This window comes from Beta vulgaris, chromosome 3 (genome assembly GCF_026745355.1).
Source record: "Beta vulgaris subsp. vulgaris cultivar EL10 chromosome 3, EL10.2, whole genome shotgun sequence".
In the NCBI taxonomy this organism is placed as follows: domain Eukaryota; kingdom Viridiplantae; phylum Streptophyta; class Magnoliopsida; order Caryophyllales; family Amaranthaceae; genus Beta; species Beta vulgaris.
In genome coordinates this window covers 21045768-21117856 of record NC_079204.1, presented here as the reverse complement: position 1 = coordinate 21117856, position 72089 = coordinate 21045768, and the positions used below count along the sequence as shown (strand labels likewise).

At 34.7% G+C, this 72089-nt stretch overlaps 2 protein-coding genes across 2 annotated transcripts in view; both read right to left on the bottom strand.

Annotated features, from left to right (window-relative positions):
- Nucleotides 1-218, bottom strand: part of LOC104883928 (hypothetical protein) — a 1147-nt gene extending 929 nt beyond the window's left edge. Inside the window, exon 1 of the mRNA XM_048640661.2 lies at nt 32-218. Within this exon, the coding sequence (XP_048496618.1) occupies nt 32-164 (133 nt within the window). The 5' untranslated portion in view covers nt 165-218. The remainder of the gene's footprint in view (nt 1-31) is intronic.
- Nucleotides 219-49766: 49548 nt separating this feature from the next.
- LOC125495555 (70 kDa peptidyl-prolyl isomerase-like) lies at nt 49767-50432 on the bottom strand. Its single transcript, XM_048640310.1, has one exon. The coding sequence runs from the start codon at nt 50430-50432 to the stop codon at nt 49767-49769; it is 666 nt and encodes a 221-aa protein (XP_048496267.1).
- Between the last annotated feature and the right edge of the window lie 21657 nt (nt 50433-72089).

The following is a 72089-nucleotide window of genomic DNA, read 5'->3' as shown; positions in this document are numbered from 1 at the left end:
AAAATGCTGAATTAAGAATTGGTGAAATTACCATGTATTGAATCATGTGTTGTGACCTGAGGATGAGGTTGAGCAGCAACAATAGACCATTGAACGAGTGTAGGAGTGATGATGGTGATGAAAGCCCATACCAAGAATATCAATACAAATGCACCCTTCCTCATTTGGTAAGGGAGAAGCGGAAATTTTAAGAGGTACTACTATTTTATGGATCAAGTTGAGATACTCTAATCTTTCTTAGCAATAACCAAAAATTAGTTGGTAAGAATAGAGAGGAAAAAAAGTGTCCTTACGGCCCGTTTGGTAGTTGTTAATAAATTGCGGTAATGGGAATGAATTTTAAGTGTAATATTATTAGGGAAGCACCCTTAAAATCTCCATGGGGAGGCTTTTTTTCTCCATGGGCAAGCAATCTTACCCCTAAACTTGTGTTTTTGTCCCCAAGGGGAAGCAATTTTCATTACCACTCATTACCACCCTACAAGGTGGTATTGGATGGGAATGAAAATTCAAGAAGGAAAGTGGACACTTTAGGATAAATTAGCATTACCATGGGAATGAACAATGAGATTTTTCACAAATTTACACACGAATTCATTCCCATTACCACCATTTATGACCAACTACCAAACGGGCCGTTAATGTATTAGCTGGCCATGACGGGAATAAGTTGGTTTAAAAAATCAAAGGACCAATTTCTAATTTGTTAATCCTTTGTCACTATTACATAGATAAAATAACTTAAATAAAGGAAGCAGTCATAGGATTTTTGGCCGGCTGCCCGGCTATCAGGAAGTGCAAAGTTGCCGTCTAAATTACACATTAGTTTAATCGGTTTTTTCACATAGTTTAAGGTGAAATAATATTATGAGATATAGAAAGAAAAAAAAAACTATAATTTTATACTTCCTCCGTTCCATAATAAGTGAAACACTTCTCTCCTTTATGTGAGAGCTTTTTGAGAGAAGTGTTTCACTTATTATGGAACAGAGGAAGTATTAAAGTTGAATGTGTGTGTGAAAAAAAGTTAGCGGTCCCATTTCAAAAATAGAAAAAAGAGAAATGGGTAAACTAATAAGGGACATCCAAAAAAATACGAGTAAACTAATAAAGATAGGAGGCAGTACTTATTAAGTCATAAAAAGAAATAAGAACATTTGTATAGGCCTACAAAAGAAAAAAATAGCAATTGTAACTGTCCTTCATACCAAAAATTTTAACTTTGACCCAATTCTGAACCCATTAGATAAATGACAAGAATTCAAAATAACACAATGTGAAGAGAATTCGAGCTAGCAACAAGAAGGTGTGACTAAAAAAGAAAGAATCAAAATATGAAGTCAGACTGTAATACACAAAGACAGAGGTCACAGTGACACAGAGTATAGGTGATACGAACAAAGTAAATATATTCAGTAAATTAAATTTACAGAGAAAGCAAATGAGAACTTTAAAGACAAAAAAACATATAGCGAAATTATTATAACATTACACGATAAGCCCGGAGAAAGTTGAACTATAAATCTTCAAATTTATTGGAACTTATCTTAACTTATTTGATTTAATATAAATTTAATTATTGGTCCTTATTATTGTTTGTTTTCTAAGATATTAAAACTTATATGAACTGAATTGAACATGGGAGTCTTTTACATTGATTAGGGATGACGATATGCCCAAAAACTCACCCAAAATGAATCCGAGTATAATACAAGGAGACTCATGGGTCAAGTCTGGTAAAATGGAGAGATGTTAGATATGTGTTTTAAGAAAAATTAAAGTTTAGAGATTAAAGTTGGACAAAGAAAGATTAATTGAAGTGATTAAACATATAGAACACCTTTAGACTTTAGTTTAGAAGAATTTAGACTTTTATGCATGATAATATACAACTTTTACTATTAATATCTTTCACTATATACGTGTGTAAATTTTATAAATTTATATTCAGATAAATGAAATAAATCTCGCATTCTATAATTTATATTGTGTATTATTCACAATTTTTCGATCAAAGTAAGTGCATGAATAGTGCAATGATAGTGCAATAGTCAAGAGGTTGCAAATATAAAAACGGATGAAGTATTAGATAAACATGGAAAAGTGTATGATATGTTCTATTCAACTTATCAAATTTTATTTGAACTTATCAGAATTTAGTATGACTTATCTAAACTTACTTTATTTAAAAGGGTTAATTAGGACTTAATTATTGGAATTTTTTTGAATTTATTAGAATTTCTTAAATTTATATGAACTTGAACTTATTAGTGGCTAATATTTAGCGACTATTAAATTCATGACTGAAATTTTGCAATAGAAATTGTGTTAGTGGATATGTACTTCGAGACATGAAATATATACATTTACTTCAATTGAAAGTGCATTAGTATCAAACCTAATTAGAGATTTGTAGTTAATTGGTGACTGATTTTTATTTCAGTAGTTAATTGGTGACTGATTTTTATTTCAGTAGTTAATTTGCAACTGAACATTTGCGACTGAAATTATTTTGGTACCTAATTAGTGACGAAAGAGTTTTTAGTCGTTAATTAGTAACTGATGTTTTTTATTAGCAAATTTGCAACAAACCATTCAGCGGCTGAAATTGTGTTATTATCAATTTAGGGATTGCATACTTCTTAGTAGTTCATTAGTGACCGATATTTTTTTAGCCGTTAATTTGTGACTGACATCTGCAATCGAAATTGTGTTAGTTACTAATTAGGGACATATTATTTTCAATGCCTAATTAGTGATCGATCAATTTTCAGTAGTTAATTTGTGAGTCTAGTAGTTAATTCGCAATTAAAATTTTATCAGTACCAAATAAGTAACGAACATCTGATGAATAGTTCATTACCAACTGATTTTTATTTGGTCGCCAAAATCCGTTGCTAATGGGATTCTCTCTTGTAGTGAACTAACCTAATAGTCTAAAACAGTGCAAGGACCAAACCCAACCCAGGCACCCGAATTTATAGCTCTGCATTATGCGTATGACACCCAACGCTTACAATTGATGCATTAGTGGTTAGAGTTGTTGTAACAACAGTAAATATTGTAGTATTAGAGATTCCCCTATTTTCTTAATTTGCATGTACAGCTACAAATCACTGTCAGCTTGATCTTTATCTTTTCCCTTATTCGACAGACCTGCCATACTTCCACAATAACAATTCCTTAATGATTAGTATTTGTAATACAATGTAAGAATACTATACAAAATAATGATCGAATAGAAGCCTGATTAAATTATTGTTGCAAATAAATTATAGATTTCATATGCTTACCGTCCTAAACATGATCTGCTTTATGGCTTCCTTTAGATTTAAAATAAGAAAACAAACGATGTACCCTTAGGACTTGAGCAGTTAGCAGTGGCGGATCCAGGAATTGGGCCGCGTGGGTTCGGAATAATTTTAATGTAAATTCCAAATTAAATTTTTTATTGGAAATTGCAATTTTTTAAAGAAAAGGAAAAAAATAAACTTTCAACAATTGTACTTGACGAGGCTTTCATTCTTAATTACATCATTAAAAAAAAAAGTATGATAAATAATTTCTTGTAGTAATGAAAGGCTTAATTTCTCAACAAGCTATAGAGTTATACAAACTACGAATTGTGTATTAACTATTAAAACTTTTTTCATTGAATTAACCTATCAATTAAGTGTTATCACTTATATGTATAACAAAATATGAAACTCTAAAAACTATCTAGCACAAACATGACGTAGACAAAAAGAGAATGTAAATTAATTAAATTCATTAGCTTTTACAATGCTTATACTTGGTGGGAGAAAGTCAGGGAGAGATTTATAGATAAAAAAGAGAGCTTAAAAAATAAAGGGAGGATAAAAAAAGGAAAAGAAAGACCAAAATATAATGCACTAAGCCAAAAGAGATGATAAAAAAAAGACCAATGATTTAATGCATAAGCCAAGAGGGATTAAAGGAGGATAAAAAAAGGAAAAAAAAAAAAGACAAACTATAAAAAAAGAAAAAAAAAAGACAAACTATAAAAAAAAGAAAAAAAAATAGACAAACTATAAAAAAAGAAAAAAAAAAATAGACAAACTAAACACTACCGGGATTTGAACATGAGACTATTGAGCGAAATCTCAGACAATATTGTAGCACAGTAGCTTTACCGCTGAGCTGCAATGTTTTTCAATAATATATTCCGCTGTATTCAGTATATATTATATCATTGGGTTTACCCAGTTTTCGTGGTTTTGTCCCGGATCCACGTGGGTTCAGTTGAACCCATTGAACCCACGTTGGATCCGCCCCTGGCAGTTAGGTGTGGTTTGGTTCAAATTTTGGTGAGAATGAGGGAACTTTTTAATCATTGAAAAGAAAGGATAGATGCCAACATTCTCTTCCAACATGTATATTGAATGCATGTGAGAGATGATACACATACACAAGGTTTAGGTGGGACCACATACACGGGTAACACAATTTCGATCACATCCGCCCAAGGGACTTCGGCAAACATACTTTTTCCCAACTCAACCAATGCATTTTTCGTTCCGTGCCTCTAGCGCCCCACCAAAACCGTGCACACATGCTATTAATATCATCAAGAATCCCTTCCGGGATTGCAAACAGGCTCATCATATAGGTCGAAATCGATTGAATCACTGATTTCGGAAGCACCTCCTTCCCTGCTCTAGACAAAAGTTTCTCCTTCCACCCTTGCAATTTTTTCCACACTCTCTCCTTTAGAACCGAGAAAACCATTTTCCGAGCAATGTAATATCTCATTAAGAGCACCTACTTCTCTTCCCTCGCATGTCTCCCTTTCCCTCCTCCTTTTCCGAGCAATGTAATATCTCATTAAAATCACCTACTTCTCTTCCCTCGCATGTCCTTCTTTCCCTCCTCCGTTTCCCCACGCTTCCCTCACCGGTGGTGCAGTCACCGTCGGGTGCCGTCGGTGCTTGTGGTGCTCGTTGTTGCAATGCCTTGAATCCGGTGGCCTCTATCATCATGGCTTGTGTAGCTTAAACTCAAACACCCTCCGAGTATAGCCAAGACTTGGTTTTTGAGGGGAAAAGTTATAGAAAAGGGGAAGGTTTTGGAGGGTTTTTGGGTGTTTTAGAAGGGTGGCAAAGTCTCTACGGGCTTTGCAAGCTGTGAAATTGGCGGTGTGTTTCGGTTTTTGGGCTGTTGGCGGAGGAGAATCTGGGAGATGAGTTGTATTGAGGCTAAGAACTATAGCGGCCATCCTTTGAATCATGTTACCACCATTTTTAGATGTGTGATAGCATTTATTATGGTGTATTGTAGTAGACCTCAAAGGTTTAATTTCACCTTAATATGAAGGCCGACTATAACATAAAGCCCATTGGATTAAGTCAACGTAAGTCAAAGTCAATATAAAAATACCATCAAGATCATCAAGAGATGAAAGTCAAGTATAACAAAGATACAAGCAGTTAAAGAGTATTTATGAGATGAATCCACATAAGGAAGAACGTGCAAAGCTACAGTTATTCAACATCAGAAGATGGTTGAGATTTGAATCAAAGATGATTCATATGCTTTCCCTCCAAGAAGGTATGGAAGTTATGTATCACGTTGGCTTATAAATAGAAGAAGGATCATCAAGCAGAGAATAACAACTTGCAATTACTCTTTAGCCTTAATCTAGTCAACCCCCTTCTAGGGTTATAGTTTAGTTCATTAGATTTCGAACATGTCCTGGAGCCAATTCTTCGATTGAAGCAGAAAACCATGGAGTTAACAATCTTCGTGTTTTGCCTTTAGCTGTTAAACCTAGCTTATCCTCATATGTGTTGTAAAATCTTTTCTTAAAATTTGTGGTATGAATGAGAATGTTTTGCTTTAATTAAAAGATTAATTATTGCTTTCTCTATTTAATACATATCGCCTGAATTTAATAGGCGTTGTAGTTTAATCAATTAAATTACAACAAAGTACGTTAGCAAGTACTAGTGGAAAAAACCTCATATGTCACTTAGTAACAGATGCGATTTTTGTGAAACCGCACCCGAAAAGCAACCAAAAAATGAGAGGGAAAATTTGGCAAAAAAATCTGATGCGATCATCGAAGAACCACATCAGATTAAAAAACCGCTGCAGTTTTCTTAAATCTGATGCGGTTTAGAGACCGCATCAGATTTTAACATTATTAAATCCTGAAAAAACCGCGTCCCAGGTCCAGGCCCAACTCTCTTGTGGCGCCCATTTCTCTCTAACCCCAACCAGCCCCTCCCTTATAACCCTAACCCTAAACATTTCAAATTCTCTCTCTTCTCTCTACCGACGTTTTCTCTTTCCTCCCTACGTACTACCTTCTCCCTACTGAACCACCACCACCATTTGCGTCCACCACCTTCTCCTTCTTCGTCGCTTCACGATCCATCGTTTTACCAACCATCATCGCCACCGCATTGCACGATGAGACGAAAAGGACGAACCACCATTGCCACCGCATCGCACAAAGAGACGAAAAGGACGACATGAAAACAAAGAGGAAGACGAAGAGACGAAAACGAACACGAAGAGACGAAGATGATGAATATAATTTCGCATGTAATTTAGGGTTTAGATTTGTTATCTTGTTTGATTTATTAATTTATTTTTGATTTTTCAGTTTTAATTTATATTGTTCAACATTTTTTTATTATCATATTTGTTTTTTTTCGATTTTTCAGTTTTAGTATAGTTTAGTTATTTAAATTTCATTTTAATTTCATTTCTAATTAATGTCGTTATTATGTATAGATTCGTTTAATATTTCAATTTTTTGTCTTTCGATTAGTATAGTTTACTTATTTAATATTTCGTTTTCAGTATAATTTCGTTGCCAATTTTCATTTTTTCGTTTTCAATTTGGTTCATACATCTTGCTTGTGGGTGTTATGAAAATTGGTTTCTGTTTTTTTTCATTTGCTGCTGGCTGGCCTGCTACTAACTTTTTTTTTTCAAAAACCCCACAACTGATGTGGTCATGTTAAGAACCGCATTAGATTCTCACTGTACTAATGCAGTTTTTAACCGCATCAGATTTTGTTGTTAGCTGCTGCAGGCCCATCTGATGAGGACCAAAACCGCATCTGTAAGCCTGGTTTTGACCGCATCAGGTGGACTTTTTTCCACAAGTGAAGCTTTTATCTAATTAAAACCGGTAACCCCCATGGACTAAGCCTCTCGTGGCTTTCAGTATCAAACTATTGGATGTGCATTGACTTGTTTGCAAGGTCAACAAACTGATTTTCCACCAACAAGTTTTTTGGCGACCACAGTTGGAGGAGAACATTCATAATCGAATTGTGAAATTTCTTCTTCATACTTTTTACAATTTAACTGTGTAAAACATTTATTGTCATATTTCATTAAAATGTCAGACATACGTTCTAAAAAGAATAAAGAAGTTACTCAAGGTGAATCAAGTTTCCAAAACATGAAAACTAGTTGTTCAATCCCTTTAGAGACTAGGACACAAAGTAAAAATGGTGAACTAATTCTTCATTGTCAAGAAGAGTAAAATGGAGAGATCCCTCAAAGGGAAAGCTCATCTCAAAGTAGTACTGGTCGTGGACTTATACATCAATTGTATGAAAAGTTCACAAAGATAGTAAAGCATTTACTGTTGGAAGCCAGAGAGAGTCAAAGACAACAATTTGATTCTAACTACAGAACTCTATCCCATGAGTCTACCAGAGTCTTCACAGACATCCGCCAAAGGATAAGTGAGGAAAAGAGCGAAAATTAACTCTAAGCAAATAGATCAAATACTCGTAGATATCAATGATACTATGAGTGCAGCTTTTACGGCAATGACTAAGTCTCTCGCTACTGAATTAGTTACTCACTTAGAACCATTAGTCGAAAAACATTATCAGTTAAACGAGAAATTGGTTAAGGCCTTAGAAGATGTCCTACTAAATAGATCGAGCAAGGGGAAGTCCTGGTGTAACGCCATATCCTCCTCCAATAGGTTACCCTCCAAGGGTACATTTCTCCCATCCTGAGAAATCCATTAATCTTAAATGATCCACAAATTTCCTCCCATAAGCACCCAACAAGGGCAATACCCTTGAGCCTTGGAGAGGGTAATCATGAAAACCTTAGGAGAAGTGATGAAATGGCAACAAGCGTGGAGCCAGGCTGGCACAAAGCGTCAGAACATCATCAACCTTTATTTTCCATGGGTGGTGGAAATATTGGTAACAACACACACCAATCTGGACCATCACAAGGAGGACAGAGGCAAGGTACTTTTGTTGCAAACAACAATAGCTCACCTCATTCGTATGTGTCTCTGAACAAACGAAATATGGTTGGGATCCCTTCTACACCCTATGTTTATATGCCTAACCAACCAACTATGGCTAGTATGCCTCATTATGGGAATATTCTAGGGTATGATCAACCCCAAGCTCCATTTTTCCAAGCAACTGGTGCTTATCAGCAAGGGATGCCCACAAATGGGCATACATTCCCACCACAAATGGCACAAGGAGCAGCCAATCCTAATTTTATGATCACTAGGAGACCCCTAATTTCACTTGCCTCTTGTTTGATACTGAGATTTGGTAGTTCCTTATTTATATTCTAATGGCGCGCACTCTAAGTGCTTGACAAAAGAACGTGCCTACAAACGCTACTTCTAAGGACAAATCCGTTCCTATGAAAAAGGGTCCTACTTCTAAAAGTCAACGAGCAAAAGGATATGATTAAGCTCTTGGAGAGTTTCAGCACTTGGATGCCATCTGAAGGGTTCCCCAATCCTCCATATTTGCCTTCTTAGTGAGCTCTTGTGAGTACCTCTCCCCTTTCTTTTTGTGTGCCTTACTATTGCACTATGGACATTGCAACATTTAAGTGTGGGGGAGGGATTCATTGTATATAGTTTTGTTTATTTTTGTTTCTTTTTGGTAGATTTTTTTAAGGTTAGTTTGATATTTCCAAGTTGAATGGCAATTCAAGTGATGAGAATTTTGAAACACTATTATTTTAAATGTTTTAATATGAATCGACTTGCACTGAATTGATGATCTGTTGCATGAAAGATAGCATAAATCCTCTCTGATTTGGTTTTTGGCTCGAATGGTCTCCTTTGATATTGACTCGATCGACAATAATAGCTTGAGTACCTTGGTAAGGAATTTGAGCCATATTCGACTGGTGCACGTTATTTCAGTCTTGTTCTTTTCATGTGTGTTAGTTATCCTTCATGAAAGTGAAATATTGGATTTGCTCTGCGACTATTTGAGACTTTGGGATGCAATATGGAAGAATGATTGATGTTCTATCTAGATTATTAGAGCTTCAACATCTTAGGGCTACAATAAATTTTTTTCCTTTTTACATTTACCCCTAGGATGAACCAACTTGAGCCTCTTGATTTCCTTTTTGATAGCCTTACATCATATGCCTTAGAGCCTTTTTTTTTAGGTTTTGTCTTGAAGGTGGATTAATTTGTATTCCCTTTGAGTAATTCGAAACTAGAAAAGAAAAAAGAGACTTCGATTCTTGAAAACAAAAGGAATTTGAAGAAAAAAAAAAAGAAGATGAATATGAGAAAAAGAAACAAAATGGGAAAGAATGAAGAATATATATATATATATAATCCCCAAGTGTGTGCATTGTCTCCTCAATGTAAGTTTCAATGTTCATACAAGTTCCTTGGTTTTTGTTTAAAAGAAATTAATTGTGAGAGAAAAAAGGGGCAAGCTTATATGCAGTTTGGTGGATATAAGGTTGGATTGAACCCGACATTCGGAATCTGTAGTGGGATTAAGTTTTCTTTTATTTTTGAGCACCACATTCCCAAATAACGTCATCCAACCCCATTTAACCAAGCCTACCCTTTTATAGAACTCATGACTTCCGTGTTGCATCCTAACAGTATAAGTGGAGAAAGCCAATTTGCAAATCTAAAGAAGACGGTTACGTGAAGTTGATGTGCTTTATTGCATTTAGGATGAGTGATTCTTATTCTAACCTCTTAAACACATGATCATGAGTGGCTTATTTGTTTTGTTTTACACAACTAGAGTGAGAAGCTGTTATTGTACAACTGAGTCAAGTTTGGGGGAGATGTGTGGTAAGACTGGTTGATCGCTAAGGGTGCTATGTCTTGTTTGCATGGAAAACTGATTTGTGCTTATTGGTTTGTAACGCATAAATGATTTCGAAAGAAAATGAATTTTGTTTCTCATGACCATCTTGTTTTGCTATTCGGTTTGGGAATTCATCATTTGGCTTTGTAGGTATGCCTTCTGACAACCTTCACGAGACCTTACTCGTCCACTAGGGTAGCCTAGGGGTTTAAAGGGCTTGTTTCACTTGCTAAGTGCAATCGTGATTCCTATGACAGTGAGTATAGGTTTTACAGCTTCCTTAGAATAATTTTTGTGTTTTTTCACCAAGTACCCCTGTGGTTTTTCAAAATTCATGGGGGTACCCCTAGTTTTAAAAAAATGCACCAGGTACCCCTAAGGTTTCAATAAAATTCACGAAATTCCCTTAACGACTAACAGTGTTATGTTTCTGTTAGTCATTAACCCTAATTAACCCTTTAATCCTAATTAGCCATCTAACCCTAACCCTTGAACCATAATCCTAACCTCCTAATACCTCACCCCTACCTTAACCATCCAACCACCTCCTCCCCCACCCACGCAGCCCCAACCCCTCCTCCCCCACCCTTCCCCCACCACCCCCGTCGAATTCCCAGTAGTGACCCACCACCGCCCCTACTTGCCCCACTCCCGCCGCAACCCTGCCGACCCAACCCCCCTCCCCACCGCCACCCCCACCCTCAGAGTCCTGCCTTTCATCCACCTACTACTCCAAATCTTGCCCCAACTTCGACGAAATCATGCAAGAAACCACCACCTCAAAACAAATCTCCCATCCCACCACTACCGGCGCCGCCCTCTGCCTTTTCTTCCACGATTGCTTCGTCACTGGCTGCAACGCCTCCACTTTTTCTTCCACGATTGCTTCGTCGTTGTCCGCGCCAAAGCCATCCTCGAACTCTCATGTGCCTTCACTGTCTCCTGCGCCGACATCCTCACCGTCATTGATATTTTTGATTTCAAAAATTTATTTCGAAAATGGTTTTGAAAATTATTTTCGAAAATGGTTTTCGAAAATGTTGGTGGTGAGGTGGTGGATGAGTAGGAGTGAGGTTTTGAGGGGGGTTGGTGCCAGGGGAGGGGGCCTGCTGCCATGGGAGGGGGTATGCTGCCGGGGGTGGGGGTGGGTTGGGGAAATCAAGGGGGGAGGAGGCATGCTGCAGGGGGTAAGGGAGGGAGGGGGAGGGGAGGTGGTGGTGGTTGGGTGGTGGTTGTGGTGTTAGGGTTTGATGTTATGGGGTTAGGGTAGGGTTAGAGGTTATGGTTTAGTTAGTTAATTAGGGTTTAATTAGGATTAGAGGGGTTAATTAACCCTAATGACTAACGGAAACTTGATACCGTTAGTCATTAAGGGCATTTCGTTCATTTTACTGAAACAATAAGGGTACCTGGTGCATTAAAAAAAAATTAGGGATACCCCATGAATTTTGAAAAACTACAGGGGTACCTCGTGAAAAAATCGTAGTTTTTTTCCTTAGTTTCTTTTCTCGAGGTCGGGCAAAGGTTAAGTGTGGGGGAATTTGATAACACGTTTATATACTCATTTTTATGTGATATATTTGTGTGTTTCCATCATACTTTCCCCATATATTTAATCTTTTAGAGTTATTATTCTTTACTTTTCGCTATTGCTCTTCTCGGTGTGTTTGTTTTGTTTTTGTAGGATTATGGCGTTTATTGGAGTTGATTGGAATTTGCACGGAATCTTGGATTTTTGCGGAGCATTCAGATGGATTGATAGCTCTATCATGCGATGATTTTGAAGACATATTGCAATATGGCGTTGGTAACCATTAATTATCGTGCCTAAGAAGCTACAAATTAGACTTTTGATAGCAAGAGAACAAAAAAAAAAGCATGAACCGCGACCCTTTGGCGGTCCTTTCAAGCCTACCGCAAGGCCATGGCGGTGTCCAATTTCAATATTACATAATCCTAGTTTTAGAGTGTTTTAGAAATCCAAATCCTAGTCGAACTCCTTGTATTTTGATAGATATAAATAGGTTTTGGATAGAAATTGAAGCGGGAGGATTTTTTGGAGAGTATCACGTGAGATTTGAGTTTCTTCCTCGGTTCTTCATGTTTTCATCAACGTTTCTCCATATTTTCCTCAAGTCTTTGTTTTTTTCAACATTCAAGTTTGCAGTTTCATCAATTAATTCAAGTATTATTTTTTCTTCTCTATTCTATTATTATTATTGTTAATCATGCTTTCTTTTAATCTTTATTTTGTTTATTCAATCATCATGTGTGAGTAGTTCTCTATTCTAGGGTTAGGTTGAACCCTAACATGAATTGATACATGATTAATTCCCAATTCCCAAACCTTGATTAATTTATAGTTCATTTATTTTAGGGTTGGTTTAATTATCAATATATGACTAGAAATAGTATATATTTTGAATGTGATTATTTTTGCAACGAAAGTTGAATCTTAATTGAATCTAGAACCCTAATTTAAGAGAAAGGAAATCATCACGCAAGTAGTTGATGGAATTTTTTTAGGATATTAGGATGCTATGTCTAAAGTCCTTAATTTGCATGACTCCATGAAAATAGGCATGATTGCGTTGTTAGGGAAGCTATTGATTGATCGAAATAAATCCTTAGTATTATAAGGGCGCGTCCATCCTATGAGTTTTCTATTAGTTAATTAAGGGAAAAGGGATTATTTGTGGCATTAATTCGTGTTAGTGGGGAAACTTAAACCTAGATGTCTTTAGTTCTTAATTCACTCTTGATAATTTTGTTTCCTCTAGTTATTTAGATTAGTTCATCATCACTTGTTTTGATTACTTGCTTAGTTTTAATTAGAGTCAAATTAACTACTTTGAATCAGTTAGTCTCTTGGGATTCAACCCTTGCTCGCCCGACTACATAAGTTAGGAGGAATAGTTAGGTTATTTTTGTTAGGTACGCGACACGCCTTTCACCTACAGATAAATCATAATATAAATGTCATGAATTTACCTCAAATGGTAATCTTATTAAGTACATTTTCTAAAGATTCAATCGTCTAACAATTAGTTTTAGTTCACCAAAGTGAAGTAAAAACAAACACGTATCCATCTAATGCTTGTATTCCTCAAAAATTTGTTCCCATGAAATTAGGCAGTTAGGAAAAATTATTGGATGGTTAAAGCATCAAAGTCTTTACACACACACACACACACATGTGTGTGTGTGTGTGTGTGTGTGTGTGTGTGACTGTGATCTCTAAAAGATTCAAGAATTAAATTAAAATGGATTACACATATTGCCTCATCTTTCATCAATCTGCTCCAGAAATATGTCATATCCAACAAAATACCCAAATCATCACAAGGCATTGAATGCCATATCTGAAGATAAAGATGAAGTTATAAAGTGTGAATCCACTAAATGGATTTCTTCTATTCAGAAATATTTTGCAGATAATCCTGTCATACAACAGGATTCGAAAAATACAAGAGGATCTAAGGCCTTTCAAAGAGGGTCCAATTTAGATCTCGTGCAAAAATGGATATTTCCTAAGCTCGAAAGGAATGATCAGGTTATATCTCTTCTGAATTGCAAATCATTACGGAAGAAATATGGCAACCTAACATGCCTTGCAAATATCTAAAACATCTCTTTATCAAAGGAACTACAAAGAAAATAATAGTCTATAGAATGGTGGATGGGTCATCCTCAAGAGATGTAGTACAATATAAATGTAAATTGTCAAATATGGTACAATCTCATGGCCTATGTTGTAGATCCTTATTGTTTATCTCCAAATAATCCTATAAGTTTGCATCATAAAGAAAATTTCTTAATGGATTTCACAATGGCTAGCAAGAAAGGTGAGGGAATACACGAAAGATTGTTCTTATCAACCAAATTCAGTCATCCTAAAGAAAGGTTCATCGACCACCTTAGAACAATGGAGGAAGTCGCATTTAGAATATTATTGTATGATATTGGCTATAACCATTGAAAGTCCTTCTCTGGTCATAATACTGGGTGCTGAGCACATCACTCCAAAAATCATGGGGGTAATTATTTTCCACCATTTTTAGATGTGTGATAGCATTTATTACGGTACATAGTATTAGACTTCAAAAAGTTTAATTTCACCTTAATATGAAGGCCCAACTATAGTATAAAGCCTATTGGATTAAGTCAACGTAAGTCAAAGTCAATATAAGAATGCCATCAAGATCATCAGGACATGAATGTCAAAAATAAGTGTAACAGGCTTGTTTTTAAAAGCGTTTATTAAATGTTAATTATAATCATTAAGTTAATTATGTTTCGAAAACTCTTGTTTTATCTGAGTTGGAGTATAAATTTTTCATTGTGGTATTTGCAATGTGTTTATTAATTTAATTATTAGGATTTATTTTTATTGTTATATATATTTATAATTTGTTGAGTAGTATTTACCCGATTACGAAATCAAAGTTGGATCAATTCATTTACCACTGTCGGTTATTTTTGGAAGATAAACCCAAAAGCCCCCTATTTTCGGTCAAAATTGGCAAACCAAACCCAAAAGGAAAACCCCAAACCCATCCCTCATTTTGTCTCCTCGTGTTCCCTCTCAAACCCAAACTAGTGAAAACCCAAAACCCAGACCCTCGCCGGCGTTTCTCCCTAGGCTCGCTGGAGTTTCCCTTTGCAGCCAGCGCTTCCCCGATCTTTTTGTTCTCCTCTTCGCTGTTGTGCATGCGGTACTGCTCGCGAGCCACCACAATGCTTTTGTTGTTGCCCCTGTGTTTCTCTCTCCTCCCGCGTGTTATAGCCACCGGAGTTGTGCCACCTTACTCGGCGGTGATGCGCGTCGTCTTGGCGATGCTGTTGTTGGAGTTGTTGTTGTCGCCACCACAACTATTCCCTTCCCCCTGCTTGCATCCCTCTATCTCTCCTCTTACTATTTGTTGTTTCGCGAGTATGATGGTGGTGCTACTGCTTCGCTGCTACCATGCTGCTGCTTTGTCCCTCCTCCCTTCACTTTGCTGCCACAGTTTGTGGTGGTGTTCTATGGTACTAAACTCAGAATTGTTTTCCATCTTTATTTGATACTGAAATTGGGTTGAATATGTTATGGATATTTTGTCTATGAAGTTTATGTTTTAGATTTGCTTAAAATCTATATTGTTTGTAATGAATTGTGTTCATGACTTGGATTCTGATTCTAATGGATCCTATTGTTGTTTCAACCTAACTATGTTTTTATACATGTAATTTAAGTGTACTTTGTGAGATGGGATAAATTAGGGTGCTTTCTCTTATGAGAATTATTGTTATTACCGAGTTAATAAACTTAACTATGATATAGTAAGGTTGATTGAGTTCTGGATGAAGAATGTTAATAAGTTGGTGAATAAATAGCTTTGAGAAGGATTAACTAGAGTAGATAGTTAGCAAACTTGTAGTTTGTTGACCCTTAAGGTTTTGAAGATGACTTAACCACAAAAGACATATTGTATTTTATTTATGTTATTGCTAGGTAATTCATTCTCGAGCAAAGAGAATACCTGATCGAAGATTAAAATAGAGAATTAATCAAAAGTTGAAGTGAAGATGTTCGAATGATGAAGTATCAAGCTTGGAGGGAAGATTAGAATAAATTAGGGTGTATTTAATATATTCTCGTTAAGGTTGAGTGAAAGCTCAATTTAGTTTGTGTTGAATTCTCAAACAGAACTTGGTTATGTTCCTATGAAAGGAATAGACACTGGCACAGTTAGGAATAAGGTTAAGGAACAGACTTAAAAACAACTTAAGGAACCCCTAATACTTCCTAAGTGGTGCGTCTAACATTATTTGGACGGCCAACTAATTAGTTAGGAGTTCTAGGTTAGTTTTGACTAGATCCACTATTTTAGGGAGTTTGTTATTAGTTTGTTAGGAAAAGATTTAAATAGATTTTCTTATTTAATTAGGATAAATATCAAACCGTTTTAAATATTATCTTTTATGTTTTTAGATTTTGTTTTCAAAAATAAATATTACTTTCGATTTTAAAAAGATTTTCTTTTTAAATACAAAAATGATTTTCGGTTTTAATTAACTTATTTATAAAGATATTTTCCTAAAAACTATTTAAAGAAAATGTTTTGATTACTCCCCAAGAAATCAGTTATCACGCTTAACACTACTGCTACATGTTTGTAGTTAGTGGTGAGTGGGGTTAGTTAATTAATTCCCAAATCTTAATTAATTTAAATAGTTTAATTATTCCCCAAGTATTTAAAATCACGTAATACTTATTGCTTCTTGTTTTTAAGTTAAGTAGTGGGGGAAGTGGATAACTAATTTCTTTTCAAGGAATATTTTATAAAAACTAATTAATTAATTAAAGTCATGGACATCATGGGATAATGGATTAAGTAGTGGATAAATTATGTCTCGCCTAAGTTCTCTATAAATAGGCACCTAAACCTTTAAATATTTTGTGTTTGACTTAGCTAAATATCCTTAGTTGTCTAAAGAGTCAGTTCCGTTCCTAAGAGAATTCATACTTACTTTATTCGAGTTATTACTCTTCCATTGTCATATAAATTGTATTTTTGGGTAAAGCATTTGAGTGAACTCTTGTAAGTGTGAGAAGCTTTGAGTGAACAAGAGAAGAGAAGGAAGAAAAGAAAGAACTTCGAGTGAAGTTTGAGAGAAACGTCAGTTGTGGGAACTGTCGTTGGGAACTTGAGTTGAGTGACTTAAGTTGAGATCGAGAGAAAAGTAATAGGTTGTAATCAGAGTTGTTTTGGCCTATTATAGTGGAAAGTTGTTTAAAATCCCTTGTGGTCGAGGTTGTTTCTTCCTATGGCCTAGGAAGTTTTTCCTCGCTAAAATCTCTCGTGTTCCCATTGTTTGTTCCCAAGTTTACTTTTAATTCCGCAAAAAGTATAGCTTATTCTCTCACTATAATTCACCCCCCTCTTATAGTGCTCATATTATACAACAATTGGTATCAGAGCGGGAACTCTAAAATCAGGAAACCCTGTTGAGTTCAAGATCTTGAAAATATGAATACTAGAGAGAAACTGGAAGAAGGGTACTCTACGCAGAGGCCACCAATGTTCAATGGTAAGTTTCTACACTTACTGGAAGAACAGAATGGAGATCTTTATCAAAGCCGACAATTACCAGGTATGGAGAGTCATAGAGGTAGGTGATTTTGAAGTCACTACCACTAATGACAAGAATGAGGTAATTCCTAAATCAATATGATTTTGATAAAGAGATTTCGAAAAATGGAAATTAATGCTCTTGCTATAAAACTCTTCATTGTGGTCTTGGACCTCATGAACACAATCGTGTCATGGGATGCAAAACCGCAAAACAAATTTGGGATCTTCTTGAAGTCACTCATGAAGGTACGAGTGAAGTTAAGAGATCAAAAATAGATCTTTTGATGAACCAATATGAACTTTTCAAATGAAATCAAAAGAGTCTATCCAAGACATGTTTACACGCTTTACTAATATTATTAATGAGCTAACATCTCTTGGAAAAGTGATTACATCTGAGGAACAGGTACGAAAGGTCCTAAGGAGCCTTCCTAGGGATCGATGGATGGCTAAGGTAACTGCCTTAAGAAACTAAGGACTTTACAAGTTCAATTGGAACAACTTGCTGGTTCCCTTATGACTCATGAGTAATTGGACAATGAGAATGGAGAATGTCCAAGCAAAAATCGATTGCCTTAAAAGCTGATGAAAGTGAGACTCGAAACTGGAAGAAGAATCTGCTCTCATGGTCCGAAAATTCAAAAGAATGTTTAGGAACATGAAGAATGGAGATACAAAGGTAAGAATAAGAAATATTCTAACAAACTTGTTTGTCATAAGTGTGGCAGTTTGAGCACTTATCAAGGATTGTCCCCAATGGGAACAAGAAAAAGGCAAAGGAAGGGAACGAAGCAAAGATAGGAACAAGGAATACAAATTCCTATACGCGATCTAATATGAATAAAGCTATGGTTGCTGCATGGGAGACTCTTGACTCCGGACAAGAAGATGATCCTCAACCAAATGAGGAGACTGCAAACTTCTGTCTTATGGCTCTTGACAATTCCGAATCTGATGAAGAGATTGAATCTCTTGAGGCAAGTCTAGACACCATCAAAACTCGTCTTAATTCTTTAAGTAAAGAAAAATTATTTGAGTTTATTGTTGACGTTGTAAAGATTGCAAAGATGAGCCATAAACTAAAACAATGTCAACATGCTTTAGTAGTTGCAAAGGAACATACCTCTTGGCTTAAAAGTGTTCGAATTGATATTGAGAAAATATTTTTCGAGTTGTTTGACAAAAATCTTAAATTGAAAAAGGATTTCGAAAATCTTAAAAATGAGAACTACTTTTTAACCTTGAGTTATCAGAAATAAAAGAGTTTGTTCCTGAAGTGAGTTCATTTGACATTAAGTCAGTTACCTCGCAAAGTTTCAAATCTGAAATAAACGAATTGAAAAATCATGTTTCATTTTTGGAAATAGAAAATAGGAACTTTGAAGGGGAACTGCACAAAGAGAAAGAAGAAAAATCCTACCTATTCCAATTGGATTAAGAACCCTCAAACAAAACGAACTGAAGGTCTTGGTTTTAATCACAAAAAGAAATTTGAAAAACCTAAAAAGAGAGTTGATTTACCAAGTGATAAAGTTTGTATGTTTTGTGGGAACACTGGTCATTTAGGAACTCTTGTCCTAAAGACTTGGTCGATTAATGAGAACTTGGAAACAAGTAAATAACTTGGAAAAAGAAATCTATTGTTCCTGAAGGAAAGGAACCCAAGAAAGATTGGGTTCCTAACTCTAACAATTAGTTTTCTTGCAGGTTGGAGTGAGGGGGAACAACACATGGTACCTAGACAGTGGTTGTTCTAAGCATATGACTGGAGATAAATCAAGATTTCTCTCACTCTCAGCCTATAATGGTGGAAGTGTGACTTTTGGTGACAACAAGAAAGGTAACATAGTTGCCATGGGCAAAGTTGGTAAGTCATCGTCACATTCCATAGATAAGTTTTTCTAGTTGATGGTTAAAGCATAATTGTTGAGTATTTCCCAATTCTGTGATAAAGGGAACTGTGTGAAGTTTAATAGTGAAAAATGTTTGATGTCAACAATAGCACAAAGGATTCATTTTGGAAGGAACAAGGAAAGGGAACACATATGTTGTGGATCTCAACCTTGTTCCCAAAAAATTACATGCCTTAGTGTTATTGATGATGATTCTTTTTATGGACAAGCGTCTAGGTCATGCTAGCTTTTCTTTGCTTGACAAACTCGTTCTAAAGAACTAGTTTTAGGTTTACCTTCATTAAGTTTCATTTAGATCATGTTTGTGATGTGTGGCTAAAGGAAGCATGTTAGGTCCTCTTTAAGTCCAAAATGTGGTAGTACCACAAGACCATTAGAGTTATCATATGGATTTTGTGGACCTATGAGGATCAAAGTAGGAGTGGAAAGAAATATGTGTTGGTTATTGTAGATGACTTCTCTAGATTTACTTGGGTTATTTTTCTTTCTAGCAAGGACGAGACTTATGATGAGTTCCTTGTCTTTGCAAAGAAAGTTCAAAATTTGAGTGGTCAAAAATTGTTACACCTTAGATCCGACCATGACAAAGAATTTGAGAACTTAAGTTTGATGACTTTAGTAGAGACAATGGCTTAGATCACAATTTCTCCGCCCTAGAACACCTCAACAAAATGGTGTTTGAAAGGAAGAATAGAACACTAGAGGAAAGGCTAGGACTATGTTGATAGCTAGTGGTCTTCCTAATAACTTTTGGGCGAAGCTGTGAATACTGCTTGTCATATTATAAATCGTGCCATGGAATGAGACCTTTTTAAATAAAACTCCTTATGAGCTTATTTTGGTAAAAAGCCCAATATTACATATTTCAGAACATTTGGATGTAAATGTTTTGTTCATAATAATGGGAAACAAAATCTTGGAAAATTTGATGCTAGAAGTGAGAAGCTGTTTTCTAGGATATCTTCTAGTAGCAAAGCTTATAGAGTTTATAATAAAAGGTCTATGTGTAGAAGAAAGTGTGCATGTTATTTTTGATGAAAAATAAAATTGTTCAAGCACACAGGTTGATGATGACTTCGAAAGATAGGTTGGAAAAGACAAATCTATTGATGAGACTTTGGAAGACGAAGTCATGGGAACAAAGCCAAGGAACAACATCTGTTCCTGTTCCAAAAGAAGAAGAACTAGGTGAGATACAAATGAATGAATCCACTATTGTTGAACCTGGTTCCCAAGAACAGGGAATGAAGATGATAAAGAAATCAAGTTTCCATCCAGGATTTCCAACCAAAGCCTTGGAAAACTCATCGTTCCCATCCTGTGGAACTCATAATCAGTGACATAAACAAGGGAACTCAAACGAGATCTCAATTGAAAATTTTGTGCTTTTCATGCTTTTCTTTCTATGTGGAACCTGGAACATGAAGAAGCTCTCACTGATGCTGATTGGATTGTAGCTAACAGATGAACTTCATCAATTTGAAAGAAACAAAGTTTGGCACCTTGAACCTAAACCTAAAACAATAAAGGTTATTGGTTTAAATGGGTGTTTAGAAAAATTGATGAGTTCGGAACCATAGTAAGAAACAAGGCCATGTTAGTTGTAAAGGATACAATCAACAGGAAGGTATTGATTATGAAGAAACTTTTGCTCCTGTTGCAAGATTGGAAGCTTAGAATTTTTGCATTTGCTGCTTTATGGGTTTTAAATTGTATCAAATGGATGTAAATGTGCTTTTTAAATGGTTATCTTAATGAGAGGTATTTGTGAACAACCTCCAGGTTTTGAAAATAAAGAATTTCCTAATCATGTCTTTAAGCTTGACAAAGCTCTTTATGGGTTAAACAAGCTCCAAGAGCATGGTATGAAAGACTTTCTAAGTTCCTTCTTGAAAATGAGTTTAAAAGAGGAAAATTGGATCGAACCTTGTTTTTAAAATCAAAAGGAAAACATTTATTAGTTTTTCAAATATATCTTGATGATATTTATTTGGTGCCACTAATGAATCTTTGTGCAAGGATTTTGCTAATCTCATGGGTAAAGAATTCGAAATGAGTATGATGGGTGACTCAACTTCTTCTTGGGGTTGCAAATCAAGACAAACAGAAGAAGAATCTACATCCATCAACAAAAGTACATAAAGGAACTTTGAAAAAGTATGGTTTGGAGCATCCAAAGTAAATCATACACCTATGGGAACTTCAACCAGATTGGATGAAGATTCTATAGGAACAAGTGTGGATCAAACCAAGTATCGAGGTATGATTGGCTCATTATTATATCAAACTGCAAGTCGTCCGGATATTGCGTATAGTGTAGGGTTATGTGCAAGGTTTCAAGCCAATCAAAAGAAATCTCATCTCACAGCGTGAAGAGAATCCTAAGATACCTCAAGGGAACAGATGATTTAAGCCTATTCTATTCGAGAAGTGATACCTTTGAATTGAAAGGATTTGCGGATGCTGACTATGCAGGAGATCTGGTCAATAGAAAGAGTACATCAGGTATGGTTCAGTTCCTTAGTCATAGTTTAGTTTCTTGGAGCACCAAGAAGCAAAACACAGTTGCTTTATCTACAGCTGAGGCTGAATATGTTGCAGCAGCAGCATGTTGTTCCCAAATGCTATGGATAAAACAACAACTACGTGACTATGGAATTTACTTTGAATGTGTTCCCATCTATTGTGATAATACTAGTGCCATTAGTATTTCTAAAGATCCCGTGCATCACTATAGAGTTAACAATTCATATTAGGCATCATTTTCTTAAAGATAATGTTGAAAAGGGCCTTATTAAAATGGAATTTTGTGAAACTGAACGTCAGATTGCTGATATTTTGACTAAGCTAAGCCCTTAAATAGAGATAGATTTGAAAAACTGAGACTTGAACTTGACTTGATTAAGTTGAAATAATTGCTATAATCTTTCTCCCTATTGGTTTGACTCTTTGGCATTATGTATTTGTGAATGAATTGGGTGTTTTTATTTGTTTAAAATTCATCACAATCTTTATATGATTATTTCATATGTATTAGTTAGAAAGTCTGGATACTGCTCACCAAGGTCCAATAATATTCCCCTTAGTTTTCATAAGACAATTCTATGCCTTAAGAGTTAACAAGGGAGTAAATGATTAATTGCGTTCTAAAGCAGCAAAATTTGTTGTTCCCATTCGATGTTCCCAAACACTGCTCCCAGCATATTAAATCTAGGATTTCTTTAAAATTTTCGAAATTCAAAATAAAAATCCAAAAATATTATGTTCAGATTTTTTTTAAAAATCTTATCTTAATTCCTTTATTCTTTCCTAATATCTCTCAAATTAGTTGGGAAATATTATCTTTAATAGCATTAATTAATCTTCTTTATTTTTTCTCTCTCCTCAAACCGTTTAAAATACACGGTTACTTAAAAAAAATTTACTTTTCATCTTCCTTCATAAATCACTCCCTAATTTTCCCACTAAACCAAAATTTAGACCTCTTCATCTCAAATAAAACCGAACTCCCCTTCACAACATGAACATTATTACAAAAACTCCTCACTCTCTCACTACCCAAAAACCCGAAAAACCCTCTCATTCTTCCACACATACCGAATCTCCAACTCACATGAATATCTCGCCAAATCCACCAAAAAGGATCTTGAGAAAGAGGAAGCAAACTGAAGAAACTTGGGAAATGGAAGTGAAGGAATCACATGCAAAGATTGAGGGGGAACCAAGTGTTCATATGAAAGGAACAACCAAGGTTGCAAAAAGAAAATCCGTCACAACCAGGTATGTTCTTGGTTTATTTATTGATGTTACTTGGTGTAGAAAGGTTAATTTTAATCAATTGCTTGAATTGATTAAATTTCAAGGTTGGGAACACCTCTTTGAAAATTGTTATGGACAATGTCTAGTTCCAAAACTCATGGATGAATTTTGTGATAACTTTTCAATTGATGAAGAAGGAAATTTTTTGACTCTTCTTAGGGGAACCCAAATTGATTTTAATGCTGAATTTTTGGGAAATCTATTCGGTGTTCCTGTGACAGGAACTGGTGTTTATTTCAAGAAACAACGAGGTTCTTATCCCTTTTATGATATTTCCTTTGATGAACTAATTGTGTAATATGGTGTTAAAAGAGGTACTACCTTTCTTGATCACAATCTCCTTTATCCTTACCACAAAATACTTTTCCACATTTTAAAGAAAGCCCTTTTACCCCGCCTTTCTAAGCGTGCTCAAGTTAGCATGTTAGACTTGATTTACATTCATTGCCTAGCTTCCCATAAACCCATAAATCTTCCATCCTTAATGATTCAACATATGAGTCATTCACTAGGGGAAAAAACATAAAGGGCTGCACAGGAAGGGCTGCGCTTTTCGTAAAAGCGCAGCCCTACTAGTGAAGGGCTGCGCTTATTTATAAAAGCACAGCCCTACTAAGCAGAAGGGATGCGCTTTTTTGAAAAAGCGCAGCCCTTCACTAGTAGGGCTGCGCTTTTTTAAATAAGCGCAGCCCTTCTGTAGGTAAGAAGGGCTGCGCTTTTTTAAAAAAGCGCAGCCCTTCCTGAAAAAATTTGAAATTTCGGAATCGCGGGCTTTGAAATATTGAGCGGGATTCGTCAAATATATTATCCCTCATTCTCTCTCCTCTCTCACGTCCCTCATTATTCCTTTCCTCCTCTCTCATCCTCTCTTCTCTCTCATCCTCTCTTCTCTCTCAAAAACTCCCATAAACATTTGCGACAAAAACCTTGAAATGATTTGCACTAAACATGGCGACGGAGTCCGATTGCCTATTGTGATACCTTTTCGGAAGCGGAACGAGCCAACGAGTCAAACTCACCGCTATGCTGTGACGTTTAGGCTTTTTAAGCCATCCGAGTTCGTTTAAGCCTCCAAATACCCATTTTAAGTTTTTCCGAAATTTTTTTTTTCCCTTAAATTATGTATTTGGGTTTTGTTTTATGTATTTAAACATTATTAGGTTGTAGTTCTTGTATTTTCAGATCTATAATGTTCTTGTATACTTCTCTTTGTTTATATATTTTGATTAATGTTCTTGTATACTTCTCTTTGTTTTGATTAATGTTATGTTCTTGTATACTTCTCTTTGTTTATTTTGATTAATGTTCTTGTATACTTCTCTTTGTTTATTTTGATTAATGTTATTCTTGTATACTTCTCTTTGTTTATTTTGATTAATGTTATTCTTGTATACTTCTCTTTGTTTATTTTGATTAATGTTCTTGTATACTTCTCTTTGTATATAATTTCTTGTATTTTCATCTTTGTTTTGATTAATGTTCTTGTATACTTCTTGTATACTTCTCTTTGTATATTAGTTTTTGTTCCTTTTTTTCATTTTCGTTTCATTCTTTTTATTGTTTTGGGTTTAGTATTTTCGTTTCGTTTCGTTTCTCTTCTGTTTAATTTCAGAAAATGTGAGAATATGAGTAAAAAAATGAAAAAAAAAAAAAAAAATTTTTTTATTTTTTTTTTGGTAGGAAGGGCTGCGCTAGTTAGGAAAAAGCGCAGCCCTTCTAGCCCAGAAGGGCTGCGCTTTTTCCTAACTAGCGCAGCCCTTCTGGGCTAGAAGGGCTGCGCTTTTTTCCTAACTAGCGCAACCCTTCTAGCTTAAGGGCTGCGCTTTTCTAGCGCAGCCCTACTTAAAAAGTGAAGGGCTGCTACTGAAAGGGCTGCTGTCAAAAAGCGCAGCCCTACATGCCTTTTTTAGCGCAGCCCTTCTTCATTTTTCCACTAGTGATTGTATTGAAAAAGGATTTGTTGTTGGTTATGGAGCTCTTGTTACGGAAATTTTAATTAAGTTTAATGTGAAGCTTAATGGAGTTTCGATTATTGGTGTGACTACGGGAAATTTGTTAAATGTTTGTGCCTTGAATAATTTGAATGCGTGTGTTGTGAATGGTGATGTGATAAAAGGAAGAGCTAATGTGGATGATGCTGAGGAAGAAGATGAATGTGATGAAGAAGAGGATGAAGAAACCGAAATTGAAGTAGAGAAGGGAAAAGAAAAAGAACAAGAAAAGAAAACCGAAAAAATTAGAAAATAAAAAGAAAAGACAAATGAAAAATTGGAAAAAGAAAAACAAAGAGACGAAAGAACAAAAGAAAAAGGAAAGAAGGTGGTTGAAATGGAAGAATTGGTGAAACCGATTAAGAGAGCTACTCGAACTAGTCAAAGAGTTTGAGACATGAAAGTATTAAACTCTCCTTCTCTTATGCATGATGAGGATGACAGTATTGATGATGATGAAGTTCGAGTGATTGCAAAAGAAGTCTATGATGCTTGTTTTCCTCCTTCTTGGGAACAATCTCCTGTTCCTATGAACACTATTCCCCTTATCATTTCATCTCCACCTAAAACTGCATCTCCATCTCCTTCATCATCACAAAATAATCCAATCCCTCATTCCAAATCACCTCCATCTCCTGTTCCCAAAGGAAAGAAACCTGCAGCTATCCCATCTCAGAGGAACAAACTGTTGTTCCTGATCCTAAGGAACAACCTGCCGAAACTAATCCTCATAGCACCTCCCTTTCTTCATCCCAAAACCCTACCATTGGTGCTCCTTATACCTTAGCTCAAGCCCGAAGGTTAGATTGCTTGTTTACATTCCACTTGGAAGCAATGATGGAATTCGCTAATGAAGCAAAGGGTGTGAATGGGTTAGTGTAAGGATTGATGCACAAGGTTGAGAAGGCTTTGGATGGTCAAAAGTTGATCATGGAGCAACTTGGAGATATGACTATGTCCCCCCAAAAGATGAACAAGAAATTGATGAATTTGGAGGATATCGTGCTTAAGCTTGATAAAACCGTTGACGGAAATCATAAGGAAGTGATGACTAAATTGGATGATGTGGTGGAAGAAGTGGTCGAACAACCTTCCTAATCTCCTAAGCATTAAACACTCTTCTTAGTTTAGTTTTCTTATTATGGGAACAAACTTTTTGTTTTGCGTCTTTTCTTTCTTTCCTTCTTAGCATGCTACAATGGAACAATGTCAATTTGCTAATTCTAAGTTGAATCATTTTGCATGTGTGCGTCTCTTGAATGGCTAATATTCTTGGATTGCGGTTTTTGAGAGTTGAATGTTTTATTTGCTTATACTAACCAAATTGTTTTTAACAAAGTTTGGTGATGTGATGTGTTTAGATAGATAAATTTCATCTTTTCGAAATCGAGGCATAATGTTTTTGAAGATGCCAAAGGGGGAAAGAGAAAGGCAATAAGAGTAAATAATTCTCTAGTCATGGTTCATGTTCTCACGTTACGTTTATTTCAAATCATGTTTTTCTCTTAGTTAAAAAATAAAATAATAACTCTATTAGAATTGAACTTAGTTATTAAAAGAGTTTTATATTTATTTAAATTACATATTATATTGTATAAGCCTTTTGTTGCCATCTTCAAAAAGGGGGAAATTGTTGACCCTTGAGTTTTGAAGATGACTTAACAACAAAAGACATATTGTATTTTATTTATGTTATTGCTAGGTAATTCATTCTCGAGCAAAGAGAATACTTGATCGAAAATTAAAATGGAGAATTAATCAAAGATCGAAGTGAAGATATTCGAATGATAAAGTATCAAGCTTGAAGTGAAGATTAGAATACATTAGGGTGTATTTAATATATTCTTGTTAATGTTGTTCACTCATTTTAGTTTGTGTTGAATTCTCAAACGGAACTTGGTTCTGTTTCCATGAAAGGAACAAACACTGGCACAGTTAGGAACAAGGTTAAGGAACAAACTTAAAAACAACTTAAGGAACCCCTAATACTTCCTAAGTGGTGCGCCTAACATTATTTCTGCGGCCAACTAATTAGTTAGGAGTTCTAGGTTAGTTTTGACTAGATCCACTATTTTAGGGAGTTTATTATTAGTTTGTTAGGAAAAGATTTAAATTGATTTTCTGATTTAATTAGGATAAATATCAAACCGTTTTTAAATCTTATCTTTTAGATTTTTAGATTTTGTTTTCAAAATTAAATATTACTTTCGGTTTTAAAAATATTTTCTTTTTAAAGACAAAAATGATTTTCGATTTTAATTAACTTATTTATAAAGATATATATTTTCCTAAAAACTATTTAAAGGAAATGTTTTAATACTCCCCAAGAAATCAGTTATCACGCTTAACACTACTGCTACACGTTTGTAGTTAGTGGTGAGTGGGCTTAGTTAATTAATTCTCAAGTCTTAATTAATTTAAATAGTTTAATTATTCCCCAAGTATTTAAAATCACATAATACTCATTGCTTCTTGTTTTTAAGTTAAGTAGTGGGGGAAGTGGATTAATTACTTCTCAAGGAATATTTTATAAAAGCTAATGAATTAATTAAAGTCATGGACATCATGGGATAATGGATTAAGTAGTGGATAAATTATGTCTTGCCTAAGTTCTCTATAAATAGGCGCCTAAACCTTAAAACATTTTATGTTTGACTTAGCTAAATATCCTTAGTTGTCTAAAGTGTCAGTGTCGTTCCTAAGAGAATTCATACTTACTTTATTCGAATTATTATTCTTCCATTGTCTTACAAATTGTATTTTTGGGTAAAGGGTTTGAGTGAACTCTTGTAAGTGTCAGAAGCTTTGAGTGAAGAATGAGAAAGAGAAAGAGAAAGTAACTTAGAGTGAAGTTTGAGAGGAATAACGTCAATTGTGGGAACTGTCGTTGGGAACTTGAGTTTAGTAACGTAAGTTGTGGCTCGAGAGAAAAGTAATAGATTTGTAAACAGAGATGCTTTGGCCTATTATAGTAGAAAGTTTGAGTTGAAATCCCTTGTGGTCGAGGTTGTTTCTTCCTATTGGGCCTGGGAAGTTTTTCCTCGCTAAAATCTCTCGTGTTCCCATTGTATGTTCCCAAGTTAACTTTCAATTCCTCAAAAAGTATAGTTTATTCTCTCACTATAATTCACCCCCCCTCTTATAGTGTTCATATTATACAACATAGTTGTAACTAAAATTGTATATGAGAAACCTGCCTATAAGATCAATGAAGTAACTAGATCTTAGAAGATCTAGATGAATTTAACAACTTTCCTTCTTGGAGTTGAATGTTCTTATTATCATTTGTAATTTCAAAAATATCGGTAAATGAAAGAATGATCTGGAACTTAGTCTATGTTGAACCCTAGTTTTGATGATGACAAAGAAACAAAGATGCAAACTAAGTAGTGAACTAATGAGTTATTTAAGTGTATGATGTTTAAGGTATCAATGAAAGGAACTGGGAGAATACGAAGTCAAGGAAGAAGTCAAGAGAGGATTTCAAAGGCTAAGTAAAGAAGTTTCTATAAGTTGATACTGGAGCAAGCATTGGATCAAGAAAAATAAAAGCTAGGCGTTTTATTTTCTAGTTCCATTGTAAAGGAACAAAGTAAGGATGTAAGGAACAGTGGCATTTATTTGAGAATGAGAGTTTGTTCCTTTCTGAAGGAACAAACTAAGTGGCACTAAACGAATCTGTTAAAGGAACTTGTTTATAAAGGAACTAGACTTAGGCGTGCTGTAAATTAACGGTTAATAATGAATTGAGTAAGTCATGCCTAAATAATAGGAAATAGTTTTTAATTAATGAAAATCAGTTTTTAAATAGAAAATGTTTTTAAGAAAAGATTTTGTTTCGAAAAAGAAGAAAAAATTATCCGGTTTTATGATTTATTTAAAAGATAATATTTTCTTAAAGATTAAAATTCATTTTAATAATAAATTTTTGTATTTAAACTGATTTTCGGATAAAGCTCAAGAAACTCCTAATCTTTAGGAGTTGTGGCTAAAATATATCCACGTTCATAATAGATCATGGGATCATGGGACATGATGAAACGTGTTCCTTAGGGGAAGGAACATCATGGGTTAATGGACTTAACATGAAATCGATTTTACTCCCACGTTCTTTTGATTGTCATATAAATATTGAAGTCTAAATGAGTTCCAAAATGTGTCTGACTAAGTAATTAAGTGAATTTAACTAATTAAGTGTCAGTGCCTTCATTCTCTCATAATAGCCATTTGTTCTTTGCTTCTTACTCTAATTCCACTAAGCTTATTTCGATCAATTGTATTTTGGTTTTTGGGGTAAGGGAACTTTGAGTGAAGTTCTGTAAGAGAAGGCTTTGAGTGAAGCGTATGTGTAGGAAAACTTCGAGTGAAGTTGAGAGGAACTCTGTTAAGGGAACAGTGGCTCAGGAACTTGAGTTTAGGAACTCAAGGTGTGGCTCGAGTTAGAATTAGGTTGTAACAAGTTGTTTGGCCTAATTAGTGAAAGGTTGAGTTTAAAATCCCTAGTGGTCGAGGTTGTTTCTTCTTGTTGGGCCCAAGAAGTTTTTCCTCGTAAAAATCCCTTGTGTTCCTTAGCTTGTTTATTCGTTTAAGTTTTAATTTCCGCAAAAAGTTACGTTTATTTCTACACCTACAATTCACCCCCCCTCTTGTAGTGTTCCTAGGGAAATAACAATTGGTATCAGAGCTAGAACTCACGTAAGATAGGAAACCCTATTGAGAAAAAGATCCAAGGAACAATGAATACCACCGAGAAACTTGAAGAAGGTTATTCCACTCAAAGGCCTCCTATGTTCAATGGGAAGTACTACAACTATTGGAAGAACCGCATGGAGATATTCATCAAGCTGAAAACTATCAGGTATGGAGAGTCATTGAAGTTGGTGATTTCGAAGTCACAACTACAAATGACAAAAATGAGGTAACTCTAAACCCCTCTCTGATTATGACAAATCTGATTTTGAAAAAATGGAAGTAAATGCCATGGCTATTAAACTTTGCATTGTGGACTTGGACCCCATGAACATAATAGGATCATGGGATGCAAATCCGCAAAGCAAATATGGGATTTACTAGAAGTAACCCAGAAGGAACTAATGAAGTTAAAAGATCAAAATTGATTTACTTATGAATCAATATGAACTGTTCTGCATGAAATCCAAAGAAAGCATCCGAGACATGTTTACTCGTTTTACTAACATTATTAATGAGTTGGCTTCTCTTGGAAAGTTTATTTCATCTGAGGAACAGGTTCGAAAGGTTCTTAGGAGTCTTCCTAAGGACAGATGGATGGCTAAAGTCACTGCTCTTCAAGAAACAAAAGACTTCACTAAGTTCAACTTAGAACAGCTGGCAGGGTCACTTATGACTCATGAGCTTCACCTTGATACTGAATATGGTGAAAGCTCCAAATCAAAATCAATTGCTCTCAAAGCAGATGATGAAGATGATTCGGACTCAGAAGAAGAAGAAGCAGCCCTCATGGTTCGAAAATTTCGAAAGATGTACAGGAACATGAAGAATGGAAACTTCAAAGGTAAAACTAAGAAATTTTCTAACAAAGCTGCTTGTCATAAATGTGGTAGTACAGATCACTTCATCAAGGAATGTCCTCTTTGGGAAAATGACAAAACCAAAGAAAGGAACAAGGAACGCTTTGCTGAAAGGAACAAAGAATCAAAAGCACCTTTCTCTAAGGCAAATGTGCGCAAAGCTATGATAGCTGCTTGGGGAGATTCAGAGACGGAAGAAGAAGAGGAACAACCAACTGAAGAAACAGAAACCTTTGCCTCATGGCAAACACTGACGAAAAAGAAGATGAAGAAAAATTGAGGTAAGTCAACATGGACTTGAGTCAGACTAGATGGTAAAACTAGGCTGAAATATATGATCTTCTTTATGATGCAATTCTTGAATGTAGAGATGAACGTGAAAAACGTAAACAAACGGAACAAGCCCTAAAGGTTTGCAAGGAACACATAGAATGGCTTAAGAAAATGAGAACAGATGTTGAAACAAGATTCTTTGATTTATTGATAAAAACTTAAAAATCAAAGAATATTATGAAAGTTTGAAAAATGAAAATTATCTAATTAATTTAGAGATTTCACACTTGAAGGAATTTGTCCCTGTTCTGAGTTCCTTTGATATAAGATCAACCCTTTGAAAGGATACAGATCTGAGATTGAAAAATTGAATAAAGAGAAAAATATTTTAAAGGAACAGATCTGTAATCTTAAAAAGGAACTGGTTGTCGCAAGGAACAGAGGCAAAATCATGAAAGTTCCTAAGTGGATTGAGAAACCACAGACCAAGAGAAAGGAAGGTCTTGGTTTTGAAAACTACAAGAAAAGGAACAAGACAAAGAAATATGTTGATCTACCTAGTGATAAAAACTGTATGTATTGTGGCAAGGTAGGTCATTACATAAATCAATGTCAACTAAAATCTGAGATGATTGGGAAAAATGTGACAATAAGTAAGAAAAAATGGGTTGTCAAAACAAATCCTAGTCAAGAACAGGAACCCACGAAAGATGGGGTTCCTACAACTAACAACTAGTTGATTTTTGCAGGTTGGAGTGAGGGGGAACAACACATGGTATCTCGATAGTGGTTGTTCCAAGCACATGACAGGAGACAAAACAAGTTTCTCTCACTCACAACCTATGAAGGTGGAGTGTAACATTTGGTGATAATAAGAAAGGTAACATAGTTGCTATGGGTAAGGTGGTAAGTCACCATTACACTCCATTGAAAATGTATTTTTAGTTGAAGGTCTAAAACATAATCTATTAAGCATTTCTCAATTCTGTGACAAGGAAATACTGTAAAATTTGATAAAGAAAAATGCTTGATCATCAACATTAAAACTAAGAAGGTTATCTTGGAAGGAACAAGGAAAGGGAACACATACATTGTGGATCTAGACCTTGTTCCTCAAATCAATTTAACTTGTCTTAGTGTTATTGAAGATGATTCACTTCTATGGCACAAGCGTCTAGGACATGCTAGCTTTTCATTACTTGAGAAACTTAGATCAAAAGATCTTGTTTTAGGATTACCATCCATAAAATTTCATATTGATCAAGTTTGTGATGCATGTGCACGAGGTAAACAAGTAAGATCCTCTTTCAAATCTAAAACGATTGTAAGTACCACTAAACCATTAGAGTTAATTCATATGGACTTATGTGGACCCATGAGAATTCAAAGCAGAAGTGGAAAGAGGTATGTACTTGTTATTGTAGATGACTACTCTAGGTACACTTGGGTTATTTTTTTCTAGTAAAGATGAAACTTATGATGAGTTCCTTGTCTTTGCTAAAAGAGTTCAAAACTAAGTGGACATAAAATAATGCACATTAGATCAGATCATGGAAAGAATTCGAAAATTATAAATTTGATGACTTAAGCAGAGATAATGGCCTAGATCATAATTTTTCTGCCCCTAGAACACCACAACAAAATGGTGTTGTAGAAAGGAAAAATAGAACTTTGGAGGAAATGTCTAGAACCATGTTAATTGCTAGTGAACTTCCAAGGAACTTTTGGGCTGAAGCTGTTAATACTGCTTGTCACATAATTAATCGTGCCATGATGAGACCTATCATTAATAAAACTCCTTATGAACTTTATTTGGAAAGAAACCAAATATCACCTATTTTAGAACATTTGGTGCAAATGTTATGTGCATAATAATGGAAAAGATAATCTTGGAAAATTTGATGCAAGGAGTGATGAAGCAAATTTTTAGGATACTCCTCACATAGTAAAGCTTATAGAGTATATAACAAGAGAACTATGTGTGTTGAAGAAAGCATTCAGTAATCTTTGATGAATCTGACAAATACAATCCAAGCATACAGGTTGATGACTATGAGATGGGTTGTACAACCAAGTAGAAGAACAGATTCACAAGAAGAAGAAGAAGTGAAAGAGGAAAGGAACGAGGAATTGAAAATAAGAATCAATGAGTTCCTGTTCCTCAAGGAGGAGAAGATGTTCCTGTTCCTCAAATGAAGGAACTGAGTCCACCGAGGCTAACAGAGGAACAACTGAGCAGAGTTCCTCATCTACTCAAGGAACTCATGAGGAACAACATGTTCCTATAAGAGAGTTTCAACCAAAACCTTGGAGAATACAAAAGTCACATCCTTGGAACTCATAATCAGCGACATATCCAAAGGTACGCAAACTAGATCTCAGTTAAGGAACTTTTGTGCATTTCATGCGTTCCTATCAATGATGGAACCAAGAAATCATGAAGAAGCCTTAACTGACTCTGATTGGATTACTGTTATGCAAGCTGAATTAAATGAGTTTGAAAGAAACAAGGTATGGCATCTAGTTCCTCATCTAAACAACAAAAAGTAATTGGCTTAAAATGGGTGTTTAGAAACAAACTAGATGAATATGGAACCATTGTAAGAAACAAAGCTAGACTTGTAGTAAAAGGTTATAACAACAAGAAGGAATTGACTATGAAGAAACATTTGCTCCTGTAGCTAGATTAGAAGCCATTAGAATTTTAATTGCATTTGCTGCTTACATGGGTTTTATATTATATCAAATGGATGTTAAGTGTGCATTTTTAAATGGCTATCTAACCGAAGATGTATATGTTGAACAACCCCCTGGTTTGAAAATAATAATCTCCCAAATCATGTCTACAAGCTTGATAAAGCTCTTTATGGGTTAAAACAAGCACCTAGATCATGGTATGAGAGATTATCAAAGTTCCTTTTAGAAAACAATTTAAAAGAGGAAAGGTTGATAAAACCTTGTTCCTAAAATCTAAAGGAACTGAATTTTTGCTTGTTCAAATATATGTTGATGACATCATATTCGGAGCTACTAATGAAACATTGTGCAAAGAATTCTCAAGTCTCATGAGAATGAATTTGAAATGAGTATGATGGGTGAGTTAAATTTCTTTCTTGGACTACAAATCAAACAAACTGAAAAGGATAATTGTTCACCAACAAAAATACATAAAGGAACTATTAAAGAAATATGGCCTCGAAAATTCAAAGATAAATCACACTCCTATGGGAACTTCAACTAGATTAGATGAAGACTCCATAGGAACAAGTGTTGATCAAACAAAATATAGAGGAATGATTGGTTCACTTTTGTATCTAACTGCTAGTCGTCCAGACATAGCTTTCAGTGTTGGTTTGTGTGCTAGATTTCAAGCAAATCCAAAGGAGTCTCACCTACTGCTGTGAAGAGAATTCTTAGATATCTTAAAGGAACAGATGATCTTGGACTCTACTATCCAAGAAGTGATACATTCGAACTAAAAGGATATGCAGATGCAGATTATGCTGGAGATCTTGTAAATAGGAAAAGCACCTCAGGTATGGCACAATTCCTTGGTCATAGTTTAGTTTCTTGGAGTACCAAGAAACAAAACACAGTTGCTTTATCCACTGCTGAAGCAGAATATGTAGCGCTGCTGCATGTTGCTCTCAAATGCTTTGGATAAAACAACAACTTAGTGACTATGGAATAAACTTGTTCCTTTATTGTGAAATACAAGTGCTATAGTATTCTAAAGATCCAGTGCATCATTCTAGAGTAAAGCATATACATATCAGACATCACTTTTTAAGAGAAAATGTTGAAAAAGGTTTGATTAAACTTGAGTTTTGTCAAACTGAGATATCAGATTGCTGATATCTAACTAAGCCTTTGCAAAGAGATAGATATGAAAAATTAAGGCTTGAGTTAGGTTAATAAAAATTAAGTGATTGTTCCTATGTCATTCCCCCATGTTTGAATCAATTTGAGTGACTTTGTGTGCTAAAAATAATTGTGTTTAATTGCCTAAGACCATTGCAAATTGGAATGTTCAAAACATAAACATGAATTCAAAGAAATTAAACAACTCACAAATGTCACATAATACTCCCCTTACTGTTCCTAAGGTCAGAAACATGCATGATATGAAGGACATTGATATGTAGCATTAGTTGTTCCTATAGCACAAGTTCCTTAGCATTTATTTTCTTTCAAAAATTAAAATTCATAAAAATCCGAAAAATCCGCAAAATAAAAGGGAACAGATTTAATTAAATCTTGTTCTTTATCATCTTTTCGTTTTCTTTTTCTTTTTATTTTTATTTGTTTTTTTTTTCCCGCGTGTCAAAAACTATTACATGCAAAACTTCCTCTTAATTCATCTAAGAAACCGTGTTCCTCCAACCTTTCATCTTCACCATACCGAAATCATCACACCTCTTGATACTCCATAAAAACCTCAAACCTTCTCAAATCATGGCAAAAACTTCGAAACTCTCCTTTTCCAACATCCAAAAACACACTCTCAAAAATGGAAATTTCTTCTCCTACCAAAACCCTTGAAACGACAAATTCAAGAAACCCCATAAGGAACAACAATTAGAATCTCCAGAAGGAGCATGCGAGAAGAAAATTATTGGGGAAGATGATGAAGAAGAAACCCCGGAACAATCTCAGGGGGAAGAAGAAGAATACGCCTGTTCCTTCCAAAGGAACTGTTTCTTCTCTTCCAAGAAACGGGTCGAACGAAGTGAATCTAGGTATGTTTGGGTTTTGTCGTCGATTTAGAATGGGCAAATAAATAGAATTTCATGAATTAACTACCATTCTAAAGGAACAAGGCATGGAATTCTTGTTTGAATTCGCCTTTAAAATGCTCTTGTTCCTTAGCTATGGACGATTTTGTGCAAATTTTTAATTAATGGAACTTGCACAACTGAGAGTTAGAGGAAAGAAAATAAGGTTTAATCAACCACAATGGCAAAGTATGGGAAGTTCCTTGCAAAGGAACTGATTTGTATTTTAAAGGAAAGGAACTGTCTTTTTCCGAATTTTCCTCAAGACAAAATTTGAATATTTTGGAGGAACTGCTGCCAAAAAAATTAACCATAACCTACTCTCTCCCCTTCACAAATCTTTTAACTTGGTTGGAGAGCACTCATTCCTCGAACTGAAAAGAGGAATGAAGTGGGTCTCTTGGATATGTGTTACATGTTTGTTTATGACCACCACATACAAATCAATTCCCTTCCCTCTTATTCAACATCTTAACCCACTGTATAAAATCATGTTATTGGGTATGGGCCTTGATAACTCTTACTTCATCACTTTGAAGTAAGACACTGGTTGGCCACATAGGAGTAAACAAGGGAACATCTTGAATGAGAAGACTCTAATGGACTTGGTCTTGTCTGTCCAAGAAGGTGTCTCATTCAAGGAAGATGGTCCAGTTCCTCAGAAAAGAAAATGCCAAGTAGACATAGAGGAACAAGATGATGATGTTATCTTGGGAACCTGTTCCTAACCGGAGGAACCGAAACCAAGAGGCGCAAACACATTGCCAAAAGCCTAACCCTCTGTTCCTCAGAGAGTGAGAAGAGCATCGTAAAATTCTCCTATTTTCTGTTCCTTCCAACAAGGACTCTCTTTAGTCCTTTCGGATAATGAGGAACAGGAACCCTCACTCTCAAGGAACCCACTCCACCATCTCCAAACTCTCTGTTCCTTTCACAAAATACCTCCATTTCTCCCTCATCCTTCTCTGTTCCTTCAGTTTTGAGCATTGAAGGATGAAATAAAAGGACCAAACCTTTTGCTTCCACCTCCACAACTCTTCCACCACACCACCATTTCTTCCTCCCATTTATCACCCTTCCCTTCTGTTTCCATTCCGGAACAGATGAGCCTTCCACTCAACCTCCCCAGTTCCTTCACAAATCATCCTCTGCCTTAGTTCCAAGGGTAAGGAACAGGAATCTCCGGATGATGCTACTGGGTTAATGAGTTTGTCTTCCTGCCACACTATGATAAAATTTTATAATCATCTTCATTGGACTTTGGATGCAAAACTGAAATGATAAGTCTTATGAAGACTTGAGTGATACGTGGTTGCGCAACAAAAGAAGATGGAATCTATGGCCGTAGCTTTGGAGGAGTGAAGGAACAGTTGGTGTCAATCATGGGGGTGATGAAAAGTTGAGGATGTGGTTGAAGAAGAAGTTGTAGAGGAACACCATTCCCCTTCCCTTTCTTAGTTTTTTTTTTTTGTTGTTCCTGTTTCCTTTTCAAGGAACACACTTTTGTTTATCCTTTTTCTTTTCTTTCTTTGTTTTTGTTATGGAACAAGTGCTATATAACAATGACTTTTGCTATATGTCTTGTTTCTAAATGTTTGCATAATTTCTTCCTTGGAATGGCTAGTATTATGTGATTGATGTTTGAGCAAGTTTACTCTTTGATTTCTAACTTAACCATAATGGTGCTTGCATATTGGTCTTAAGGTGTTAAATCAATTCATCAATACATGCAGAGTCTATTCTTTTTGAGGATGACAAAGGGGGAAAAGGATTTAAGGAACAAACTGTACATAACTAAAATGAAAATTAAAAAAATTAAAAATTGGATAAGGTAAATGAAAAATCAAAAATAGGTTAAGGAAAATGAAAAATCAAAATTCAAACTTAGTTACTACTAATTGTGTTTTATTTTTCATTTTCTTCTTTATGTTTTATTTTTCATTCACTTATATTATTTGTTATTTCCTTAGTTTGTACCTTTGTTGTCATCATCAAAAAGGGGGAAATTGTTGAACCCTAGTTTTGATAATGACAAAGAAACAAAGACAAACTAAGTAGTGAACTAATGATTATTTAAGTGTATGTGTTTAAGGTATCAATGAAGGAACTGGGAGAATACGAAGTCAAGAAGAAGTCAAGAGAGGATTTCAAAGGCTAAGTAAAGAAGTTTCTATGTTGATACTGGAGCAAGCATTGGATCAAGAAGAATAAAGCTAGGCGTTTTATTTTCTAGTTCCAATGTAAAGGAACAAAGAAGAATGGTAAGGAACATGGCAGTATATTTGAGAATAAGAGTTTGTTCCTTCTGAAGGAACAAACTAAGTGGCACTAACGAATATGTTAAAGGAACTGTTAATAAAAGGAACTAGACTTAGGCGTGCTGTAATTAACGGTAATTAAAGAATTGAGTAAGTCATGCCTAAATAATAGGAAATTAGTTTTTACTTAATGAAATCAGTTTTAAAAAGAAAATCTTTTTAGAAAAGATTTTTTTTCGGAAAAAATAGAAAATAATATCCGGTTTTAGAAAGTTTATTTAAAAGATATTATTTTCTTAAAGATTAAAATTATTTTAATAATAAAAGTTTTATAAAACTGATTTTCGGATAAAGCTCAAGGAACTCCTATCTTTAGGAGTATGTGCTAATATATCCACGTTCATTATAGTTCATGGGATCATGGGACATGATGAGAAACGTGTTCCTTAGGGGAAGGAACATCATGGGTAATGGACTTACATAAATCGTTTTAACTCCCACGTTCTTATGATTCACTATAAATATGAAGTCTAGATAAGTTCCAAATTGTGTCTGACTAAGTAATTAAGTGAGTTTAACTATTAAGTGTCAGTGCCTTCATTCTCTCATAATAGCATTTGTTCTTTGCTTTCTTACTCTAATTCCACTAAGCTTATTTCGATCAATTGTATTTTGGTTTTTTGGGGTAAGGGAACTTTGAGTGAAGTTCTGTAAGAGAGAGGCTTTGAGTTAAGCTTGTATGAGTGAGAAAACCTCGAGTAAAGTTGAGAGGAACTACTGTTAAGGGAACAGTGGCTCAGGAACTTGAGTTTAGGAACTCAAGGTGTGGCTCGAGTTAGAATTAGGTTGTAACAAAGTTGTTTGGCCTAATTAGTGAAAGAGTTGAGTTTAAAATCCTAGTGGTCGAGGTTGTTTCTTCTTGTTGGGCCCAAGAAGTTTTTCCTCGTAAAAATCCCTTGTGTTCCTCTAGCTTGTTTGTTCGTTTAAGTTTAAATTTCCACAAAAAGTTACGTTTATTTCTACACCTACAATTCACCCCCCCTCTTGTAGTGTTCCTAGGGAAATAACAGTCTAGGTAAGAGTGATTGTATTATATGAATTGTAAAGTTAGTTCATTTATTGGTATGTTAGATGTTGTTACTATTACTTTTTAAATGTAAGTTCAATCAACTTTTGAATCGAGTTTCCTGCTTATAAGTGTGTTAATTACTGTTTGGAATTGTAAGTTGATATGATGTTCTGTGGTTTAAGTGATCGTGGTTAATGTATAAAGTTGACATAAATATCAAATGAACTAAAATACGGGTTAATTCAACCTACTGGTTCTTTTCCTAGAATCCTTGAACTTAGATTATGTGTTGTTAGTATTGGTTCATATTACTTTAGGGAAATATACTACCTAGTATGGGAAAAGAAGTATAATAATGAATTGTTGGGTTGTCAAGGTATTTGTTATAGAAAGTATTAAGTGAATGAACTTAATTAACTTATTAGTAAACTTATAAAGATGTTGTAACTATATCTAGATGGGGGGATTATAAATTTAAGAAGATGTTTAATTAAATGGAAATTTACGGTATAGTGTTCATAATCTAAATGCATTAGCTAGTAAATAGAATATATAATTGATTGGAGTCGTTAATGTTGTTATAAAGAAGAATCTCTTAACTAGACTTTGAAAGTAAATAACCTAGATAGTTTTCTCACAAAATTTTATAAAAGGGGTTAATTAATAATCGCTAATAAGGAGGATATTAGAGTAAGTTTAACTGATTGTGGACTAGACTACTAAGATGGTCTTTCTACATCGGGAATTGGTTCGATAACTAGAAATAGAGTACTATAAATGAATTAGTACGTGACTTTTTGTAGATAAGTGAATAAAAGGGTAATGATTGCTTTAAAGAAGCTTTAGTTATCTGATTCAATTGTTTTGTAATTAGGAAAGGAGTGGACTCATCAATGTAGGTATGTGTATGGTTCGTAGATGGGTTCATTGTTGATTATGTTAATTAGAACTCAGCTAATGGTATAATTTGGATCATATTTAATTACTTATAATCCATCTTTGATTGATGAAGCTTGAGTTGTGTGTCTTAAGTTAACTCTCCTTAGCTAATACTAAGAAAGAGACTTGTATATTGTGAGTATTGTTGAGACTTGATAACTGATATTATTTTCGAGATGAATATAGATTTATATATATATAAAAAGAGAATTAGTGTGAACTATTCATATGCAAGAGTATGTGTTGTGTGAAATCTTAGTAACTTTCATTAGTTAATTCTAGCTGACAACCCTAATGTTATTATTGTGATGTTTCATCGAACATGGGTAGTTATTAATTGTTGTCGGATGCTTATATGATTAGAACTAGATTGAATATAAAAGTATACACGTATTAGTTTTGGAATACTCATTTATAGAATTTTTATGCCAAGTGATTATGGTTACTTATGGAACCTTCTAGTTTGGCTAATTATCAAAGATTGCTATGAACTAAATTATTGGAGAAGTTCCAAGAATAATGATTGAGTTATAAATAAGAGTCGAAAGGAACCTAAAAGGGAAAAGTAGCCTAGTCTGAGTCGACGGATGAGGTGACAAGAACAATGCTCCATGGACTGTGAACCTTGGAGGGTCCACAGGGAAACCTTCCCATTGCTCTGTGGGGCGATAATCTGGTGATATATCAGATAATGTGAAACTTGTGGATGGCTGATTGAATTAGCGGAAAAATGTACTCCGGACTAGTTGCAGTTATTGGTCAAAAGTAAAGCGAATCGTTGGGTGACGACCCCCACTGTCGAAGTGTAAGCTTTGTCTCCTCCGTCGCGTTCTCTTTCCCCCTGGTTAAAAGAAAGTTATCTCAAATTGTGAAAGTATATCGATATTGGACTCCCGATAAGGAATCGTATTGTGGTATGTTGTTTCGATATTGGATTCCCAATAAGGAATCATATCAGGTAAGTTATGAATGTTTATTCAGTATTTGAATATGAATATCAATATTGGTTTCCTGATAAGGAAGCATATCATGGTAAGTTATACTAATGTTGGATTCCCGATAAAGAATTGTATCTTGTTATGTGGATTCCTGATAATTAAGGAATCATTATAGTGAAAGTTTTTATGATATTTATTGCTACATAGGGGGTTCTTTTTAAAAATATAAGAAAGTGATTGATAGAGTATGAAGGCTTAATTTTGGATTTATGTTAAGAAATCGACTAAAGGAAATGAAGAATATTATTTATATCAAAGTTAGTGACCTCAAATTCCTATTGTGAAATCGTGGTAAGTTGAAATGTTGATTCAATGAGAATATATGAAACATGTCAATGTTGGGAGTCACTTTATTGTGTTTGTTACTATATGATTGATGATGTATTATGAAACGTGGTTTTGGAAATGTAATATGTATGTTCAACAAAAATATTGCTGCTAAGCATGCTATGATGGATATGGTTGTTGAATTTATATTGATTGTGTGAGAGTCGTTTTCTAGTAAAAGTCACCAAAACATGTGTTAATCTTATTTACAGGTTGAGTACTCAGCTTTGCTGATGTGTATGTGTTATTTTGTCATTTATGTGGCCTGTCACTTGGTGGGTGGCAGTTTCCCTAAATGTTTGAAGCTGATAAGTTAACCTTTTGCGAGTTGAAGCTAATACGAGTTGGTGTAGTATTATATTTCTTTTCGAGGCGAGGACGCCTCACTTGTAATAGTTAATCGTTTATTTTCCATAATCTATTTCTCCATTTAAGAGTCGTAGCTAGTGCTCCTGATTCTCTGTTGGTTGTTGCTCCGCGAAAGCGTTGAGATTGTTGGGATTTGGGAATACTTTATACATTGAAATTGTAACAGGTTCATATTATTTCTCGCTTTAGAGTTGTCCAATTTTCAAAGGAAATTCAGCCGAATTTTCTATATGGGAATAGTGTTTGAGAACCAGGGCATTGTTGTAACAGTTAATTAGTTTGAATAGAATGGGAATTGAGATCCACACTTTTCGATGTAGTTCGGTGAGTGTGATGGTAATAGTTTCGGATTATCTCGACCAGAGTCTCTTTCGCTGTGCTTAATCCTCTTTAAGCTAGTTGGGATAATTCGGGTTGTTACAATAATAAAGATACCTCTAGTTAAAGAGTAATCATGAGATGAATCCACATAAGGAAGAACGTGTGAAGCTATGGTTATTCAGCACCAGAAGATGGTTGAGATTTGAATCAAAGATGATTCAAATGTTTTCCCTCCAAGAAGGTATGAAAGTTACGTATCACGTTAGCTTATAAATAGAAGAAGGATCATCAAGCAGAGAACAATCAAACATCACGCAACAACTTGCAATTACCCTTTTCTTAGCGTAGCCTAGCCTTAGGCTAGCCAACCCCCTTATGGGGTTATAGTTTAGTTCATTAGATTTAGAACATATCATGACGCCAAGTTCTGTAATTCTCCGATTGAAGCAAAAAACAATGGAGGTAACAATTTTCTTGTTTTCCATTTAGTTGTCTAGCCTAGCTTATCCTCATATGTGTTGTAAAATCTTTTCTTAAAGTTTGTGGTATGAATGGGAATGTTTTGCTTTAATTAAAAGATTAGTTATTGCTTGCTCTATTTATTGTATCTCGCTTGAATTTAATAGGCGTTGTAGTTTAATCATTAATTAAATTGCAACAAAGCACATTAGCAATGTTTTATTTAGATAAATTCGGTAACCCCCAAGGAATGAGCCTCTTGTGGCATTCATTATTAAACTATTGGATGTGCATTGAATTGTTTGCAAGGTCAACAAACTGATTTTGCACCAACAAATCATAAACATGTAGATTTTTCCTTTCTTTCTATCTCATCCTAATAATAGTTTTTGCCAACTTATTATACGGAAACTTGTTAGTTTTAGTTTGAGCTTGGAAATGTTATGGCACTAACCACTTATGAGGCCGATTTTAGCTCTAGTAAAGAACTAGTTTAGTAAATTCAACAAGGATAAGATATGTTGTAAGTCCATAGTTTGATAGAACTTGTCAGCTTACTAGTTATATTCAATATTAAGCTATATAGTTGGATTGACTTTCTCGGTTAAAGAATATCATCTAGTTTATTGAATATTGAAGTCATATATAATAATTTTCCGGCCAGAATTAATCTCCATCTTCTTCACCTGCGAGATTACCGAGGCAAAAAAATAACCTCCCTCTTATTCTCCGACAAGATTGTTGGTGGTCGAAGTTCAGACACAAATAATATCATTCATCCATAAACCCTAATAGTTTCATAATATTTATGAAGAAATATGAATTTCTCTAAAGAAAAGAAGAATAAAGTTCCTAACTTTGATGAGGAAACTTTACTGCTCAAGCAAAATATCTTTGCTCTATTTCTCTCTTGCACCTGAATGACGGCGCCTCCTTTTTGTTTATCTTACATTGATCCTAGGTAAAACTTTCTACACACCTTTATACAAACATTACAGCTGTACAAGAGCTAAAAGCCAAAAAAGATAAAACTAGGGAAAAGACAAAACAGAAAGCTGTAAAGTAACATTTACACTAGATGTTACTAAGCTAAAATACTAGTATTTACTTAGCTATTTTCTTCACCCCCCCTTCAAGTTGGACTTTGTCTATCATACAAAGACCTAACTTGAGGCAAAGATAAGTGTGTTGAGATTCAGAAAGAGACTTTGTCATGATGTCTGCTAACTGAAGAGAAGATTTAATGTAGGCTGTGACAATGAAACCTTCCTCAATGTGCTCTCGAACATAGTGACAATCTAGCTTTAGATGTTTGGTCCGTTCATGATAGACTGGATTCTGAGCTATATAGTGTGCAGCCTTGTTGTCACAGTACAAGGTGACAGGATGAGGAATAGACAATGTAAGGTCTTCAATGATACCATCTATCCAAACTAACTCACTTGTTGTTTGTGACATAGACCTATACTCAGATTCTGCTGAAGACTTTGAGACAGTTTTTTGTTTCTTAGTCTTCCCAGAGACAAGACATCCTCCCAAAAAAATACAATAGCCAGTAAGAGATCTGCCACTAATGGCACAGGCTCCCCAATCTGCATCACAGAAGCCAGTCATAGTCAAGGTTGATGTGGCTGGATAGAAAAGTCCTTGAGAGATGTTGCCTTTGAGGTATCTTACTATATGCATTTCTGCCTCCCAATGAGGTAGTCTAGGACAACTCATAAATTGACTCAGTTGTTGTACTGAGTATGACAAGTCTGGTCTACTGAGATTAAGGTAGAGAAGTCTACCTATTAATCTCCTAAACTTCTCTGGATCTTTCATGATCTCACCTTCTTCTGTGGAGAGTTTTATACCTTTTGGAAAAGGAAATTTTGCTGCTTTGCAATCTAACAGCCCTGTGTCAGCAACAATATCTAATGCATATTTCCTTTGGTGAAGCATGATTCCTTCAGAATTCCTGGCTACTTCCAAACCAAGGAAGTACCTCATTTCACCTAGATCCTTCACAGTGAAGGTTTCATCTAGACCTCTCTTAATCTCTTCAATATAACTTGTATCATCACCAGTGATTAAGAGATCATCCACATAAACCAGTATAATGCATAGTTTGCCATTTTCTTTCCTACAAAAAAGAGAGTAATCCCTTTTGGATTGTTTTAACTTTCTGTGTAAGAGAAAGTCTCTCAATTGAATATTCCATTGCCTTGATGCCTGCTTTAATCCATACAAACTTCTCTGTAGTTTGCAAACTTTCCCATCTTGCCTTTCCTTTGAGCCTGGGGGAGGTCTCATATAGATCTCTTCTTCAATATAACCATGCAAAAATGCATTGTTAATATCAAGTTGATGCAACTTCCAGTCTTTTATTGCACTCAAAGCTATGAGAATCCTTGCACTAGGAAACTTAGCAACAGGGGAAAAAGTGTGTTTATACTCTTTTCCTTTGAGTTGCTTGTCTCCCCTAGCCACTAGCCTTGCCTTAAGCCTTTCAATTGTTCCATCTGGCTTCATTTTCGTTTTGTACACCCATTTGCTATCAATAGCATGCTTTCCAACAGGGAGATCTGTCACCACCCAAGTTTTGTTCTCCTCTAAAGCTGTTATTTCTGTTTTCATAGCCTCAATCCATCCTGTGTGCTGTGAAGCTTCTTGATAAGTATTTGGCTCTTTGATTTGTAGAACATTATTCAAAGAGCACAAATAATCTTCAGAGTATGCAAATTTATCATCCAAGATCTGCACATTAAAAATTGGTCTAATTCTTTCAAGGTTGCTTGGAGGAAGCTCATATTCATAATCAGCAAGTTTACTTGAGATGGTTCTGGTTCTGCTGGGTCTGAGAGATTCTTCATTACAAACATCATTCACTTCTGTTATTGTCTCTTCAGATCCCTCTCTAACTTCAGCTACATAATTTTCACCATGCCTGACAGTGTCTGTAATAGTATTTTCAGGTTGTCTGGTATCCTGTTGGATGTCTCCTGCTTGTTCTTCTTCTGCTTCTGATTCAGCACCCATATACATCCTGTCATTCATGTCCTCACTGCATGTTGCATTCATAGGTGCATCACCCTGCATGACATTAGACTTATATCCAGGTATGTTATTAAATTGTAACTTCATAGCATCCCTCTCAATAGAAGGATTCAGAAATGGAAACATCTCTTCCTGAAAAACCACGTCTCTGCTTAAAAAAATCTTTTTCTCATTCAAGTCATACAACTTATATCCCTTTTGGGCATAGGGATACCCCACTAACACACTTCTCACTCCTTTCTCTTCAAACTTATCTCCCTTTCTTCCACTCTTGGTTCCATAACATAAACATCCTATGGTTCTTAAATGTTCATACTCAGGCTTTCTTTTTAATAACCTTTCATAAGGTGTCATCCATCCTATGACAGCACTTGGTAAAAGATTGATTAAGTGTGTTGCACTTAGAATACATTCACCCCATAAATACTTTGGCAGTCCTGAATGTAGTCTAGGTGATCTAGCTGTTTCAAGGAGAAACCTGTGCTTTCTCTCTACCCTTCCATTTTGCTGAGGATTCCCAGGTATACTTCTTTGATGAATGATATCTCTATTAGCCAACATCTCTCCACATTCTTCTTGAACCACTTCTGTTCCATTGTCACTTCTCATTTCTTTCACCTTTGTGCCAAACTGAGTCTCAACATGAGCAAAGAAGGCTGCAAGCACTTCTCTCACTCTCTCTTTGCTCTTGAGCAAATGAGTCCAAGTTACCCTGATGTAGTCATCCAATATAGTCAGGAAGTAACTGGCTCCAGTTATGTTTTTTACTCTATAAGGACCCCAAAGGTCCACATGTATTAAATCAAAAGGGAGAGAAGCATTATTTTTAGTAGGATAGAAAGGCAGTTTATGATGTTTTGCAAGATGACAAGTATCACAGAAAAACTCTTTAATACCTCTGCAGTCACAAAAATCTAAATGTTCCATCTTAGACAAAGAGCTATGTCCAAGCCTAGCATGCATTACATTCAACTTTACTTTCTTTAAACTACTTTTAACATTCCCTACAAACACATTATCATCTTCTTTCTTCATCTCTTCTTCATTCTTCTTTCTCTTCTTCTTCTGGAATTTGTAAAGTCCATATTCTTCCTTTCCATATCCTATTTCTTCCTTACTGTAAAGGTCCTGAAAAACACATCCATTATCATCAAAAACTACTTCTATTTTACTCCCTTCTACCACTTTACTGACAGACAGTAAGTTATTTTTGAAGTCAGGTATATAAAGCACATCTCTAAGTGTTATGTTTGGAGATAACTTTACAGTTCCAGCTTGGCTTACTCTTTTAATACTTCCATCAGGTAATCCCACATTAACATGTTTCTCAAGTTTCTTTAAATCAGAAAATAACTTGATATTTCCTCCCATATGGTCTGAAGCTCCTGTATCCACAATCCAGCTTTCACAATCATATGTCTCATTGTAATTTGCTACATTAGAAGCATGTATTTTACCTGCAAAATTACTTGTCCTTGCTGTGTCTCTGTTGTTGCTTGCTCCTCCTCCACTTGAGAAGGCTTTCATCACTTCTTTAACCACTGCTGAGATCATATCTGCATCTGGTTTACTACCACTAGTGCTTCCTTTTCCCTCAAAGTCATAGAGCTCATCATCTAAAGGTGTGTCATTCCCCCCATCACTGCCTTGCCTCCCTACATTCCCAGCAAATTTTCCTCCACCCTTTCCTTTGTGAAGGTCTTTGAACCACTGTGGTGTCCCATTAAGCTTGAAACACTCAGCTTTTAAATGGCCCCTAAAACCACAACGTTCACACTTCTTACTCATCTTCTCCTTTTTGTAATCTCTCTTCTGAAATTCCTTCTGTTCATATCTTCTTGCCTGAAATGCACTGATATCACTCCCATCCATACCACCTTTTCCTCCTCCTGATGTCACCTCTTTCTGTTTTTCAACCTGCTGTACAAGGTGAAAAGCCTTGTTCACAGTGGGTAAAGGGTCCATACCCATGATATTACCTCGCACATTCTCATACTTATCATTTAAACCCATGAGAAATATACGAATCACACTTTCCCTTCTTCCCATTTCAGCATTATGCAGGTACACTTGCTCATTGCTCCACAATCACAAGAAGGGATAGCTTCAAGAGACTGTATCTCATCCCAACACTTTCTCAGTTGACAATAATATTCCGAAATGCTAAGCTTATCCTGCTCTAGCTTAGCCACTTCTCTTTTCAGTTGATATAACTGTGGAGCATTACTTTCACCATATCTCTCCATCAGTTCATCCCAGAGTTGCTTAGAAGACTCCATCAACATTAAACTTTGAGCCATTCCAACAGTCATTGACTTAAAAATCCAGCACCTAATCATATAGTCATTTCTAACCCATTTGTTAAAATCCTTAGAGGTGTCTTCTGGTTTAGGACAGCTTCCATCTATGAACCCCAGCTTATTCTTAGAACCTAGTGCCATTTTAATATTTCTACTCCAATTTAAAAAATTACCTCCATCAAACAGCATTGTACTGAGCTGCATTTGAGGTCCATCTGCACTTGACAGATACAAAGGATCAACGTATCCTCCTGCACCAGTTTCTTCTTCTTTTCCTCCTGCCATTTCTGAATCCTTAATGATCTTCAGTTTGAATAAAAATTTCTTTAATCACTGCACAAACCTTTGTGCTCTGATACCATGAAGAAATATGAATTTCTCTAAAGAAAAGAAGAATAAAGTTCCTAACTTTGATGAGGAAACTTTACTGCTCAAGCAAAATATCTTTGCTCTATTTCTCTCTTGCACCTGAATGACGGCGCCTCCTTTTTGTTTATCTTACATTGATCCCTAGGTAAAACTTTCTACCAACCTTTATACAAACATTACAGCTGTACAAGAGCTAAAAGCCAAAAAAGATAAAACTAGGGAAAAGACAAAACAGAAAGCTGTAAAGTAACATTTACACTAGATGTTACTAAGCTAAAATACTAGTATTTACTTAGCTATTTTCTTCAGTTATTGAAATTGATTAAAATTGCATGATATTAAAATTAATTTCTCGATTTTTAACTATGTACTAAATAATGATGAGTACTCTAAAGTTTCCTGTATTGATGATGAATGATTGTTCTGGCATTTCAACGGTATTTGTGATATAGAGATGAAGAAGATGAATAAAGTGATAACGATAATTTTTGATTTATCATTTTGCCATTCATATTAGTATCAAAATAAATAAATAGTAACTCAATAAAATTAATGTAATTATGGGTTTAAATCTTGGTGTCAGTGGTCTTACTCAGTATTTTTCTGATTATATTAGTATCAAACTTATTTGAATAGTAATGATATAACTTTAATTATTGACAGTGCATTCGAATAAAAATAAAAAATGTATGGAAACTATTGAGGATGAGGTAGTGTTTCACTTAACAAAAAAAATTATGTTTTTCCAATAACATGTTTTCATATATTTGAAATATATTTTGATTCTAATTTTGATATATTTTTTTTATGTAACTCGCCTAAACGAAATGTAAGATCATTTTTTTTTTTTTTGACATCAAGGAAATGTGCATTACGTAAAAAACCGAATTACAACCTAAGGACAATCAGGGATCATTGCAGCTTTGTTAGCAATACTAGCTAGACCGTGAGATCCCACGACTTGCCCGAGACACTGACAAGTACAAACATTACAACAAGAACATATAAAAAGAACAAGTTTCTTCCTAACATGATAAGGGAGGTCCGATGAGATTGGAGCATCACTTTTCCGTTTCGTTCCGATATGAGAGATGACACCTTTGTTGATCTTTTTCTGAAACTTTCTTCCAAAACAAGGTTTGGCCATGAGAACAACTTGTCCGATTGATCGTCGTCGCCTTTCAACTGATCTTCTTGTCTTTTGGCTCGTAAATTGTGCTTTTGTGATGTCTTGCTTAAGTGAGGGATCCAGACACCGGAGATTGTCTTGCACGTGGATACCTGCACTCAAAATGGTGTTAGTTAAGTGACCTGTACCTACCTCACAGGGTTGCTGCATATCCTGAAGAGTCGAGGAAGTCAGAATGTCATCCTTCGGACTCGATGGCACATGGGAGATAACACTCGAAAGACCCTCATCCTCAATGAGAGCCGAATCAGAGACCTGAGCGACCCGCAATTTAGAATCGCGGGGGGCCTCTTTCAAATTTCCAGTTTTTGAAGTGAAGGTGCGATCCTTCAAAATTGACAGAGAGTGGGGTTGGCAGAATTGGATTACTTTGCCTTTGCTTAACATGTCTAAATCTGTTTGTGAAATCATGAGGCGCGAGGACGGCTTTCTTTTGTTGACGAAGGGGATCTTTCTAATATTTTCTGCAAGATGAGGCCCCGCACCCTGCGAGCAAACCGAGGGGGCCTCCTCTTCCCACTTCGTGTCCTGATTAACCATAATCTCATCTTCTTTGTTGTTTACCAAAGAGAGATTACTTTTGACTTCTTACTGGACATCCAAATGCATTGCATTAAGTCCAGGGTTCAACAACGTGGTACCTGTAGCATCATGTGGGGCTACACCACTAAAGATTGGGGCTTGACATACACCAACATCAGCCCTAGGAAATTGCAAGAGGACCGCCTCAAGATTTGCAATCTCTTGAGCAACCGCCTTATTGTTTGGCTCAATTACTCTCGCCATTCTAAAATCAGCATAACCATCTTCAAAGTTTCCTATTTTTGTAAAAGACACTCCTCGCCTAAACAGAGCTTTCACATTACTGTTATCAACCCCTAACACCAAGGAACATGAACTAATGGCTTCCTTAAACAGAAGAAGTTTGATTTCACACGCTGCAATGTTCAATTGCAGAGAAATAACTAGCTTTCTAATGTCATGATCAATATTATCGGCAGAGCACTCTTCATAAATAGCAGAAATGGTAACACAAAGACACTTCATAGCATTCCGATATATCGCATAAGCGTTGCCAAATTCAGTAACTTTGAAAAGAGAATTTCCATTCTCTTTCAATGAGGTTACATATTGAATGGCCTCATCATGACCACAAGTTTTCTCAAACAACTCCTCAATCACATAATCCTCCTCCTCATCCAGAAAATCCAGGTGATGCAACAAGAACAAACCTAAACTAGGAGCTTCCTCCATACCCTCAAAGCAAACCTTTAAACCTAGAACGAACTTAAAGCAGGAAGAAAAACTACTGCTAGAAAAACAAAGCAACCGAACTAAAACAGAGGCAATACTGAAAACACAAGAAACAGAAGAATACCAACATCGGAAAGGTAAACAGCTAAAAAACTGTGCTTCACCGCTCTACTGGGACGCCCAGTGCTAGGTTCCACTAGTGTCGTGCAGAAGCTGTGGATGGAAGGCCCTCGTCAGAGTACCAGACGCAGGAGAGACGATGGAGAGCGAAAAACGCAGAAGACAACTTTGATGGAGAGAGATGGGAAACGAGAGAGGAAACTAGAGGGGAACCTAGAGGGGAAACTCGCCGGTGACCGAAGGTAGCAGAGCGGAGTCCCTGGCCACCGGCGAGCTTCAGACGACGGAGTTTGTGGATAGCCTAGGGTTTCGCTAGAGAGAATGTTAGGGCGCTAGGGTTTCGTTGTTTTTCCCATTTAAGATCATATTTTTAAAGCTGATGAAGATACTATTCGAGGTGGGGATGTTAAAAAAAATACGAAAAAATAGGTCAAGTGGAAGATTGGACATTAAGTATGGAATTATGAATTAGCCCTAATCCTTATATGAATAGAAATTCCTTTTTTTCTACCTAAAAATTATTTGTTTGACGTGGTTTGCTTTTAGATTGATTGGATTAAACCTATTCACTTATATGTTATTCCTATAGTATGAAATTACATTTATTTGGCTAAAAATCTTGTTTGCATTTTCTGCATATGTTACATATTTTTTTTAAAAAATGGCCAAGTCAAGCTTTAAAAATTGAGATGTAGCAACCATAAAATGAAAATGAAATAAGATAAGCTACGTGAACTTAGAATTTTGAACTTTTGAATCACTTATTTTTGTTTAGTAAGACTGATAACTCTTTATTGTCAGATAAACAAATATTGATACTTTTTTTGGAGGGGGAAGATGAAGAAGATTACTCCAACAAATATTGATACTTAATTGGTACAATTTAATCTCAAATATAGGTTAGACTTTGAGAGATTATGATTCTAGTCTAAATTAAACTATGTTAAAAGGGGTAATTGTGGATAATGTTTTTTACATTTTGAAAAAATAGAAATCATATTAAGTCTCACATACACATCAGTGTAAGAGTTTTTGGCTAATTTGGTGTTTTTAATAAATTTATAACCATAAAGATTCTATTTATAACATTTTGTTACTAATTAAATACTTAACTTATAACTTATTTATATATATGTCTTTATTATAAATAAATAATTAGTTTTATTTCTAGAAAACGTTACATACATCACCAATTATATATACAATTTAGGTGAATATCGTTTAAAAGTGATGATCGACACTACTATTATAAAATTTTGTTACTGGGGAGAGACCGATTAAGTTTGTAAGAAGGGTGAGATAGTTGAATTCAATAAATGTAGTACTATTTTCTTTTGTATTTATATACAATTAGTCAAATCCATAAATTTGATCAAATAGTTTTCGTTCGTATTAACATAAGCATTAGTCGTATACAATTAAAAAATAATAAGAGGGAATAACAAGCTCTAACGTAATGAGTTTGATCTTATAGTTTTCGTTCAAATTCGTATACAATTAAACAATAACAATGTTAGTTTCACTCAACAAGAGTCATTAGTCTCCGATAAAACAAGATTGTTACTTCAGAGAGACTAATTAAATTCAATCTTATAGTTCTCGTTCATATTTATGGACAATAAGTCCACAAATAGTTTTATTCACATTGAACAAATAAAGAGTGATCAATCTCCGATCTAAATAATATTTTAGGAGAGCGAGCCTAATTAAGTTGCATAAGTTCAATCTTATAATTCTCGTTCATATTGATATATAGTTAGTCAATACATAATACAATTGATTTCACATTGAACAAAAGTGATCAATCCGATATATAATTATCATATTAGGAGGGAAAGACTCATTGAATTCAATAAATGTAGTAGTATTATTATTTTTACGTTCATATTTATATGCAATTAGTTAAATCCAATTTAGATTTATTATTAGTAATGTGTGTCTGTAATTGACATTGTATCATAAGTTTATTTTCAGTAACATAATATGTATTCTTAATGATTATCAATAATTATTGCTATTAGTAGTGTGTGTGTGTCAGTAATTGACATTTATATTTTGAGTCATAAGTATATTTTGAGTAGTGTAATATGTATTTTAAATGTTTATCAAGAATTATTATTAGTAGTAGTGTGTGTCAGTAATCGCCATTTTTTTATTTGGAATGATAAGTTTCTTTTCAATAACATAATAAGTATTTAATGCTTATCAAAAATTACTGTTATTGGTAATGAGTGTCAGTAATTGACATTTATAACGGAATTATAAGTTTATTTTCAGTAACACTATATGTATTTTAAATGTTTATTATGACCTGAAAAAGGAAGGCCAAAAAATATTTCCTATAACTACATTATTGTGGAGGTTAAGTTATGTCAGATTTTCAATATTTGAATGACTTATATTTAAAATATTTTGTATCTAAATTATTATTATCAATAAACAATGAGTGTGTGCATTTGTTCATAATTAACTTTGTCCTCCAATTTTTTTTTAGGAAATTAAGTACAAAAACTAAGGCCAAGATGTGGAATTAAAAATTATTCACAATTTGTTGTGGGAAAATAAAAATATAGAGAGAGTAAGAATTTAAAATGAAAAAAATAATAAATATGATACAAAAACAAAGGTTGAAAAAGTTATCGTACAACTATGAATATTTTTCCATGCCCAAGATTCAAATTAAACCCGGGTTAGCAGATAAAGCAAGTACAAGCGATAAGAAAGTTAGCGGAGTATTAGCACATTGTTCGTATTGCAATTAAATATATTTGTACAAGCGAAAATCATCCCAAATATTAACATCTATATCATCCCAACTGATGTTTTTAGAAAAAAAAGTAAGTTTGAGTTCTAAGAGATAATTTTGCACAATTGTTTTACGTTTTTTGTAAAATAAAAATAGAATTCATATTAATACTCGCTTCCACATCAGTGCAAGAGTTTCAATTTGAGCTAATTTAATGTGTTTAATAAATTTATAACCATAAAGATTCTATTTATAAATTTTTGTTACTAATTAAATACTTAACTTATAGCTTATTTCTATATGTCTTTATTATAAATAATTAGTTTTACTTTAAAAAAGTTACATACATCACCAATTATATATACAATTTAGATGAATATCGTTGAAAAGTGATCCACACCACTATTATAGAATTTTGTTACGGGAGCGAGACTAATTAAGTTTGTAAGGAGAACAAGACTCATTGAATTTAATAAAAATGAGTATTATTATTTTCGTTCATATTGACATAAAATTAGTTAAATCCAATAAATTTTATCAAATGATTTTCGTTAATATTCACATAAGCCTTAGTCATATACAATTAAAAATAACACGAGTGATTAAGCTTCGATTTAAAGAGTTTGTTCGTAAGGGTAAACTGATTATATTCAATCTTATATTTTTGGTCCATATTCGTATACAATTAAACAATAACAATATTGATTTCACTCAACAAGAGTCATCAATCTCTGATAAACGAGATTGTTACTTTCGTGAGAATAATTAAATTAAATCCTATAGTTCTCGTTCATATTCATGTACAATAAGACAATAGATAGTATTATTCACAATGAACAAACAAGTGTTGTTGTCGTGTTCATATATATATATACTACTAGACAAGTGTGTGCTTATTATTAGGAACCAAAGTTAGATTTTTTTTAGGAAGTAGAACTTATTAATATTAATGTGTGTTTAATTGCATGTTAAGATTAAGAACTATTATTATAAGTAATGTGATTTAGTACTTGACATCAAATCATAAGTTTATTTTCAGTAACATGATATGTATTTTAAATGTTTATCAAGAATTATTATTATTAGTTGTAGTGTCAAGTGTGTGTTAGTAATTGACATCTATAATTGGGATTATAAGATTATTTTTAGTAACATAATATATATTTTTTAAATGTTTATCAAGAATTATTACTATTAGTAGCATGTGTCAATAATTGACATTTATAATTGGAATCATAAGTTTATTTTCAGTAAAATAGTATTTTGTTACTAAACACACACAAGCCTATAACAATATAAAGTTTCACAACATATTATGCATCAGAAGAGGAAAAACCATCTTTCACAATTCTTTCAAATTAGAATTTAGTATGAAGTCTAACCAATCCTTTCAAATTAGTTCGACATAGCCACCTTGCCTCCACGTCCGTGCACGAGTTTCAATTTGGGCTAATTTAATATGTGTTTAATAAATTTATAACCATGAAGAATCTATTTATACCTTTTTATACTAATTAAATGATAAACTTATATCTATATATGTCTTCATTATAAATAATTTGTTTTATTTTAGAAAATGTTACATACATCATCAATTAGTATATTGATACAATGTAGGTGAATCGTCTAAAAAGTGATCAACATTACAATTATACAAATTTATTAGGAGGACGAGGCTGGTTAAGTTTGTTAGGAGAGCGAGACTCATTGACTTCGATAAATGTATCATTATTATTTTCGTTCTTATTTATATAAAATTAGTTAATTCTAATAAATTCGATCAAATAGTTTTTTGTTCATATTCACATAAACATTAGTCATATGCAATGAAACAATAACAAGAGTGCTCAAGCTCCAATCTAAAGAGTTTGTTACGAAGGGTAGACTGATTAAATTCAAACTTACAGTTTTCATTCATATTTATATACAGTAAAACAATAATAATATTGATTTCAGTCAATAAGAGTAATCAATCTCCGATAAAACGAGATTACTTTAGCGAGACAAATTAAATTCAATCTTATAGTTCTCTCATATCAATGTATAATAAGTTAATAAATAGTTTTATTCACATTGAACAAAAAGTGATCAATCTCCAATGTAATCAATATTTTAGGAGGGTGAGACTAAAATTTGAATAAGTTCAATCAATAATTTCATTCATATTCATGTAAAGTTAGTCAACAGATAACACTATTGAGTTCACTTTGAACAATAGCGGATGATCTCTGATCTAATGATTATTTTAGGAGGGCAAGATTGATTAAATTCCATAACTTCAATTTAATAGTTTTGGTTGATATTTATATACAATAAGTCAATATATAACAATATTGATTTCATATCGACCAAGAGTGATCAAACGCTTTGTAACGAGTTTGTTACAAAGGAGAAAATGATTAAGTTAAACAAATTCGATGTAATGGTTTTCCTTCATAAATACAATTCTCCAATAAATACCCCTAATTATTTCACTCAACTAGTGTTGTTGTCGTGTTCATACTTACTATTACACAAGTGTTCTTAAAATTATGAACCAAAGTTATAACAATATACTATAATTATTATTATTAGTAATGTATGTTTAATTTCATGTTAAGATTAAGAACTATTATTATTAGTAATGTGAGTTAGTAATTGACATTAAATCATAAGTTTATTTTCAGTAACTTAATATGTATTTTAAATGTTTATCAAGAATTATTATTATTAATAGTGTGTGTCAGTATTATTTGACATCTATAATTGAAATCATAAATTTATTTTCAGCAACCTAATTTGTATTTAAATGTTTATCAAAAATTATTATTCTTAATAGTGTGTGTTGGTAACTGACATTTGTAATTGGAATTATAAGTTTATTTTTGGTAGCATAATATGTATTTTGAAATGTTTATTATGGCCTATTAAAGGAAGGTAAAAAAATGTTTCCTACAACTTTATTGTTGTGAAGGTTATGTTATGTCAGGTTTCCAATGTTTAAAAGACTTATATTTCAAATATTTTGCATCTACATAATAGTTATCAATAAATAATAGGTGCATTTTTGCATATGTTCATAATCAACATTGTCCTCCAATGTTTTTCAGGAAATTAAGTACAAAAACTAGGACCAAGATGTTGAATTAAAAAATTCACAACTTGTTGTGGGAAAATTTAAATATAGAGAGAGTAAGAAATTTAAAATGAAAAATTTTATATCATAGAAAAACAGAGGCCGAAAAAGTTATCCTACAACTACAAATATTTTTCCATGCCCAAATATTGTGATACGAAAGAAAATATTATGTTAGTACTAAAACTAGTGTGATACGAAAGCAAATACTATGTTACGACTACAAATATTGTGATACTAAAAATGAAAAGAGTATGTTTAGGTTTCATAGAATGTGGAATGTTTTTTTTAATATGATACTTATATAATCTTTACTTTTCTTTATAATTAATCTTCAATAATTATATTTTTTGGGCGCTTACAAATATTTTGCTACCCCCTAACATCTTGGTTCAATTGTTATTCGCTCAATATATTAATCCTCACCTCCACATCAGTGTAATAGTTTCAACTTCGACTCATTTGATGTGTTTAATAAATTTATAACCATAAATATTCTGCTTATAACTTTTTGTTACTATTTAAATAGCTAAAATAAAAACAATAACTTATTTCTATATATGCCTTTATTATAATAATTAGTTATATTTTTAAAAAGTTACATACTTAAGTGAATATTCTTTAAAAGTGAGCAACACCACTATTATAAATTTTTGTTACGGGGGCGAGACTGATTATGTTTGCATGGAGGGCGAGACTCGTTCAATTCAATAAATGTAGTATTATTATTTTCTTTCATATTTATATAAAATTAGTTAAATCCAAGAAATGTGATCAAATAGTTTTCGTTAGTATTGACATAAGTATTAGTCGTATATAATTAAAAAATAACAAGAGTGATCAAGCTCCATCAACGAGTTTATTAAGAAGGGTAAACTGATTAAATTCAATGTTACAGTTTTCGTTCATATTCAGATACAATTAAACAAGACCAATATTAATTTCACTCAACAAGAGTCATCAATCTCCAATAATACGAGATTGTTACTTTAGCGAGACTAATTGAATTCAATCTATAATTCTCGTTCATATTCATGTACAATAAGCCCAAACTAGTATATATTATATATTCACATTGAACAAAGAGTGATCAATCGCCGTTTTATATAATATTTTAGGCAGGCGGGACTAATTAAATTGGAAAAATTCAATCTTATAGTTCTCGTTTATCTTCATAGGCAGTTAGTCAATACATAGCACAGTTGATTTCACATTGAACAAGAGTGATCAATCTCCGATTTAATGATTGATTTAGGAGGGCGAGACTCATTCATGAATTCAATAAATGTTGTATTATTACTTTCGTTCATATTTATATACAATTAGTTAAATTCAGTAAATTCAATCAAATAGTTTTCGTTCGTATTCACATAACCATTAGTCGTATACGATTAAACAATAACAAGAGTGATAAAGCTCCGATCAAACGAGTTTGTTAGGAAGGGTAAACTGATTAAATTCAATCTTATAATTTTCGTTCATATTCATCATATACAATAAATTAATAATAATCTTGCTTACACTCAACAAGAGTCATCAATTTCTAATAAAACGAGATTGTTACTTTAGGGAGAATAACTCAATTAAATCTTATAGTTCTCGTTCATGTTCATTTATAATAAGGCAATAGATAGGTTTATTCACATTGAACAAACTAGTTTTCTTGTCATGTTCATATGTACTATTAAACAAGTGTGTGCTTATTGTTATGAACCAAAGTTAATTTTTTTTTGTTAGGAAATAGAACTTATTATTATTAATGTGTGTTTCAGTTAATGTCAAGATTAAGACTTATTATTAGTAATGTGATCTGAGTTAGTAATTGACATTGAATCATAAGTTTATTTTCAGTAACTTAATATGTATTTTATATGTTTATCAATAATTATTATTAGTAGTAGTTTGTGTCAGTAATTGACATCTATAATTGGAATCATAAATTTATTTTCAATAACCTAATTTGTCCTTAAATTTTTATCAAGAATTATTATTCTTAATAATGTGCGTTGGTAACAGACATTTATAATTGGAATTATAAGTTTATCTTTGGTAGTATAATATGTGTTTTAAAATGTTTATTATGGTCTAATAAAGGAAGGCAAAAAAAACGCAACTTCATTGTTGTCAAGGTTATGTTATGTCAGGTTTCTAATATTTGAATTACTTATATTTTAAATATTTTGTATCTAAATAATAGTTTTTTTTAAGAGAAATTTCATTAATTGATGGTCAAACGATATCTACAATAAGTTTTAAAAAAAATAAGACATAATCAGACAAGATCAAATCAAATTCGCCTGGGAATAAACTACAATGAACCAGATCGAGCAATACAGCGCATCCCCCTTGTATTTGCTGGATCACGCAGCTATTGATGGGGAAGTTAGTCTATCATTCTGACATAGTTTTGGGGAAGAAAGTTTTTGATTTAACCATGTTGACCGCATCCGAATTTCAAATACTTCGATGTTGATGGTCTTGAACTTCAACCAATATGAAAAATTTCTCATACCAATTTTTAAGCTTCCACGTGGGAAGAGAATAAAACCAAACTCCCATAAAAGGAGAGAAAGAACCCAAAAAATGGGTAGAAAACTCTCAAAAAGAGAGAGAATGGAAGATTTTTAACAAAAACAATGAAAACTAGAAGAAAAAAGAAGAATTGGGGGCTTAACACCATCGAAAGGATGATGGCAGCCCCAAACTAGAAGAAAAAGATTAGGGTTTTTTAGGAGAGAGGGGAGAGGAGGAGGCTAGGAAAAGAGAATCTTGAGGTAATTTTATATATATATATCTAAATAATAGTTATCAATAAACAATAGGTGCATTTTTGCATCTGTTTATAATAAACTTTATCCTCCAATTTTTTTTTGGAAATTAAGTACAAAAACTAGGACCAAGATATTGCATTAAAAAAATTCACAATTTGTTGTGGGAAAATTAAAATATAGAGAGAGTAAGAAATTTAAAATGAAAAAAAATTTTATGATAGAAAAACAGAGGTCGAAAAAGTTATCCTACAACTACAAATATTTTTCCATGCCTAAATATTGTGATACGAAAAGAAAATATTATGTTAGTACTAAAAATGGTGTGATACGAAAGCAAATACTATGTTATTACAAATATTGTGATACTAAAAACATTATTATGTTACTACTTTTAATCCCAAATCTGATTACAAAACGGAAAAAAAAACGGCTACAATCTAATTATGGCAAGACTTCCGATGATAATATAATGAACATTCCGGCTACAAAGTTCGAGTTCTATTATTGGCTAGAAAAAACTAAGGATTGTGATGGTGCATCGGTTAGTAGAGAGAATATGTTTGAAAGAAGAAAGGGTAATTTTTTGAGGTGAGAGAATCGTGAGGAGAGATAACAAATTCAAGGGATTAGGTCCTTGGGACCCACAACAAATTTGAAATTCAAAATAAAATTTTTTGATTTTGGTTTGAAATTCAAATGAAAATTTCAACTTAATAGAATTTGGACCCTACTTTTTCTAGCCAATAAAATCACTTGTGTATGTGGTCCCCACATAAACCTTGTGTATGTGTAGCATTTATCAATGCATGTCTATGTCTATATCTTTTAGTTAGCATTAGGTCGTTTTTACCCCAATCTTCCACTTTTGTTAGAAATCCCTTGAGTAACTTTGGTAGTTTCAGAGGAGTGATGGAAGGTTATGAAGTTTTATAGTCACATGAAGATGGATTTAAGGGTTAAAAAAATTGAATTTTTCCTAAATAATATAGGAAGACGTGTTAAGTCAGACATGTGTTACATCGAATACACATGCTTTTAGCGGCCAGTAGACCCCTTTGTTTGCCCAGAGCTTTATAAAATACCTTAATGTCGCTGAATTATTTAGAAAGATATTCATAAAGGAAAATAATCTTATTTCTAAGAGCACCTACATTCATGGATTTTTAGGTTGTTTGTTGCAAAAAAAAAGCAAAAAGGGGACCTTTCCATGATTGTAGATTGGTGACCCAATAATGGGAACACCAATAAATAGGAAAGCTTCCCATAATACTGGCAAATGGCGCGTCACCATGTGTAAAGGAGATGGGATCAAAATCCCGCGTGAAGTTGTACTCCCAGGAGCATGTGGGATTTTGTTTGAGAAAAAAAAATCAGCGGGGCAATAATAACGTGACATTTGTCACGCACTGCAAGCATTAGCTCACTGACTAACTAGGACACACCATGAGTCGCTACTTTAACTTTTACAACGGTAATATTACCGTTTATTAAAAATGACATAACTTTTTATATAAGGAAAAATTGATTCTACTAATCCAACCTTTTGGCCATTCCCTGAAAATAATCCAACCTTTGGATTATTATTTAATAATCTAACCTTTGACCTTCTTTAATTTTTAGTGCACTTAAGTGACTGGAAATCGGAGAAAGTTTGCAATGTTGACCTTTGGGTTTTAATTTCCCTCCCAAAATGTTCAACCACCATAGTCAGACTCTCAAACTCCTCTCTCTCTCTCTCTCTGAAACTCCTCTCTCTCTTCTATCTCTGTCAGAGTAAAATCGGTGGGAATTCTTCCATTTTTTCACCTTCAACTGAAGCGAATGACATAGCAACATTGGTGAAGTGGAAGCTGGAGTAACAGAAGAAAGGGAGTTCAATTTCGAACTCGAAAATCACATTTTCCGGTAATTCTTGCAACCCCATTTACAATGTTCTTCAATTTTGTAAAAATCTGAAATTTAAGGCTAAACCCTAGTTTTCTGAATATGCGAATTGTGGTGGATTATTGTATTGATGTTAATTACTGTGTTGATGACTGAAATTGTGTAGAATTATATGTTGGAGGTAAATTTGTGGGTTTTCAAATTTAGGGCTAATACCTAGTTAAAGATGCGTTTTCTTCCTTGTTTTGAAATTGTTTGTTTTTATTTTGTGATGTTTTTGGTGTTCTTTATTTTTTTTCCTGACTTTGGTAGGTCAGAATGGCAACTGGTATTATCTTGATGTTCTGGCATGGTGGAGTTTTTAAGAATGAAGCTAATGGAGACTTAGTGTATGAGGGAGAGAAAGATAGGACTTTTGATATAGACCCTGATTTAGTTTGTTGGTGGGACTTACTTGAGCTAGCTAAGAAGTGTGGGGATTATGAGAAAGTGCGAGCACTGTATTATTTGGTCCCAGGTAGAATATTGATCAATGGTCTTGTGAGGATTGTGGAAGATAAAGATGTTGTGGAGTTGGGTAAAGTGGCAATGAACAGTAGGTGTGTAGAAATAATGTGTTACATGGAGATAAGTTGCCTAATTTACGAGAATCCAACAGAACCTGTACTTGCTTTGGGGTATAGGGAAAAGCTGAAACCAAGGAGGGGCCCACAAAACACTGGTCCCACAAAAAAAGATGCTGCCACATCATCCACACACTCAAACCCTAGTTCAATCAATAAAAGCAAATCCAATCCTTTGTTGGACAACAGTACCTCACAACAGCTCAATAACTCCCCTCTTAAAACCACCCCAGCAACCAAAACAATAGCTCCTATAGCTAAACCTCCTCCTAAAGCTAAAATTCCTGCTGTATCTAAAAGCCTTTCAAAGACAAACCCTCCTAAAGCTAAAATTCCTGCTGTATCTAAAACCCTTTCAAAGACAATTCCTCCTAAAGCTAATCCAGTTCCACAGATAGACAAATCTAAAAGTAAATCTGAACCACGAAAAACCCATCCTCACAACACAGAAACTTCTATCCTAGATGCATATGAATGGATAGATCCTAGGCCGAACATCCACTGAACTGGATGAGTTAATCAGTGATTTCAGTGATGGAAGTGATTCTGATGATCCTAATTTTGAGCTAGAGAAGCTAGGGAAGCACAAATCTAGATCAGTTGGTGGGGAGAATAGTATGATGTGATGATGAGTGACTGATGATGATGATGAGTTCACTGATTTAGAAGAGGAGATGTACCATTGGAGGATGAACTTGAGCTAGAGGTGAAATTCTTGAGCTTCAGTCTCAAACTTTGAATCAGATAATAGTGATGATGAATATTGGACAGCTAGGGATAGAGTGAAGGCTGTAAATCTTAAATTTGTTGAATTAGCTCAACAGTTGCAAAGAGAGGCAGGTGAAGGAAAGCTTGTTGGTAGTGGTAATGCTAGGGAACCTGCTAGGGAAAAGGGAGATAATGTTGATGGATATAATAGCATTTATGAGGACAGTGATAAAGACATTCACACCCCACCTGAGAGTGGAGATGAAGATTTAGGTGGGAGAAGAAGAAGGTCAGGTATACTAGTGAGTGAGAACACTGACTTTAGTGTGTTCAAATGGAAAGTTGGACAAAGATTTGCCAACAGGGACTCATTCAAACAAGCTGTTACTAAATATGGGATTATATAGGGGAGAAATGTGAGCATTGTAATTAGTGACAAGTCTAGACAACAAATATTAGGTGTTAAGTGTACTGAAGGGTGTTCCTTTTATTTGTATGCTTATGGACTCTAGGAGAGCTACCCTAGTGGTGAAAAGAGCTGATACTGACCATAGTTGTCATAGAAATATGAAGAAAAATAGGCAACTTAAGTCAACTTGGGTGGCAAGACAATTTCTTGAGGTCTTCAAAGCTAGACCTCACTAGCCTGCCAAAGAAATCATAGAAACTGTTAAAAGGGCATTCAAGGTGGTTGTGAAAAAAGACTTTGCCTACAAAACTAAGTATGCAGCTCATAAGCTTCTCCAAGGGCCAATGCATGAACATTATCAGAAAGTTGGTGGGTATTTGGAGGCTTTGAAGGCTAGTAGTCCTGGTACTACACTGGACTTAGTCACAGACCCAACCCATAAAAAGTTCCCTCCTATATTTCAGAGGCTGTTTACTTGCTTTGAAGGTTTGCAAAAGGGTTGGAGAGTAGGGTGTAGGAGGATAATATGTGTGGATGGATGTTTTTTGAAGACCTTCTTAGGGGGGCAGTTGCTATGTGCAGTTGGTAGGGCAGGAATGATCAAATGTATCCTATTGCATGGGCAATAGTGGAGAGTGAGAACAATCTGTCCTGGGAATGGTTTTTGTTGCACTTACAGAAATGCTTGGAGCTTGGGGATGGCAATGGGGTTGCTATTATAAGTGATGAGCATCAGGTTACATTCTTCACTCTCACTATCTTTATTATTACACTAACTGCTCTTATTTTATACTACACTAACTGCAATATTATAATAAACCTAGGGTATATTGGCTGATGTAGCATTGGTTCTACCTAAGGCTGAGCACGACACTGTGCAAGGCTATCTTTGCTTTGTGGCATAAAGTGTACAAAGGAGATGAGCTTAAGCTTCTTTTTTGGAAGATTGCAAAAGCCTATAACATGGCTGATTTCACTGATGCCTTTGCTGAATTAGAGAAGCTAAATCCTGCTGCTGCCACAAACTTTAAATGGTATAATCCTAAGGTCTTTTAATTTGTAGAGCATACTTAGATCCTTTCATTAGAACTGGTGCAATAACTAGCAATATGGCTGAAACATTCAATGGCTATATAATAAATGCTAGAACTAAGCACCTTATTTACATGTTGGAAGATATAAGGGCTGCTCTTATGCAAAGATTAGTTTTAAAGAGGCAGGAAATGCAAAAAGCTACATCTAAACTTTGCCCTAGGATACAAAAACTGGAAGGAGAGAAGACTAAGGCTGCCAATTGTGATGTCATTCCCTCAACTGAGACACTATTTAATGGCAATTATTACCTGGATGAGTTGGTAGTTGATTTAGAGGCAATGACTTGTACATATAGAAAGTGGGAAATGCTAGGCATTCCTTGCTGCCATGCTATTGCCTATATCTACTTCCTTCATAGAGAAGCTGAGGACTATGTGGATCAGTGGTATACAAGAGATGTATACCTTCAAGCTTATGCAGGTGCCATTACTTTCTTATTTGTAAATCTTCAAGTTTTTTTTCTTATTTGTATATTTACCATGTAAAGATGTACTTATACACTTCCTAATTGTACTTGGCAGGGTCAATTCCACCATGTGAGGGGGAAAGGCATTGGCCTAGACCCGAATTTCACTTGGACCCTCCTCCCATCAAAATTGGTCCTGGAAGACCAAGGAAGAACAGGATAAAGGACCCCTTTGAGTTTCCTAAAAAGGCTGGAACTTTGTCCAGGACTGGAATGGAGATTACATGCTCACTGTGTAAAGTCAAAGGGCACAACAAAAGGAGATGTCCCAATAGGGACAGTACTGCTAGTGTTGTCAGTGAGCCACCTCCTAAGAGACCAAGGGGTAGACCAAGGACTGATGGACAACCCCCTCACTCTAAGTCCAGCACTGCAGCACCCTCTCAACCTCAACAAACCACTCAAACTATGACAGCAGCACCCTCTCACTCTCAACAAAGCACTCAAGCTACTGTCCCTGTACATCATCATGCTTCAGCCCAACCAACTCAACTTGGTAGAGGGGGAAGGATGATAAGGGGTGGTAGAGGTTCTAGGGGTGGGGGAACAAAGAAGGGTGGCAGAGGAAGGGGTACAAAGCAGGTTTGGCCTTTGTTTTTTTACCACTATTTCCTCAAATTATGTGTATGGTCTTGATCACATAATCACTTTTGTTGTTTTTTCTCCCTTTTTTCAGGTGCCAGTTGGGGTAGGGAATTACATTCCATGTGATGGGGCTGCTGCCACACAATCAAGCCAAGTCTAATGCTTAGTGGATGCTTAATGTATCTTAGCTTACTTGATGTTCTATTGAACTTCTAGATCTTAGGAAGAACTTGTATGAGTTGAAATGTACTTTGTTGTTGGTTTTTGGATCTTCAAATTAGTTTACACAATGAATCATATCAGTTGTAATATACTTTGCTTTCATGCTAATATAATGTTTCAAACTCATATCATAATCAGACCATAACTTAAGTAAGCTAACTTCCTTCATTGCTTTCATAATCAAACCACGGTGCATTACTTACAAGCTGATTTAAAGTTCTTTCATTGTCTACTTATTATAGACTACAACAATTGCAAATACAAGCCAAGATAAAACCAACATAAATGTCAAATTTTTCTCCTTCCTTGAACTCTTCATCAACTCCATACGCATTTCACAAAGATCACTTTTCATCTCCCTTTGCAACTTCAGTTTCTTGATTTTCTGTTCCAACAACTTCTTCTCATGCTCAAGTTCACTTATGGTGTTCTCCTTCTGAAGTAATTGATAACGCAAGTCATCATCTTCATTGTTGTCAATTATCCACTTTATAAAATCGCACTTAGTGTCCTGCAATCACAATCACATATGGTCAAATTTTGGGAGAAAAATTGAAATTGGGGGAAAATTTTCAAATTTTAGGAAATGAAAATTAACTTACAGGCCATAAAGGGCAACCATAAAACTTCATTCCAATGTTAGTTCCATTCTTCACAGTACGCACTACAGCATCTCTTCCACATCTACACTTCACTCTTGCACCCCTTGAATGTGAGGAACACCCAGAACTAGATGTTGGCCTACGCATATTCCTCCCTTCAATTTCGCAAAATGGTGGATTAAGAAGGAGAAAAAAAAGAAAAATCGGAGGAGAAGATTTTACAAGGGGTGGGGAAATGGAGAAATTAGAGGAAGAAGAAGATTCAGGGGAGAGTGAGAGTTAAATAAGGTTGGAACCTAAAAGTAACGGTTATATGCCACGTGGGTTGGTTACCTGCTTCTCTAGGTCACTTGCCTGTTAGGTGCACTAAAAATTAAAAAAGGTAAAAGGTTAGATTATTAAATAATACTCCAAATGTTGGATTATTTTCAGCGAATGGCCAAAAGGTTGGATTATTAGAATCAATTTTTCCTTTATATAATGAATTCAAAAAAAAAAATTATACCAACGACCATATTTTTTTATCCTCTATAAGTAGAGACCAATCTTGATATATTTTCAACACTTCAAAAAGTCAATAATTTATCATTAATTATTTCATAAATCTGATTTGATAATTATGAATTTCAATCATCCTAATTATAGAAATAGATATCAACAAAATGCAAATTACCAACAAAATGCAAATTTCGAACAAAATTCCAATTACCAACAAAATCCAAATTCCCAACAAAATCCAAATTATAAACAAAATACAAATTTCAAACCAATTCCAAATACTCTTGATCCAAACATGCTAAACAATCCTCAAATCCTTGCTATGTTCCAAGCCTTTGTAAACCAGAATACTCCATATCTCACAACTCCGAGAGGAGACGATAGTAGCAATAGAATGCCAGTTGAAAAACTAATTTCGAACTCAATCAATCGGTGATGATGAAGATGAAGTCAAGTTCATGTTCAAGAACCAGGAATAACTACATGTAAGAAAATGAAGCACCCGAAGGACAGGTGGATTCTAGAAGAAGATAACACTTGGTGTCTGCTTACCTTAATTGTTCCGGTGATGTTGAGAAAGAAACAGATCAGGAAAAGGGTGCATATTAGCTTGACATCAAAGAGGCCTACGATGCAGCGGTTGCTAAAAGACCGAATGTCATGCACAAAAGAACCACGAGAGCTATTAAAAGGCGCTGGAGTCAAATCAATGAAGGTGTTACTTTATGTGTAGCAAAACTTGCAACAGCTAAGCATATGCAAGCTAGTGGTGAGGTTATTAACGACATAGAGGCTAAAGCACATGATCTTTACAGACAAAAAAAGGATAAAGCTTTCAAATTTTACCATTGTTGGGTAGCAATGCATGAACTTCCAAGATGCATATATGATAAAGATTCAACCGTTGTGAGTGAAGGAAGTCCTAAGAGATCAAGCGATCCATCCGAAATAAATGTGTATCCCGAGAGATAGAACCAATCTTATCCGTAGATATAGATTGCAATCTTATCCGCATAGATGAAACCAATCTTATCTATATATGTCTATAAAAGAAAAGCTACATTGCATTTGGTTTTCAGAACAATATTCTCCTTCCAACAAACACTAGAGATTTCCCCCTTCTCAAAATTTATTACAAACATGAACCCAAATGAAAATTCTTCTAGTTCAAGTGATGAATTCTTTGATGACTATGTCAACAACATCATCGTTGTGAATGAGTGTCTAGATGAAGAAGATTACATAATCGAGCAAGCTGCTCAAATGGTTGTTGCCCCTGTAACACCCCGAAATTTCTCTGAAATTTTCGCGTGTTAATTATTATTGTCTGATGTGTTAAATGATTTTTTTTTTACTAAATTATTTTCGGAAATATATATATATATATATATATATATATATATTTCCGAAAATAATTTAGTAAAAAAAAAATCATTTAACACATCAGACAATATTTAAATCGACATTGTCCAATGGTTATAATGTGTGTTCTATTGGTGTGGCATTGTTGTTAGTTGTATAATGTAGTTATTTGCGTTGTTTTTATGAAACGGACAATGTAGTACTCGTGTGGGTGCCGAGTGTAAAATGTGGTAGAGTATTGCGCGCGTATTTGTATTACATTAGTATTTATAAATTTTAATTTTGAAAATATCTACTTATACATATTATTTTTGAACGGTTTTACTTGGTGCTTGGAATGTACGTTGTACTAGTGTTATCTTTCGTACAATATATTATTGGTATTAGGAGGTCCGAAATTTCTGATTTATTTATAGAATACGAAGAGTTTTGGACAGCTTATTCAAGCCTTTGTAACGTTGCGATAACCAAAGGTCTATCTCTTCATTTTCCTCCTTAATACACCTCATAAACCACAAACTCTTCACCTTATTTTCTGAAAATAAAATCAGAATTCTTGGCTTTGTCATCACCATTTCACACGCCTATCAAGGGAAAAAGGGGAGAGGAAAAGTTTGTGCTTCCTTCACAATTTTTCTCACACAAAAATCAGTCCAAATTTCTTGATTTCAAGCTTTTTCGCGCCAGTTTTCAAGCAAGTGTTGAGATCTTTGTTTTTGTGTTCTTAGGAGAAGAAGGTGGTGATATTCCACAAAACGTTTACAGTACTTTGAATCTTTCTACCGCGTATCTTCCCAAGAAAAAGGTAACTAGCGTTATTGTAGTTCGGTAGAGTATAGATTTTGAACTTAGGTTGTTAGAAATGCGTTAGAGAACGTAGTATCATGTTAGGTGGAACTTAGAGGATTGTATGGTTAAAGTTTCATGTGGATTTTATAATTGATTGGTGTTGTTTTTTTCGTGTTTGGAATTTCTACTATGATCTTATTTGTTAGCACTTGTCAAATTGTTGTTTTCTCTTAAGTGTTGTGGTTGTGTTCATTGGGTTGAATTACTTGGATTTGTCTTGAAATTCTTGGTTGTCAATGTGGTGTTGGTGAAGTTTGGGTTGTTGTTGTTGATGATGAAGTCATGGACTCATAGGAGGGTGCTTGGTGTGTGTGTCGATGTGGATTGAGTTTGGAGTGGGCGTAGGAGGCTGGTGCAAGCCTCGAAGGATTTTTGTGGGCATACGAGCGAAGCTCGCAGGCCACGGCAGTTAGCTGCTCGCGACTCGTGAGCTTCGTCGCGACTCGCGACGGCTGCCTGTCGCGACCCGCGACGAGGGGTCTGTCCCCTGGGTCGTGCTGCTATGTTTTAAATTCCTTTTTGGCTTACAGCTTATGTGTCCTTGCTTGGTTGACCTTAGGTGTGTATACTAGGGTGTTTGAGTAAACTTTGGTTAAGTTTAAAGTATTATATTAAGGGTATGTGCCCAATTGTATTGGGTAGTTTTCGGTACTTGCCTTGAAATGAGTCGATTGCTTGTGTTTTGGCCATGTAGACTCATGATGGAACCTTGATGGATAAGATTGGTTGGATTTGCTCTTATAACTTGTTATATACATTGAAGGTTGGGTTGGATTAATTGGTGTATACATTGACGTGTATACTTGTACGTTGTTGAATAGTGTGACTATAGGAACGGTATGGTTCTAGAGGTCTCTATTAGGTGATCCTAAGAACGGTATGGTTCTAGGAACTTGAGTTGATTATCCTAAGGGGGGTATGGTCCTAGGATCTGGTTACTTAACCTTGGGCGGTATGGTCTATTGGTTCACTCACAGACGGTATGGTTCTAGGATCTGGTTACTTAACCTTGAGTTGATTATCCGTAGAATTTAGATATTCAAAAAGGGCGGTATGGTTCCTCGAATATGCTGGCTATTCGAAAAGGGCGGTATGGTTCCTCGAATATGCAACGTAGGCCTTGGGCGGCATGGTCCAATGAGTCTACTACTCACATACGGTATGGGGATTGGTTGTGTTAGTAGAGTGTCTAGGTTGATGTTATGATCGTTGTATCTCGTGGTGAGAATGGTGTTTGATATTGTATTTTCTGATGTTGTTTCTAATTATTTAAGTTCTTATCTGTTTCTATTTGAGTTGGGAGAACTGCTAGTTACTCCCCACTGATTGTGGAAGTTGTTGAATTATTGTGCAGATGGTGATGCTGTTTAGAGTTGTCACAGTTTGGACCAGGGTTGTGCGCTTTAACCGTGTGAGCAAGGAAGTAGTGCTTGTCATAGTAGATGAGCACTTTGAATTTGGAATTAGGACTAGTTACTTAGTTGGTTATAAGTAGCTACTCTTGTTTTGACTTATGTTTTGGAACTACAGATTTCAGCTGTTTTAGTTATATCACTCTATTTTGAGGTTGTAATGGTGGTCTTAAGACTTTTTGAGACTTGCTGGAGATGAGGGTATGGGACCTCATTTTCCCTTTTTATATCTATATCTTGGAGTTGACTCATGCTTATGAAGCCTTTATCTATTTATAGTTTTCTAATCTACACAGTAGAGTAGCATCCCCGCCTCATTTGTATTTCTGCTGCCATTTATTCATGTCATTTACCTTATTTTAAGGCTATGTTCTTCTTGGTTTTGGACGGGATGTTACAGCCCCACTCGCAGAAGAATCCAGTAACAGAAGAAGATCTTACAAGAAGCTTAAGTACATTGATAGAGATCGTGAAGCTGCAAACACAAGGTTAATGAACGATTATTTTGTTCATCGTCCGTTATACCCAGAATCTATGTTTCGACGTAGATTTCGTATGCGTAGGTCTCTATTCCTTCGAGTTGTGGAGGCAATTACCGCGAAACAACACAAAAACTTGGAACAACGTCGCGACGACTGGGAAACTAGGAGCCACTCCTATCCAAAAATGCACAACAACGTTTAGGATGCCAGCCTATGGGGTAGCAACTGATTCAATTGATGAGTACATCAAAATAGCTAAGTCAACTGCAAAAGCAAGCCTTGCTCACTTTGTTGAAGAGGTTCAACAAGCGTTCACTGAAGAGTACTTGAGGAGGCCTACTATTACAGATTTGCAGCGCCTCCTATATGATGGACAAAGACGGGGATTTCCGGGCATGATGGGCAGTATAGATTGCATGCATTGGTAATGGAAAAACTACTTGCGTGCTTGGAAAGGATTATACGAAGGAAAGAGTAAATCTGCAACGATTATTTTAGAAGTTCTTCCCTCTGGTGACTTATGGATATGGCACGCATTTTTTTGGAACACCTGGAACTTGCAATGACATTAACGTGTTGCAACGATCTCTGGTGTTTAATTATTTATATCAAGGTAAAGCCCCTCAATTGAAATTTACAGTCAATGGGAACACATATATCAAAGGATACTATCTAACTGATGGGATATATCCTAAGTGGGCAGTGTTCATCTCAGAGATTCTACTCCCAATGAATCACGTGGATGAATTGTTCTCTGAGCGATAAGAATTGGTTCGAAAAGATGTTGAGTGGGCATTTGTCGTTCTTCAATCACGTTTCACAATAATACAAAGACCAGCTTTTGTATGGGATGAAAACTTGTTGTGGGAGATAATGTTGGCTTGTATAATTCTTCATAATATGATTGTGGAGGATGAGCGAGATACATATCAGAATGATGGTGACATGTCAGAATTCAAGCAAGAAAACAGGACAGTAATTATCCGATCGACGCATACAAACTATTCTATGCAACCTAGTCAAATTAATGATATTGGAATGAAACGATACATGAAAAGGCGAGCTGAATCATGAGATAGAAATGTGCACAATGCCTTACAACGAGACTTGGCTCAACATATTTGGCAAATTAATCACCAGTCTACCGATGACGATTGAAGATTTAAATTATTGCAATATTTTATTTAAAATTAATTGTATGGTACTTTCTTCAATTTCATCTATGGATTTATGGTGAGTTTTTTTTTTGCATATTTATTTGTCATTATTATTAACATTAAAATCAGGTAAATTATTATAATTAGCAATTAGTGTAATTGTCAAATTAAACCGCAAAGGCAACTATCTAATTATAATTACCATATCTTGATGTGATTAATATTATCTAAAATTAATGTGACGAATCAAATTATTTTATTGATATTGGTTGGGTATGTAAAGTAGGAGAGAGAAAAGGAGGTGGGGTATGGAAAAGTAGGAGAGAGATGGTAAATGTGGAGGTTAATGAATGTAGGTATGAAATTATGAAATGGGAAGGGTATGTGATAAAGTTAGTGGAAAGTAATGTGGACTAATGATGTGGGGAGAAAGAAATTAAGGAGATGTTAATGAATGTGGATGCCCTAAATACCCATTTCGCTAATCGACTGTCTATGCTTCATGGAAAGATTCACCATATCATTGGATAAGAGTACTGAATATAGGGTGT

Coding starts and splice junctions, on each gene's coding strand:
- LOC125495555 (XM_048640310.1), bottom strand. CDS start 50,432: ATGGAGGAAGCTCCTAGTTTAGGTTTGTTCTTGTTGCATCACCTGGAT.